Below are 72089 nucleotides of genomic sequence, written 5' to 3' on the forward strand. Positions count from 1 at the left end.
TGCCTCCAGTAGCCCAGTCTACAGCATCTTCTCCAGTACTACAATCACCATCTTCAGTAGAAGCAGATCAACTTACATCACTAACAGGTTCAACAACAGTACCAACTACCCGAGCAGAAGCAATGAAAACCACCCGCTCCTTAAGCAAAAGAAAAGTGTCACCACCAGGCCATCTCAAAGATTTTTTATTGGAGGCAGGCACCAATCAGCCAATGCGGTGAGCACTGCAACAGATGCCAATCAAAAAAAATTAGTAGTTTTGTATCAAAATGTACAGGGTATAATTAGTAAGATTCCAGAATTAGAAGTACTATTGCTTGATGAACTAAAGGATGTTTCAGTTTTGTGTGTATGTGAACATTGGTTAAAAGAAAATCAAGCTTTTGCTGCCAGAATAACAGGATATGAAATGGTTAGTAGCTTCAGTAGAGAAACTTTTAAAGGGGGAGGAACATGCATTTATGTCAGACAAGGAATTGAATATAAAGAAATCAAGTTTAGTAAGATAAAAAACATAGAAAAAGTATTTGAATATTGCGTTTGCAAACTAACAGACCTTAAAATAATTATTGTGTGTGTATACCGTTCCACATCAGGTAATTTTATGGAATTTTTGGACAGTGTTGAAAGTCTTTTTAGTGAGTTAAGACATTCTACAGAAAGCATTATTGTACTTGGAGATTTCAATGTCAACTTCAAAATCAACTGTTTAAATGTTACAAAATTGACCAATATCTTTTGTTCGCATAATTTAGCACCAACTATCTTTGAGTACACTAGACATGGAAAGAACTCTGAAACAATAATAGACCAAATATTTCTTGACTTACATAAACTAGACAATGTTGTAGAAGTGATTGACACTGGATTCTCTGATCATAAAGCACTAAAACTTAGTATAAATAATGTACTCTGTAAAAACTCTAGGCCAAGTGAGAAACACATCCACAGGAGATGTATTAATGAGGACAACATTAGGATTTTTAATTCCTTGTTAAAAAATACAAGTTGGGATCTAGATAAACATGATAGTATAGACATGAAGTTTGAGTCATTTCTAGCTGATTACAAACATAACTTTGAAATTGCTTTTCCCCTTAAGAAAATGAAAGTAAAAGGCAAAATTAACACATGGATAACACAGGGCATAAGAAAATCTGGAGAGCAACTCAGAATGTTAAGTAAATCAGCAAGGCAAAATCCTGCTTTGAAACAACGTGTTAAGTGTTATAGGAAATTATATAAGAAAGTAATCACTGCAGCAAAAAAGTTAAATAATGATTCATATATCAGTAGAAATAATGGCAACAAAAAAATGAAATCAGTTTGGAAAGTGATCAATAGTAACTTAGGAAGAAGCAAAGTAAGAAACAACATTGTTATTAAAACTGAGGACAAAACTATAAATGATCCATTACAAATTGCCAATATATTCAACTGCCATTTTACAAGTGTAGTTCAAAACCTCATACAAACCCAAAGTAGTACAGACATCAGTCATAACATCACATTGAATTCCGAAACTATGTTTTTGTATCCTGTAACAGTACATGAGGTAGAGAATGCCATCAGCAAACTAAAAAATAAATTATCCTGTGGCACCGATGGCATTCCAGACAAAATCATTAAACACAGCAGATATATTTCTCCTCTTCTTGTAGATATAATTAATGCATCTTTCAGTACTGGCACTTTCCCTAGAAAGCTGAAACAATCAATTATAAAACCATTATACAAAAATGGGGATCATTATGATGTAAAAAACTACAGGCCTTTATCAATGTTATCTTGTTTTTCAAAAATTATAGAAAGAGTAATGTATGGAAGACTCTCTACTTTCCTAAAAAAAAGTGGAATATTGGTCGATGAACAAAATGGCTTTCGAAAGAATAGATCAACTGAAACAGCTATATACAACTTTCTAAAACTTGTCCTAAATTCCATTGATAATAATGAAGTAAATTGTGGGGTCTTTTTAGATTTATCAAAGGCTTTTGACGTTATTGATCATAAACTACTGCTCGAAAAACTTAGTTGCTATGGACTCCGTGGTAATGCTCATGCATGGTTCAAGTCATATTTATCTGGCAGATCCCAGAAAGTAGAAATAGTTCATGATGGAAAGTCATACTTTTCTGGTTATAAGGAAGTTAGTTATGGGGTGCCCCAAGGATCGGTGTTGGGACCCCTGTTGTTCTTGATCTTTATAAATGACTTGCCAAACTATTTAACACAAGCTGATTGTGTACTTTTTGCTGATGATACAAGTCTCTTTATTAAAGCTCAGAATGAGACTGACCTTAACAGCAAAATTGAAACAACGGCAGTTGAAGCAAGTAAATGGTTCAGGGACAACAGTTTATTTGTGAATGAGGGGAAAACATTATGGATGAATTACAGACATGTTTCAAATAATATGAAGCCCAATATAACTGTGAAGCTAGGCCAACAGAACATACTACAAACGCCAAATACAAAATTCTTAGGAATTTGGTTAGATGAGCATCTAAAATGGGACAAGCATATAGATGTGCTCAATAAAAAGTTAAGTAAATGTTGCTATGTATTTAGAATGCTCAAAAATTGCTGCAGTGATCAAACAGTATTGTGTACATATTATGCATTTATGCATAGTCTTTTGCGATATGGTGTCATATTTTGGGGCAATTCAAGTCAGGCAAAACGCTCCTTTATTATTCAAAAACGAGCGATAAGAATCATAAAAGGAGCTGCACCTAGAGATCCATGTAGGGAAATTTTCAAGGAATATAAAATCATGACTCTTCCATCCATTTACATCTATGAAAGTATATGCTTTCTGAAGTCTCACCCCCAGTTTTCTTCTTTAAACAGTGAGTTCCATGACTATACAACAAGACAGAGTAATGAATTTCACAGAGAAGTGCATAAGAAAGCCCAATACAACAAGAGTGCAATATACCACCCAAAAATTCTCTATAGTGCTCTTCCCTTAAAAATAAAAAGGATTCAGCAGCTGAGCAGTTTTAAAAGTGAACTCAAAAGAATGTTAATCAGTAATAGTTTTTACAGTGTTAGTGAATATATGAATTCTTCAGAAAGATAGCGTGCCTTCACCTATCTTATAAGTTACTCATATACAAACTTGTGTTGTGGGGTAGACTCTTTTATGTACACACAAAAATTAATTAATCTGTCAATATAGAGTGTTATAATCATTGTTTCTTGTTGCTGTCCATTATACACAGAATATATGTAACTTATTTGTGTCCTATATTGTTACAAATTTATATCATGTAAGCTATAATTGTTTTGCCTAGATATTTAATTCAGATTATTCACTGATAGTTTTTACATAATATGTTGTTATTCATATTTTTTCTGTATGTAACATATGACAAATCCCATATCATTGTACAAGGTAAAACGGGTGCTCAATAAACTAAACTAAACTAAACTAAACCCGACTGCAAATTGTTGCTCATGTTGGCACCAATGACTCCTGCTGTCTGGGTTCAGAGGTCATCCTCAGTTCATACAGACGGTTGGCGGAGTTGGTGAAGGTGGCTGCCTAGATCGCAGGGTGGAAAAGGAGCTAACTATTTTGAATGTCATTCCCAGAACCGATCATGGGCCTCTGGTTTGGAGCCGAGTGGGAGGCTTAAACCAGAGGCTCAGACGATTCTGCAGAGATCTGGGGTGCAAATTTCTCGAGCTCTGCTATCGGGTGGAGAATTGTAGTGTCCCCATGAATAGGTCATGCATGCACTACACCCAGGAAACGGCTACAAGTTAGCGGAGTACGTGTGGAGTGTGCATGTGGGTTTTTTTGGGTTAGAGAATTCCCTCCCTTGGCCCAACAAGATGCCTCCTAGGACGCAACAAGGTAGCAGTAGGCAAAACGCAACAGCGAATGACAATATTAGTGTGGTAATAGTAAACCGCAGGAGCGTCTATAGAAAGGTCCCACAACTGCTCTCATTAATAAACAGTCACAATGCCCACATGGTACGAGGAACGGAAAGTTGGCTGAAACCAGATGTAAACAGTAATGAAATTCTAAACTCAGATTGGAATGTATACTGCAGAGACAGGCTGGACAGTGAAGGGGGAGGCGTGTTTATAGCGATAAAAAGTGCAATAGTATTGAAGGAAATTGACGGAGATCTGGAATGTGAAATAATTTGGGTGATGGTCACGGTTAAATCAGGCTCAAACATGGTAATTGGATGTCTCTATAGGTCCACTGGCTCAGCAGCTGTTGTGGCAGAACACCTGAAGGAAAATCTGGAAAATATCTCTAGTAGATTTCCCGACCATGCTATTGTTTTGGGTGGAGATTTTAATTTACCAGATATAGACTGGGAGACTCAAACGTTTATAATGGGTGGCAGGGGCAAAGAATCCAGTGAAATTTTTTTAAGTGCATTATCTGAAAACTACCTTGAGCTGTTAAACAGAGAACCAACTTGTGGCGATAACATATTAGACCTTCTGGTGACAAACAGACCCGAACTATTTGAAACAGTTAACGCAGAACAGGGAATCAGCGATCATGCGATCATAAAGCTGTTACAGTATAGGTGATGTCAGCCGTAAATAGAAATATTAAAAAAGGTAGGTAGATTTTTTTGTTTAGCAAAAGTGACAAAAAGCAGATTACAGAGTACTGGAGGGCTCAACACAAAAGTTTTATCTCAAGTACAGATAGTGCTGAGGATTAGTGGACAACGTTCAAAACCATCGTATAATATGCTTTAGATGAGTATGTGCCAAGCAAGATCATAAGAGATGGAAAAGAGCCACTGTGGTACAACAACCGAGTTAGAAAACTGCTACGGAAGCAAAGGGAACTTCACAGCAAACATAAACATAGCCAAAGCCTTGCAGACAAACAAAAATTACATGAAGCGAAATGCGTGTGAGGAGGGCTATGCATGTGGCATTCAACGAATTCGAAAGTAAAGTTCTATGTACTGACTTGGCAGAAAATCCTAAGAAATTTTGGTCTTATGTCAAAGCGGTAGGTGGATCAAAACAAAATGTCCAGACACTCTGTGACCAAAATGGTACTGAAACAGAGGATGACAGACTAAAGGCCGAAATACTAAATGTCATTTTCCAAAGCTGTTTCACAGAGGAAGACTGCACTGTAGTTCCTTCTCTAGATTGTCGCACAGATGACAAAATCGTAGATATCGAAATAGATGACAGAGGGATAGAAAAGCAATTAAAATTGCTCAGAAGAGGAAAGGCCGCTGGACCTGATAGAATACCAGTTCGATTTTACACAGAGTACACGAAGGAACTTGCCCCCCTTCTTGCAGCGGTGTACCGTAGGTCTCTAGAAGTGCGTAGCATTCCAAAAGATTGGAAAGGGGCAGAAGTCATCCCCGTTTTCAAGAAGGAATGTCGAAGAGATGTGCAGAACTATAGACATATATCTCTAACGTCGATCAGTTGTAGAATTCTGGAACACGTATTATGTTTGAGTATAATGGCTTTTCTGGAGACTAGAAATCTACTCTGTAGGAATCAGCATGGGTTTCGAAAAACACGATCATGTGAAACCCAGCTCGCGCTATTTGTCCACGAGACTCAGAGGGCCATAGACATGGGTTCCCAGGCAGATGCCGTGTTTCTTGACTTCCGTAAGGCGTTTGATACAGTTCCCTATGGGCGTTTGATGAACAAAGTAAGAGAATATGGACTATCAGAGCAATTGTGTGCATTAGGAGTGATTTAAAATGGAATGACCAAATAAAATTAATTGTTGGTAAATCAGATGCCAGACTGAGATTCATTGGAAGAGTCCTAAGGAAATGCAGCCCGAAAACAAAGGTAGTAGGTTGCAGTACACTTGTTCGCCCACTGTTTGAATACTGTTCACTGGTGTGGGATCCATACCAGATAGGGTTGATAGAAGAGATAGAGAAGATCCAACAGAGAGCATCGCACTTCGTTGCAGGATCATTTAGTAATTGCGAAAGCGTTACGGAGATGATAGATAAACTCTCTGCAAGAGAGACGCTCAGTAGCTCAGTACGGGCTTTCGTTGAAGTTTCGAGAACATACCTTCACCGAGAAGTCAAGCAGTATATTGCTCCCTCCTACGTATATATCACGAAGAGACCATGAGGATAAAATCAGAGAGATTAGAGCCCACACAGAGGCACACCAACAATCTTTCTTTCCACGAATAGTACGAGACTGGAATAGAAGGGAAACCAATAGAGGTACTCAATGTACCCTCTGCCACACAGCGTCAGGTGGCTTGCAGAGTATGGATGTAGATGTAGATGTAGATGGTAGAGAGGACAGATGAGCATATTGTAAATTATGTTTGTTAGAGTTTAAAACACTTAAACAGTCATACACAGCATCAAACACACAATCCATTCTGTAGTTGTATATTGCAGTCCACAAGCTGGTAACGAAATGCTCTTCAGCTAAGGAGGACATAAAGTTTATTATGGTCACATGTCACATGTCTACTGTGACCTTACAAAGGCATTCGATTCTGTGAAGCACTCCATGCTGCTTCATAAACTAGACAGATATGGCATCAGGCAAAATGCTCTGCAGTGGCTCAGGCGTTTTCTGACAAACAGGTAGCAAATGCTAATCGTAACAACTAAAGCCATGGGGGTACATTATCACAATGAGTCCATCAAGGCTCAATCTTAGGGCCAATATTGTTTCTCTTTTACATAAATGATTTACCTCTTAATATCACTGCTGAGCCAGTCATGTTTGCTGATGATACTTCAGTACTCCTTGAAAAACAAAATGTGGGAGAAATTCCAGATGGTGTTATAAACACACTAAACAACCTAGATACATGGTTTCAAGAAAATGGACGTAAACTTAACTTTTCAAAGACCTTCTTCACACAATTTAGAACCAAACAATAAAAAATCAGTGACTTCAATATTGTACACAAAAATCAAGTTATGGTCAAAGCTCTGTCCATTAAATTCTTGGAAATAAACTTGGACAAAAATCTAAGCTGTCAAGCACATATAGATTATTTAACTCCAAAATTAAACAGCCTTGCCTTTGCAGTGGTATACCAGACATAAGCTGCAGAAAAGCGGTGAACCACAGTTACTTTGAACCTGTAATTAGATATGGTTTAATTTGGGGGGAGGGGGATTCAAGCTACATGTCATGAATCCTGCTACTTCAAAAAATAATTATTAGAAAAATCTGTGCTGCCCCTCCAAGAACATCCTGCCACCAATTATTCAAGAACCTAAAAATATTACCTATCCCTGCATTGTACAGATTTTAAATTATCATCTTTTTAAATAGTAAACCTGAGCTGACAGAAGAAAACCATTTTAAACATACGTACAACACTAGACACAAAGAAAATTTCATGCTTCCACATCACTTAAAACTGTACCAACGGACACCTCAGTCCATGGGAATGAAAATTTACAATAAACTCAAGGGTAGAGATGTACTGAGCATGGAGATAGGTTCATTGAAGAGAAAACTATATAATATCCTCTTGGAAAAATGCTACTATTCAATTGAGGAATTTTTCAACAATGAAATTGTCATTTGAATAGTGTGACTGTTTAATATTATAGCATTGGGTATAATATTGGATACATATATAAAGATAATGTACTGTTACATCATAAGAAAAACAGTTTTATATAATTACTATGGCCATCATTTTTACAGTGTGACTGTTTAATATTATAGAATTGTGTATAATATTGTACACATATATAAAAGTAATGTACCGTCACATCATAAGAAAAACAATTTAATAATAGTGCTGTGTCCAGTATCAACCAGTAATGGTAAAAATACTGTTATGTAATTATGTATATCATAAGGCTAAATTTGACGTGTATTCTGTACAGCATGATCAGGTAATCTGTAAATGTATGTTATGAGATGAATACAAAGTATCACATAGCCTTTAAAAAAACCCTTGAGCACTCCACGAATACCCCTGCTACATGAGTAGCTCCTTCCTTTGTGTATTACACCCGTGACCTGTCAACAGGGGTCCTACGACTTTCCACTCAATAATGTAGCCCTAGAAATCTGCATCCAAGATCATCACAGAGCCAAAGATAATGGTTGAGGAAACAATGCTGCAATTTGCCATCTCTGGTTGCATCCCACAGGCGAGGCCAGCAGGCTACTCCACTTCCCCGAGCCACTGGCATGAATTGAGGATAGGCTTGTGGCGGCCACACCATTCAAAACAGCAAAGGGCTGAACTATTGCACAGACGACACAAGTAAGTGACGCTCGGCATTCACGAGTGCAGCTATACCGTTATGCCAAGTTTTGGCATTGGTGCATCCCACTCCAGATCATACAGGACAAAGCAGACAGACAGTGCGAGCTGATCAATGCGACGCAACACATGTCTCTGACTTCTCATGCCGCGGACCACATGCATTGAGTGAAAGCGACTCCACTGCAAATGCAAGTGCGCAGTCCTAAATGGTGTCGCCTTATTAGTGGTGTACACTCTTCCATTGGCAGTGCCTTTCGCCCCTTCACAGACATCACGGCGCCTCTGGTCATGCCAGGAGCTAAACTTTTGGTGACATGGCTTTTGTCTCAGTCAGTCCACACTGTTGCGCCAAGGCTCATCACTGGAGTGTACACCCTCCAGGATTGGTGATCAAGCTGTACAGCTAGCTCAACACACCTGTATGGACGGACATTACTGATGAATGGTATTTGTTACTTATGGTAAAACTAGTGAAGAATAAATGTGTCACGACCAAAAATTGCCCTAGTTGTTTCTGTCACCAAGCCTCTCCCTTGAACACAGTGCATTGGCACGGCAATAAAGCTGGTTCACTGCACATCATGACAGTGATACCACATGTCCCCGCTTCACTGGTGACCCCGACGTGATCCAAGGCTAAAAACACATGGTGACGAACGTTTGTCGGTATGAGTAATGTGGAACCGCGAGTAGGCTGAACAGTGCTCCTTAGTGATAAACTTTTTTTGTGTATGAACTCTTTTTTTGTATTGTTTTTGTGCGCATATGTTTCGTTCGTGAGCTGTCTAGTGTTATTCTTTTTTGTGTGATTTCCTTTGTCGTGTTATTTTGTGTGCTTTACTGTTTAGTGAGGATTCGACTCTGAGCTAAGATAGCGACATTGGAAGAGTTGCAAAAGGCTGTTGAAGACCCATTCGCATGCAACAAGGGGCTGGAGAGTGAGCTACAAGCATGGACTACACGTGCGGATGCTGCACAGCCACAGACAGCCCAGGACAATTTTGGCGCACAAATCCCTGCCACAGTGATGCCTCCTATGGTCACTGGAACGCCAAAAAGCACTGGTCGGATGTTGATCAGGCTGCCTCCCTTTTGGCCGCGCGATCCTGTAATGTGGTTCAGCCAAGTGGAGGCAGTCTTTATGAGCAACCACGTAACCTGCAACCTGGCAAAATTTGGACACGTAGTGAGCCAGCTCGACCAGAATCACACGGCCGAAGTGCAAGATGCCCCGCTGATGCAGTCATTATACAGACGGCCCAAGGAAGAGCTGATCCAGCGGATCTCATAATCTGAAGAACAACGAGTGGACCAACTGCTGCGGCAAGAGGAATGCGGCGACTAGAGGCCCTCGCAGTTCCTGCGTCACTTTCGGAGTCTCACACAGTCCAACATGGTGCCAGATTTGCTGTTATGCACTATCTGGGTGCGCAGCCGCCCAGCTGAGGTGCAGGCAGTGATAACAGCACAGATGGAGATGCAGCTGGACACTGTCGCTAACTTGGACGACCACGTGCACGATGCGCTGACAACAGTGTGGAAGCTTACGACACCGCCCCCACCACCTCAGTGGTGGCATGCGCCTCCCACACCCACATTGGATGCTGACCTGCACAAGCTAGTGCAAAACTTGGCCGCACAGGTGGCAACTCTCTCCACGCAATTTGACTGGTTGGCGCGCTCGCGGCAAGAGGGCAGCACGCATCGCAGCAGCAGCAGACCGGGCTACAGGCGGCGCAGCTGGCAATGCAGCAACAGCCGCTCCAACTGTACCCTGTAGATGTCAGATCACGCACAAATCGGTTTCTGCTGGTACCATGCCCGTTTCGGCAATGAAGCTACCACGTGCCAGGCTCCTTGCTCGAACCCAAATGCCAGCTACGATCGGACCTAGGCACACCCGGCTGCAGTGTGATATCGAAGCGTCTATTTGTTGTGGAACGGGGTGCAGGCGTGAGGTACCTTGTCGACACTGGTTCGGACCTTTAGATATTCCCCTGTTCTATGATACGAGACTGCAGGCGGGTCGAGGCACTCTCCCTCACAGCGGCAAACAATTCAGCAATTAAAAGTTACAGCACACACAGCCGCAATTTAGATCTAGGTCTATGCTACACATTATCATGGACTTTTACTGTGGCCGGTGTCAATGAGCCGATTCTGGGTGAGGACTTTCTCGGCCACTACAGGCTGCTAGCTGATATCACACATGGCCAGCTCATCGACGTGACAACAAATTTAAAGACAGTGGGACAGCTCCGGCAGGCCACATTCTACAGTGTTAAACCTGTGAAGTGCCCCAGTCCTTACATTGACATCCTCGAAACATTCCCCGACCTCACCCGCCCAGCCAACGCACCGAGAGACATTAAACATTCGATGGTGCACCACATAATAACCACGCCCAGACCACCCACATTGTGGCGACCACGTCGACTCGCGCCTGATAGACTTGCAGCAGCAAAGGCAGAGTTCGAGCCATGCTGCAGCAAGGCCTCATTCAACCATCGAGCAGCCCATGGCCACTGGTGTTACATTTGGTACCCAAAAAAGACAATTCGTGGCGTGCATGTGGGGACTACCATGCCCTTAATTTGCGAACGGTGTCGGACTGATACCCAGTCCCACACCTTCAAGACTTCAGTTATGCTTTGGCGGGCTGCGTGGTGTTTAGCAAGATAGAGTGCGCAAAGGCATACACCCAAATTCCGATGGCGCCCGAAGACATTGAAAAAACAGTTATTGTAACGCCCTTTGGGCTTTCCGAAAGCCTATTTGTGACTTTTGGTCTTCGGAATACTGTCCAGACTTGGCAGCGGTTCCTGGATGGCGTCTTGTGAGGCTTGCCATATTGTTTCGCGTACCTCGACGACATCTTGGTGTATTCCAAGACGACCGAGCTCCACTGCCGCCACCTAATGACTGTCTTTCAGTGCCTGAGTGAAGCCGACATCATTATTAATGCAGCAAAATGCGAATTCGGTGTGACGGAAATCGAGTTCCTCGGCCATTTAATTACCCCCACCGGATCGACGCCACTACTGGAGAAAGTGCAAGTGATACTGATCACGCCGCGACCGCAGACACACAAAAAACTACGTCATTACCTTGGCAAGTTGAACTTTTATCGCTGACACCTGCCCAACGCTGCCGCCGAGCAAGAGCCGTTGACTAAGGCGTTACACAGTCCTACCTCAAAGGGAAAGACCCCTGTGAATTGGACAGCCGAAATGGAGCAGAGCTACACGGACTCAAAACGGAATCTCACAGAAGCGACACTGATCGCTCACCCAGTAGATGACGCGTACTTAGCTGTAGTCTTGGACTCCAGCCAGGCCGCCACTGGAGCAGCGTTAGAGCAGTGCATTGGCGGGAGCTGACAGCCTCTCGGTTTTTTCTCTAAGAAGCTATACAAATCGCAACACGCTTGGAGCGCTTATGACTAAGAGTTGCTTGCGGTGTATGTGGCGGTGAAATACTTCCAACTGTCCTTAGGAGCACAACAATTTGTCATTTTCACCGGCAATAAACTGATTATGCACGCGTTCCATAACAACCACACTAAGTGTTCACCGCGCCAACTCAAGCAATTAGAGTTCGTGTCGCAATTTACAACATACATTCGACACATTTAGGGGATAGAAAATATTGTCGCCGATTATTTGTCTCGAGCGTGTGCCGCTATCTCACCCTCTTTGAACTTTGAGGACATCGCCCAAGTACAGGAGAGTGATGAAGAACTGCACCGCTTCCGGCACAACACTTCCAGCGGCCTGCAACTGGAGCTGGTGCCTGTCCCCAGCTCTGCACAGAAGATTTGGTGTGACATCTCAACTGGCATGCACCGACCATTCCTTCCGGAGCAGTGTCTTTGACTGTGCCCACAGACGTTCACACCCCAGCACCAACACCACTGCGATGTTTGTGGCCACGCGTTTCATCTGGCCCGGGCTTTGGAAGGACTGCCGTGAATGGACGCGCACCTGCACGGCATGTCAGTGCAGCAAATTCGGGAGGCACACGCACCTACGCGTGAGCACCTTCCCTGATGTGACACACCGAATTGCGCATGTTCACGTGGACCTCATCGGCCCGCTTCCTGTCTCTCGAGGCAAGCAGTATCTCTTAAACGTGGTGGACCGCTTCACTCGCTGGCCGGAACAATGCCTGTCGTGGACATCACCACCAAGACCATCGCCACCACATTCGTGGACAGCTGGGTGGCACGCTTTAGATGTCCCAGTCATGTGATAACTCTCCGCGGCCGCCAGTTTGACTGCGCATTGTTCACGCACGTCACCAGAATGTGTGGCATCCGGCTACACAGGACAACAAGCTACCACCCGGCGTTGAATGGCATGGTCGAATGGTTCCACAGGACTTTGTAAGCCACCCTAACTTGCCATGACACCTCATGACCAGAGGCACTCCCACTGGTGCTGCTCGGCCTGCGAGTAACGCCGAAGGAGGAGATCGGTGCGTCACCTGCCGACCTCGTTTACAGTCAACGTCTGACGATCCTGGGCAATTTCATTGAAGAAGTACCACTCCCACACGACACCGTGGCACCCACTCTGGCAGAACGTCTGTGCACTCACACGGCCAGCCTCCGAGCGGACGCACCGATGCAGCAAGGCATCGGGAAGCTATTCGTGCACACTGACCTACAGTGCTGCACGCATGTCATGTTGCGTATCAATGCAGTACAATCATCTCTCTGGCCACCCTACTGCAGACTGCACCAAATGATCGCCGAGGTGACTAAATGCTCGTCATCAAGTGCAACGGGAAGCCATCTACAGTGTCAATTGACCACGTCAAGCCAGCCTACGTCTTGCCCACTGCAGCAGCCACGCTTTTCTTCGACCCAGGAGAAGACCTGATCACAGACTACAATCCCTCTGCTAGTAGCCAGACGGAGCCCGCACCCATAGCCGCCGGTGATGCACAGCGGCAGCCTTCTGTCATCACGCCACCATGTGTGCCTAACACCACCCCGCCCAGGCAGCTGGCACGGCCACTCGGACCGCGCCCACCACTGGTGCACCGGTCGCTCCCACCACAGCCGCCAGTGGACTACGTCCCGCGCACCAGCCACCGTCTCCGATTCAAACAGCAGTGCTGCATCACCAATGTGCCACACCACCCACAGCAGAAAAAAAGCGCCCGAGCTGCCGAACCCATCAGAATCTGGCGTGCACCTGCCGCCATCTGCTGTAGAGACCTAGTCTCCAGCTTACCACGCTTTCAGCTGGTAACCCCAGACAATGCCTCCTGTGTCTGTCGCAGCTCCTGGATGCACGTTTGTGTCCCTGTGCCTCTGCCACATTGGGCGTTGAGGCCGGATTGACATCTGTGCCAGTTTACCGATTCGCATCACCGTCGAGCTGCAGATATCGCGCTCCGCACTGCCCGGCTTGTCCGTATCAGCTCCTGGACCCGCTTTCGAGTCATGATAGTACCATACTCATGCATGTTCTCCAGACCTCCGTTGTCTCAAACGTTGAGGTCGGTTCGAGTGCTCTGCTACTTCCGCAACTGAGTCACTCGGCGAACTTGTGCAATGTGTGAACACTTGAACCTGTCACTCTCAATACCACTCTGAACAATGTAAATAGCGAACTTTTTCTGTAGCTCTTGTGAATACCCGACATTGTTATTTAGAAGTCAGTGCCTTAGAGATGTCACACCAAATTACCTGCATAGTGAGACATAGTGCATTGAGTGGTTTAGCAATTATTTCATTTAATGCAAAAAAAGTATCTTCTTCTTCTGTAGCTGCAAATTTTGTAGTATAAACAACTGTCTTATATATTTTTACTTCAGTCATCACCATACATTTTAATCACTCTAGCAAATAATTGTGACTACTTGTGACAGTTTTACCTTGTACCTTAACTACAATAAAGTCACCTTTCTGCACTGTTTCAATATTTTCAACACTTGTGTACAAGTTAGCATCAGATGAATCAGTGTATTGGACGTGATCAGAATCTTCAGAGCTACTGCTCCTTTCTGCCAGTATTTGGCATACTTAATTTAATTTATGCTTATTTGGCAATAGCTTTGCTCTTCTGTCTTTTGCTGCTGCCTCTGTCCATTGTTTAACTCTTGTACTGTTAAGGACAGTTTATTTTCCTTTCCTTCTGTGTTTCATTGTTTTACTTGCACCAGCTTTAGTACATGGCCAAACTTATAATGTATGTGTAATTTCTGTTTGCTTATCTTCTGGCTGGTGTCCAAGATTCTGAACATTGTCATCTGCAGATATGCTTGCATGTTCTCCCAGTGAATCATTTGTTATTTGTTGTCAAACTGGGAAAGGTCTGCCCAATATGTAAGACAATAAAAAATTGTAGGCATAAAATACGAGAGAACTGATACGTTTGATACTACTAACATGAAAGCCTTTCCAAATGTCAGGAAATGCAACACCAACAAGGGCTGTGTTAGATATGGTATTTTTCTTGGGCACTAGAATGTGTTTCTTTGACATTACTCATGAGATCAGAGCCTTTAGAGGTCAACATGTTATAACCTTTAATCACTAATAAATTGCGTGGATACACAAAAGTAGAAACACTAGCGGGTTACATGTTACTAACTCCGTATCTGTCATTCGACTGCCGTGCCGTGACATGCGGCCGGCACCGTTCATAGCCAGGTGGCGCTCCCGCGCTCGGCCGAGCTGCGGAGCGCCTCTATCGCCGTGTTCGCGTACTAACGTAGCGGCACTTTTGAATGTCGTGGCACTGTCACAACACTTTTCCCCCCTCGAAAAAAAAAACTCACTTCCTTGGAGACACGGACAGTGCGGAGACATCCATGGCCTCTTGGGAGGCCCCGATAAGATCCCGCGGAGAAACACGAGAGTATGGTCGAAAATGTCCAGGACGGAGGCTTGCGCATGGAACGTGCCTCCTGGACGAGATGATGGGTGAAAACTCTGGAGCAGTATCCATAGGTGTCATGGACCTGGGGGTGGGCTCCAGTGAGATGGGTCCCGGAGAAGGCGGCGTCGCGACTGGGGCCGGTTCCGGCGTACTCGGTAGCGGTAGCGATGGCGGCGGCAGCAACACGTGTGGGAGATCGGCAGCAGCGACAGGACTGGCTTCTCGGGCTGGTGGAGACGAAAGAAGGGGCGGTGGTACCGGCGTGGCCACCACCCGTGGGCGCATCTGGTCGTAATGGCGAACAACCATGCCGTCGTCCGTACGTATTTCACAAAGCCGGTGGCCGCGAAGAGCCTGGACCACCCCTGGAATCCATTTAGGGCGAGATCCATACCCCCGTGCCCACACGTCGGCGCCCACCGGGTATTTTCCCGCACTAGGGGACACAGTACAAGGCCTGACAGGGTGAAGCAGGTGCAGTAGAGTGCATGGTTGGCGGCCATGCAAGAGTTCAGCAGGGCTGCGATCACCCAGAGGCGTGAAACGATAAGAACTCAGAAATTGCAACAGAGCGTCATCTGTGGAAAAATCACTAAGGAATTTTTTCATTTGGCTTTTGAAAGTGCGGACAAGGTGCTCAACCTCCCCATTCGATTGCGGATGGAAGGGCGGTGCTGTAACATGATGAATCCCTTGTCCAGTACAAAAATCACGGCAGGCCTGCGAAGAGAACTGAGGGCCATTGTCCATGACAATCGTGGATGGAAGACCTTCTAGCGCAAAGATTTTGGACAAAGCCAGCTTCGTCGCCACAGTGGTGGGCGACGGACATCGAACAACAAACGGAAACTTCGAGAAGGCGTCAATCAACAGTAGCCAATGAGTGCCGAGGAAGGGGCCGGCAAAGTCAGTGTGCACCCGTTCCCACGGCTGCGCCGGATCAGGCCACGGAGAGGGCAGAGTACGAGGCGCAGCCAGTTGTTGAACACACTGATCACACGCAGCGACCATGTGGGCGATGTCCGAATCAATACCGGGCCAATAAACGTGTCTGCGGGCCAGGGACTTAGTCCGAGAAATCCTCCAATGGCCCTCATGCAATAGTTTGAGAACATCTTTGCGAAGAGAGGCGGGCACCACAACCTGTGGGGATGCGCCATCCGTGGCCAGAAGAACAACACCCTCACGAACAGACAGACAAAGGCGCAAGGCATGGTAGTTGCGAAGGGGATCCGATGCCCAGCCCTTGGTCCTGTCCGGCCAACCCCGCTGAACAAAACCGATCACCTGACGCAGGACCGGGTCCCGCTCCGTAGCCGACGTGACCTGCGAACCTGTAAGTGGAAAACCCTCGACCGCACGACGTTCTTCCTCATCAATGTGGAAACAGAGTAGTTCATCTCGATCGAAAACCGGGTCGGGGCCCATCGGCAAACGCGACAAAGTGTCAGCGTTGGCGTGCTGGGCCGTGGGGCAATAGTGAATCTCATAATGAAAACGAGACAAGTATAAGGCCCAACGTTGCTGGAGGTGAGCTGCCTTATCCGGAAGCGACGCCGAGGGGCTGTATAGAGAGACCAGCGGCTTGTGGTCGGTGATGAGGTGAAACTTATAACCATACAAAAAAACGCTGAACTTTTTGAGAGCATAAATGATAGCGAGCGCCTCCTTTTCTATTTGAGAGTAACGCCGTTGGGCATCGTTGAGGGTCTTGGAAGCGTAGGTGACGGGTCGTTACGACCCATCCTCATACCGATGGGCGAGAACAGCCCCTAGGTCATACTGTGACGCGTCAGTCGCCAGAACCAAGTGCTGACCCGGACGGAATGTGGCAAGACAAGGCGCTGACTGCAAATGAGCCTTCAGGCGGACAAAAGCCTGCTCACACTCAGCGGACGAACAGAAAGGAACGTTTTTGCGTAACAGCTGATGCAGAGGATGAGCCACCGCCGCCGCGGAGGGAATGAATTTGTGATAATAAGCAACCTTGCCTAGAAACGCCTGAAGTTCTTTGACCGTAGATGGCCGGGGTAGAGCGGTAATGGCCGCAACGTGCTGTCGTAGAGGACGTATACCCTCACGGGACAAGTGGAAACCAAGATACACAACGGAGGGTTGGAAGAACTGTGACTTGTCCAGATTGCACTTCAACCCAGCTTAATGCAGAACCCGAAACAGGGAACGCAAATTGCGAAGGTGCTCCTCAGTGGAGGCCCCCGTGAAAACAATGTCATCCAGGTAGTTGATGCAGCTGGGAACGGAAGCCGTGAGCTGTTCCAAAAACCGCTGAAAAATGGCCTGCGCGCTAGTGACGCCAAATGGTAACCGCTGGTACTGATACAACCCACAAGGAGTGTTGATGACGAAAAATTCCTTGGAAGATGCATCCAATGGCAACTGATGGTACGCCTCCGATAAGTCAAGTTTGGAAAAGAACTGGCCCCCAGCAAGCTTGGTAAATAACTCCTCAGGACGGGGAAGAGGATAAGTGTCAATGAGGCTTTGAGCGTTGACAGTGGCTTTAAAATCACCACACAATCGCAGACTCCCGTTTGGTTTAGAAACCACCACGATGGGCGATGCCCATTCGCTGGAGATAACAGGAAGGAGAATCCCCGAAGCTGTTAACCTGTCTATCTCAGCTTTGACAGGTGCACGCAACGCCATCGGAATAGGGCGTGCCCGGAAAAACTTATGGCGAGCCGTAGGTTTAAGAGTAATGTGGGCTTCAAAATCCTTGGCACGACCCAGACCAGCAGAGAACACAGACGAGAATTCAGAACACAAGCCATCCAGCTGTTGAAATGGAATGTCCTCAGATATGAGGTGCACATCATCATCAATGGAGAACCCGAACAACTGGAAAGCATCATAACCAAACAGGTTTTCAGTGCCCGCATGATCCACCACATAAAACGTGAGGGGCCTAACAACAGACTTGTAGGCAGTGGAAGCATCAAACTGGCCAACGATAGGAATTTTCTGCTTATTATACGTTCGTAGATTTCGCGTAACTGGAGACAAGGGAGGGGAGCCCAACTCCAAATACGTGCGAGAATTAATGAGAGTTACTGCAGAGCCAGTGTCCACTTGCATGCGAATGTCTTTATCCAGAACACGAACAGTAACAAACAACTTATTCGTTTGAGGAAGCACACAGTTAACATCCATGTCCGATGCCTCGTCCTCGTCGACAGGAACTTTAGGGGACTGACACACAGAAGCAATGTGGCCTTTTTTCCTACATGAATTACACGTGGCCCAACGTTTTGGACACGCGGCTCTGTCATGCTGTATGAAACAACGTGGACAAGAAGGAAGGGCGGAGTGAACCTGTTTCTGTGGTTGCTGTTTTCGCTGCGAGCGTGGTGGCCCAACGCAACGTTGTTGACGCGAGTGCACCGCCGCCACATCGTCGTTTCCCTGTGAAACAGGCAAATTGTCCGCGTCGAAAGTGGTTTGTACAGCGCCTACATCACACCACGCGTCTATTTGCGCACCAGCAGCGTGAGACACTTCAAACGATTGACCGCTGCTGAGAACTTCCGACAACGACGGGTTTGGCAATTGTAAGGCACGTTGCCGAACTTCTTTATCAGGAGCAAGCCGTAAAATAGCGTCCCTAACCATTGAATCAGCGTAAGACTCATGATGAGTGTCCGTGACAAACTGACATTTCCGACTCAGACCGTGTAGTTCCGCCGCCCAAGCCCGGTAAGATTGATGGGGCTGTTTACGACACCGGTAGAACACCACGCGGGCAACGACATGGGTGTTTTTTCGGTAATAGTTAGACAATAAGTCACACATTTCTTGGAAGGACAGAGAGGCAGGTTCCCGCAGAGGGGCTAACTGAGATAGCAGCTGATAGATCCGTGGGGAAATCCAAGAGAGAAATAACGACTTACACATAGGAGCGTCGACAACGCTGAAAGCCAAGAAGTATTGCCGCAAACGCTTCTCATAATCCTCCCAGTCTTCAGCGGCCTCGTCATAAGGAGGGAACGGAGGCGGAGAAGAGGAAGACAGACGATGAGTAAGCGACGTCGACAACGCCTGAATAGCAGCCGTCAGCTGTGTTTGTTGTGCCTGAATAGCAGCCGTCAGCTGTGTTTGTTGTTCAATGAGCGCTTGCATAAGCTGTTCCATGTCTGCCCCAACACGAACACACAATGCCACAACGCAGGAAAAAAATATCCCATCCTCGTCGCCAGAAAAGTGTTATAACCTTTAATCATTAATAAATTGCGTGGATATACAAAAGTAGAAACACTAGCGGGTTACATGTTACTAACTCCGTATCTGTCATTCGACTGCCGTGCTGTGACATGCGGCCGGCGCCGTTCATAGCCAGGTGGCGCTCCCGCGCTCGGCCGAGCTGCGGAGCACCTCTATCGCCGTGTTCGCGTACTAACGTAGCGGCACTTTTGAATGTCGTGGCACTGTCACAACACAACATAAAGTTGAATTTCCAGGCAATTTCTGACAGCAAGCAAATGAAACTGCATGAAAAATGGTTTTTACTTGAACGTGCAAACCTTACATTTATGTAATTTATTAGATGTTTTGCAACTGTCTGGGGTTAACTGCACCAATCCACTTAATGACAAATTTTACTGGTACACTTAACCCCACCTTCACTTTATCAACAATCTTCAGCATGAAGGGAAAATGACTCCATGCACAGTTCATATTTCATGGAGTATCATAAAGCAATAAACAATTAATCTAACTCAAAAAAGTAAAACTGTAGGAGATTTTGTTAAATGCAAAAATAAATTACTCTTACCCGTGGATTTCAGTTTTTTTAATCTATATCTGCAAATGTAGCTAACAGACAACATCCATATTAGCTCACACAGTACAGCCCACCTAAGGGAACATATTTGTGGTGTGAAAAAACAATTTTCCCTCTTGAATTGTTTATAAATGTGATGGTTGAATTAGCTTTGAGAATCAGTTAACCCAACTTTTCCTAAGTATATGAAATTCAGAAAGTCATTGCCCCAAAGTAAAATTTAATTAAGTTCAGTTGTCTGTATGAAAGTTCATCTTTTCAGTGCATGTGTGCCATATTATAAGTCTTTCAGGCCAAAATAAAGAATATTTCAGTAATAATAACTGTTGCATACACAAAATTTTAGTGAGAACAAAGTGTGTCATAGACTTGCTCTTCAAACATGAGGAAAATAAAGTGATTATTTGAATACATTTTTCTCTGCTATGTGATAGAGAGTAATGTCTTGTCATTAATATGGGTGGTTGCTGTTGAGAATTATGCAGTAGAGTCATTTTTTGTGTATAAAGCCAAACAGAATGAAGTATATGAAGTAGCAATGTATTATGTAATTGAGAAGTATATTATAATGAATTGATGAAATAGAAAGTGAATATGAAGTGGCAAACTGAATTAAGTGCTTTGAAGTATATATGAAGCAGTAATGATTAGGGACCCTGCCTTTGTAACAGCTTCTTTTGCAAAAGTACCTCTTCAGTCAACATGTCTGAAACAGAATAAATAAGTGATATAATGAGCATTGATAAACTGGAAAGTGAAATGATACACAAGAGAATAATATTCTTTTGTTGTGATGGCATGCCTAAGTAATATGACATAACTTGTTGAGAACCTGCTGGACATTACAGCACTGTATTCAGAAACAGAGTGATGCTTTCATGAAAAAAAAATGATAATAATACTGAAAATTATTTAATGAAGCTAAGTGAAGTACTAATTTATGTAATGACTTGTTGAATATAAATTGCTACAAAGTTCATTTCTATGATACTGTACTGTTCACCACCTATTTGATATCATCTTCTAACAGGAATTAAAAATGCAATGAATTTCACTAACTCAATCTTCATTTCAAGAAAGTTAAGTCATAGTCAGAGGAGATCTTTGTTGTAAATTCTCTGTGTGACATTATACTGATAGCTGTGTTATTTTATAACACGTAAATGTCCAATTAAAGAGTAATCATTCTTATTGGAGATATACAGATAGGAATTATTAGTGCAACAATTTAGAAAATTTGTTTGTCTTTTCATGTTTGTAAATGCTGAACACCACTTTGGATCAATACAATACAATACTATACAATACAATATATCGGATGTGAGTGAAAATTTGAAGGAGAAATCCCAGAAAGAACCTACAGCAAACCATGAGTGTGGTTTTTGTGAAGGTGGTGCCAACGATGAGTAATGAACTGTGTTAACATGGTGAAAAATTTGGGAAATATCAAGAATAAGCTATGACCCATGAAGTTCTCTGACATAAATGTGTTTTGAAATATTGTAGTTACACACTTGTATGTTTCGAAATTTTTTAAAATTTTATTCATAAGATGGCCAGGGAAAGCTGTTAGGTAACATTTAGTTAGGATACCTGATTTGAAAATTAGTTTAAAGTATTATGATAACATTGTTTCTTTTTTATGTATTTTGATACATGTAAGACTCTTATAGACCACTGAATTATCCAGTAAGCTAATTGTCATAAGTGTCTGTTTAATTCAGTTGGAGGGTGAACAGATATAGGAAGTTGTAAAATACTGCAACTGTTGTGTTTTCTGCTCATATGAATAACTAAAATTCTTTCACTTTTTCATCCTGTATCTAATGCTATCACACACATAATATGTAAGATATACAGGAATGTGTAAATTTGTTATTTATGTGAAATTTTATTTAAATTTGTGGTTCAATTGTCTGTATTTATCTTCCTGATTAAAATGATGTAGTTTTACTGAATACTCAGAAATTAAAAGTTGTGGTTAATTAAATTTCCTGCAACAACACTTAATGGGAAAACATATTGAGCTAATGGGCAAGATAGGAAGTATTATTACCACTCATTCAAAAACAGACATTCCCAATTTTTCATGACCATATTTTAAATTATCTGAAATTAATTAACATATGGGATAAGTAACATTAAAAGTCTGTACACTCATAATTTCAATAATCTATTTTGCTTTAATGTCAGTGGGATTTTGGCCTGTGATGGTATAATTATTTTTTTGCTATATATTTTCTGAATCACATAACAACTCTCACTAATTAATTCAGTCATTAATTAAGATTTTGGATAACTGAGGATCACAGAATATGGATTTCAGGAGAGATGCCCTACTTGTAGATATGGGATTTCAGACTACGAAAACATAATGATGTTCCACATGATTTTATGGTTTATTAACCTGAAACATTTTTCATAAGCTAGATAATAGTAAAGTCCTTGAGTCCACACAAAATAGTAAAATCTAACCTAGCCAAATTTTAAAAAATTAAGTAATTTCATAAATCACATAAAGTTCTTGTGCCTTTCTTTAAATAGCCACCCCTCCCCCAAAATCACTGGGTTGTGTCCAACTAGTGTCGATTAAAGTGAAAGTCTGTGAATGGTCAGCAACCAGGTAACATCTCTATGTCGAGTTGAGTTAGACTCATGGGTGCACTACCAAATGAACAACGTCAATGCATCAGAAAGTTCTGTGACATGCTAGCACTCAGAAACATGCTATATCATTCTGCGTGAAAGTCCCAGACTAAGTATCAAAGGCCTAATATCTCATGTGAAAATTTGTGATTTGACATCATCTGCATGACACCTATGTCACATATGTAAACTCAAAGTGTTAATGTTCAGTCACTATTATTTACTGGACAGTATAATTCATGTTGGTGATTGTGTAGCAAGTTATATAATGTGCACTGTTAACTACATATTTCTGTCACTGCATGTTATACCACCATGAAATTCAATAAACATTGTGACTCTGATTAGTGGTTGAATTAATTCTCATCTGGATACATTTATGAAGGAGGAGGTGCATGTCTCCTCACCTGTTTAAACTGTAATATGTAAAACTTGAACTGACAATCAACAATGCTATAGTGCAAATAAAGTAGGAGAATTCACTTCGAAATTTAACTATTGTGTGGTCTACATAATTTTGCACTATGCTTTATAGAATTGGTATTCAGCATATTATTTCAAAACCCTGAAATTTGAGACTTTGAGATACATGGAGCCAAGTGCATCAACAGATTATGGATATGTCACAAATCATCGTCACAGCAGATATGCTGTCCACAAGTGGCCATGCTAAATGGAAACAATTTTTTGATGTCTAAAGGCTGACAGTGCTCAAAAAGTAGGTATTGTTGGTGATTAGTGAGTTTGACATGGACAGAGATCTACATCTACATTTATACTGCGCAAGCCACCCAACAGTGTGTGGTGGAGGGCACTTTACGTGCCACTGTCATTACCTCCATTTCCTGTTCCAGTCGCGTATGGTTCGCGGGAAGAACGAATGCCAGAAAGCCTCCGTGCGCGCTCAGATATCGGCAATTTTACATTTGTGATCTCCTCGGGAGGTATAAGTAGGGGGACACAATATATTCGATACCTCATTCAAAAACACACCCTCTCAAAACCTGGACAGCAAGCAACATCACAATACAATGTGCCTCTCTTGCAGTGTCTGCCACTTGAGTTTGCTAAACATCTCCGTAACACTATCACGCTTACCAAATAACACTGTGACAAAACACGCCACTCTTCTTTGGATCTTCTCTATCTCCTCTGTCAACCCGACCTGGTATGGATCCCACATTGATGAGCAATACTCAAGTATAGGTCGAACAAGTGTTTTGTAAGCCACCTTCTTTGTTGATGGACTACATTTTCTAAGGACTCTCCCAATGAATCTCAACTTGGCACCCGCCTTATCAACAATTAATTTTATATGATCATTCCACTTCAAATTGTTCCGTACGCCTACTCCCAGTTATTTTACAGAAGTAACTGCTACCAGCGTTTGTTCTGCTATCACATAATCATACAATAAAGGATCCTTCTATCTATGTATTCGCAATACATTACATTTGTCTATGCTAAGGGTCAGTTGCCACTCCCTGCACCAAGTGCCTATCCACTGCAGATCTTCCTGCATTTCACTGCATTTTTCTAATGCTGCAACTTCTCTGTATACTACAGCATCACCTGCAAAAAGCCACAAGGAACTTCCGACACTATCTACTATGTCATTTATATATATTGTGAAAAGCAATGGTCCCATAACACTCCTCTGTGGCACGCCAGAGGTTACTTTAATGTCTGTAGATGTCTCTCCATTGAGAACAACATCCTGTGTTCTGTTTGCTAACAACTCTTCAATCCAGCCACACAGCTGGATATGGATGAAGCCATCAATGAGATGGAGGACAATGCCAAGAAGATGACACATAGGGCTGAGAAGGACCAGATGAAGAAGATTGGAGAGAAGGTGTTAAGGTTGTGGATGAATGAAGATAGGATATCTTGACCCTAGGTCTAGATCATGAAAATATCGATAACAAATCAGAACCAGACAAGGTGTTTGGAGTTTTGGGGTTCTAGGAAGGATTCCTCTAGAAGGTCTGTAAACAGATTGGCATAGAAGGGTGCCAGGCAGGTGCCCATGGCTGTGCTGTGGATTTGCTTAAATACACTGACTAAAAAATATTGCAGTACCAAGAGGGAGTTGTGCAAAATAAATGAAAGTTGGTATGTGTGTTTCTGATGTCTATTACAATTTCATGCTAGTCGCATAAGAGTGCTGGTAGTAGCGCCACTATGAGGATGCAAATGAGGCTTGCTTTAAATACATGCTGTAAATACTATAGTGTTGGTTGAATTTGGGACTAAACATAACGACTTGATATTAGTCAAGAACCACTTTAAGGCAACAAAAATGCCATTATCAGCACCTCACTGAGTTTGAGTGAAGTCATGTAATAGAGCTATGAGAAACTGTATGTTCCTTCTGTGATATTGCAGTAAGACTTGGCAGAATTGTAACCACTATAGATGGTCATTGGCAGGGGTGGTCACGAGAAAGTACAGTCACAAGAAGATGGGGGGTCTGGACAGTCACATGACACTACTGAGAGGGAAGACCATCATGTCTGGCATGAGGCTCTGGCGAATTGTGCTGCATCTGCAGTAGCAATTAGCACACAGTGACACAATGAATTTTTACCAATTGGTTGCTTCAAGGGCAGCTCTGAAACAGATGCCCTGTAGTGTGCATTCCACTGACCCCAAACCACTGTCATTTGTGACTTCAGTGGTGTCAAGTGGCTCATTGGAGGCCAGGGTCGACGACTGTTGTGTTTTTAAATGAAAGCTGGTTCTACCTCAGTGCCAGTGATGGCTGTGTGTTGGTTATAAGGAGGCCAGTTGAGGGCCTGCAACCAACCAGTTCATGTGCTAGGCACACAGGACCTACATCTGGAGTTATTGTCTCGAATATGATTTTGTATGACACCAGGAGCAATCACGGGATTAGTCCACGCATCCTGACTGTAAATTTGTATGTCAATCTAGTGATTCAACCTGTTGTGCTGCCATTCTGGAAAAGCATTACAGGGAGTATTTTTGAACAGGATCAAGCTCGCCCACGTACTGCTGTTGTAATCCCACAAGCTCTACAGAGTGATGAAATGTTGCATTGGCCTACTCAATCATGAGATCCATATTCAATCGAGCACTATGGGACACCATCAGATGACATCTCCAGTGTCATCCACAAAGAGCATTAACCGTCCTTGTATTGACTGATCAGTTGCAAGAGGCTCCATCCCACAAAGAGACATTCAGCAGTTGTACAACACAATGCATGCATGTCTGCATGCTCACATTCAGAATTCTGGCAGGTAAACTGATTATTAATGTACCAGCATTTCACATTTGCATAAGTTTATCTTGTGCTTACATTGACCTGTGATCCTGCAATGTCAATCATTTAAATATGTTACCTAGACCAATGTATTCCTGAAATTTCAATACTCTACATTAATTATTTTTTGGCGTTGTGATTTTTTTTTCCTGGCAATGTATCTTCCTCTCAAAGGAGGATGTAATCAGTAAGGTTTAGATGGAGTGAGGTAGTGGGTTGATGTCAGAAGGACATTGAGAGTGGTAGTGTTGGATGGCAGGCCATTGGCCTGAGGAATGTTGGTGTGTAGGGAGGTGTCATCAACTGTGACAAATAAGGATCCAGGTGGCTATGGAGTGGGGATGGCTGAGAATTGCTAAGTGGAGTGGCTTGTATGTTTGATATGAGAGGCTAAGCTACAGGCAACTGGTTGGAGGTGCTGGTCAACAAGAGTGGTGATCTTCCACTGAGAGCATAGTAACCACCAACAATTGGACATCCAGCATTGTTGGGTTTATAGATTTTAGAAAGCTCGTAAAATATGTGTGTGCGGGGGGGGGGGGGGGGGGGGGGGGGGTTGTTGGAGGGAGGAGGGAGATGGATTCAGGAAACAGACTCTGGGATAGGCATATGGATTTGAGTAGGAATTGAAGGTTATGTTGTGCTTCTGGGAGGGGATCACTATGGTACAGATTGTGGGTGGAGGAGTTAGAAAATAGGTGGAACCTTACTTCTGGCAGTCACAGTGCTGCCACAATTTCTGCAGAGCATTTTATTTTGACATGATCGCCTACAAGCAGCCCAGAGGAATGAATGGTCATTACCTGATTATTAATGTACTAGCGTTTCCTAACCATTGTCATCTGGATCCTTCCCCTCCAACACCAGATTTCCTGAAATACAGATAGGAGTTATCATTGCAACACATACTTCAATCATGTAATCCTGCAGACCCAGTCATCGCTAACCCACTGGCACAAAGACAACTAAGGTGCCCATGTCATAACCTTAGAATATCAAGAAGTAAAAGAACTTAAAAGAAATTATACATTAAGTCCAATCAACTGATGGAAAGCGAGCTAAGAACAAGGACTTCCTCATGTAGAAAGGCCCACAAAATATGCTGTGGAGACAGTGGAAGTCCTGAACCAAACATTAAATGTCATTTGCCACATTGCTATGAAGGATAAGAAGTAAAACGCAGTCGACAACCCCTGCATCCTTCACTATAACACCCTACAAATCAGACGGCAAACATATATGACAACATAAGTAGTTAAAACAAGGACATTCGGTCATGAAATGGTGAACCATCAAAGGTTGACGACAATGAGCTCAAAGTGGTGGGGGATCACCACTTAACAAATGGCGATGGCTAAAACGACAATACCCAATATGCAACCTAGCTAAAATGATCTCCTCACAGCAAAGGGGCCGAGATGACGTTGGCCAAGCTGCTAGGGGAGGTTTAATTCCCTGGAGCTTGTTGCCATGAAGAGTGCACCAGTGGTGATGCCAAAGTGAGTCCACCTGCCAACAGATGGCAACATAGAGATCATCCAAAGGGATGGAAGAGCTAGCAGACTGAGGTAGGAGGATTCCAACCTGGTGAGCAGCATCAGCAGCCTGATTTCCCATCAGAGCAATGTGAACGGGAGACTGCATGACCATCACAGTGTCTCCCTCAACAGACAGCAAATGGTAGCTTTCTTGGACCCATTGCACTAAGGGATGGACTGTGTACAGCACACAGAGGTTCTGAAGGGCACTGAGAGAATCAAAATATGACTCAATTAAAAAGCCTCTCCAGCTGCATGTATTAGGTAGCCTGATAGAGGGCGAAGAGCTCTGCTGTAAATATTGTGTGGTGTTCTGGAAGCCAGTACCAGAAATGGTCCATGTCAATGACGAAGGCACACTAGACACCACAGTCAGTTTTAGAACCATTACTGTGCACAAAGGTGCTGTCACTACGTTGTGTGCGGAGGTCGAGAAACTTACTGCAATAGATCAAATTGGGAGTAGTTTACTTAGGGAGTAAATAAAGTCCAAGATAAACACAGGCCACTGCGCAATGCCAAGGTAGTGAAGGGTTCACACCCACTGGAAAACTGGCAAGGAGTGTGAAGTTAAGCTGCTTGAATGGGAGCTGAAAGCAAACTCTGGGAGGTAACAGAGAAGAGGGACGCACCCCATACTGGCAGTCAAGGGAGTCATCGAAAAAGGAGGTGTAGGATGGGTGGCTAGGCATAGCAGATAAATGGCAAGCATATCTGTTGAGGAGAACATCACACCGGTATAACAGCAGTTGCCTGGCAGCTTCTGCAAAGAGACTCTCAACTGGGCTAGTGTAAAAGGCACCAGTGGCCAAACGGATCCTAAGACGGTGGATTGTATTAAGATGGCATAAAATTGATGGATGTGCAGATGAATAAATAAAACACCAAGAGTCTAGTTTCGAACAGAGAAGGGATTTGTACAAATGGAGAGGGTGGTATGATCTGCTCCCCCGGAAGTACCACTTAGAACACGTAAGACATTAGGAGGCTGGGTACAGCGTTCAACCAGATGAGACACATAGGAGGACCAAGAAAGTTTCCTATCAAGCATGAGTTCAAGGAATTTCATAATTTCAGCAAGTGGAAAAGCAACAAGCCCAAGATGTAAAGATGGTGGAAGAAACAGATTGCACTACCAGAAATTCATACAAACTCTTTTGTCAGTGGAAAAGCGAAAGCCATTGTCGATACTCCACGAGTAAAGATGCTCAAGACATGGCTGAAGATGCTGCTCAAGGATACAAGTATGTGGAGAACTGCAGTACATCGCAAAGTCATCGACGAAAAGTGAGCCTGTGATATCTGGTGGGAGACAGGCCATTATAGGGTTAATGGCTACAGCAAAGAGTACGATGCACAGGACGGAGCCTTGAGGCACCCCAGTCTCCTGGATGAAGATGTCTGACTAGGTTGTATCCACACATATCTTGAATACTTGGTCTTTTAAAAATTTCTGAAGGAAACAGGGCTGGCGGCATCAAAAGCCCCATGTGTATAGAGTACAGATGATACCAGCCCTTCAGCAGGTGTCATAGGCTTTCTCCAAATCAAAAAACAAAGTCACCATTGGGTATTTTGGCTGAAAATGGTTAATGACATGAGTTGATAAAGTGATGAGCTGGTCAACAGCAAAATGATGAGCTCGAAATCCACATTGTGCAAGGGTTTGTAGATTGCGAGGTTAGAGCCACCATACCAACCAGCCATTAATCATACATTCTATCATCTTGCAAACACAGCTGATGAGAGAAATGGAGTGGTAGCTAAAAGGAATGTGTTTGTCCTTATTGGGCTTAGATACGGGTATGATAATGACTTCACGTCAGCATCTGGGAAATGTGCCATCTGCCCAAATGTGATTGTGTGTATGAAGGAGGAAGTGCTTGCCCTCAAGAGAAAGGTGCTGCAACATCTGAATGTGAACATTATCTGGCCCTGGGGTGGAAGATCAGGATGAAATGAGAACATGATCTATTTCCCCCATGGTAAAGACAGAATTGTAGCATTCACTCTTCTGAGAGGAGGAGGGTATCATCTAAGCCTCCTCCACTCGTTTCCGAGGGAGGAAGGTGGGGTGATATTGGGTGGAGCTCAAAATCTCCACAGAATAGCAGCCCAAGGTGTTGGAGATAGCTACCAGGTCCACAATGACATCACCTGCTACAGTCATACTGGAAATCAGGTAATAGACCTTAGTCCCAAACAGACGATGGAGGTTGCCCCCCACATGACGGAAGAGGAAGTGGAACTGTTAAAAGAACTAGTAAATGAAATCCAGCTAGCTGTTTTGATATAGCAAAGAATGCAATGACACTGCACTTGCAACTGTTTACAGCAAATAGAGCTTGCCATCAAAGGATGATGGTTATAAATGCAGAGAACAGGTCTTCGCATGTGACTCACATCACAGTATGCCTCAGTTCTCCTGGGGACCAGTACACAGCATGGTAGAGATGAAGTGCGAGGTATGGAATGTTCTATGATGGTAAGGATAATGTTTGTGAGGAACTATGACTGCTCATCACAACTGGGGAAATGTTTTTTGAAGGTCTCCAGGGAGGACTGAAGGCTCCAGTCAGCCTCAGAAAGCTTCCAATTGGCTTTACACATAGGTGGGATAGGAGTCAGCAAACAGATAGCGCATGGGAGAGTGTCACTCTAGTACATATCAGAGAGAATGGACCATTCAGGATGACAGGAAAAGTGGGCACTGGAGAACTAGCGGTCCAAATGGGAATAGGTGTGTGTGGAGTCTGAGAGGAATGTCGGTGCTCCATTATTAAGATAGAGAGGTTGAGTTGATTGAGGTCAGCCAAGAGAGCACCTCTCTGACAGGTTCTGGAAGAGTCCCAAATGCGATGGTGTGCATTAAAGTCACTGAGCAGAGGTGAGGCAGTTGATCAATAAGGTGGAGGAAGCCTGCCATGGCGACGCCAAATGATGGAGGGACGTATACACTGCAAAGAGCAAAGGTTAAGCAAGGAAGGATAATGTCAACTGCAACAGCTGGCAGCCAAGTGTTCAGTAAGATGGTCTGGCTATGAATGTCATCCCAGATGAGCAATATGACTCCCCCATGAGATGGAATGCTGTCTTCTGCAGGAAGGTCAAAGCAGACCAGAAGGAAATATGAGAGGTCATAGCGATCTCAAGGATGCAGTTTTGTTTCTTGGAGGCAGAGAAAGAGTGGATGCTATGATTCAAAGAGCAGCTATAATTCCTCCTATTTGGATCTAATGCTGTGGACCTTCTGCTGGAGGCTGCATGGTCACTGTTGCAATTGATACAGCATGGAGGAGGAGGTGGCAATTGTCCTTGCGAGCAACCCTACCACAAATAACTCATTTGGTTTTGTTTCAACAGGACATGTGAATTTGGTTGTAATGTTGCCACTGGTGGCAACACATCCAGTTTGGAATGTACAGTTGGATCATAATCACTTCATAATCTACTCTGATCTTCGGTGGAAGCACTGCTTGATCAAACGTGAGAAAAAGAGTGTGTGTAGGCACTAAAGTTGCATCAACCTTTTTCATTACCTGATGGACTGCAGTGATGTCCTGATCAGAGAGGTAAGTTTGGATTTCTCCCTAGGTCAGACCTCCAAGCAGTCTAGTGTAAATAACACCATACAAAGAATTCAGTATTCAGTGGGCCTCAACATGATTGGGCCTGAAAATCACAATTATACTCCAAATACAAAGTTCCATTACATAAATGGTAGCAATATTTCACAGGACCTGCAATTGCAGCAAAACCTATTTGAATAATAAACACATTAACAGTAGCAAAGGACTGACCTTCTTCAGTATTTGATACCATGAGGGACTGAGGTGCCACTGGGAGATTCTTTGAATCTTTAGCCTCACTCTGTTTACATTTAGTAGATGTAGACAGAAATGATGATTGGCTCATTGTGAGAAAATCCCCCATGATTGACAGTGCCTTCGATGGTGCTTTCCTTCCAACTGGGGTCCTACCAAGGGGGCTTCACCTGCCTTACGTGATTGTTCACACCTCACGTCACACCTCCCAAACTCCTGATAGAGTGACATATTGGCAATTGGGGAAGGTAACAGCTCAGGCAAGCATCCCTCCCTGTGCCTGGCCTGTAGCAGGGGTTACGTGCAAACACTACCTGTTGACCCGGGGCGAGGAATAACACTTTACCAGTCAGCTGTTACACGTCAAACATATAGGCCAGCCTTCAGGAGCAAACAGGAAGGAAGAAGAAACAACGAGGAACCTCAAATGTTGAAGCAGAGGAAGGGCAGGAGATGGCAAATGAAGAAAGAAAGAAAAACAGTTGAGGGACTGTTCTGATGTCAGGATACTAAAGCTTCAGAACGAATTCCCAAAACTACCCGGACATATTTCCCAAGGGAGGGCAAAAAGAACAGCTGGAAGATAGACATTCAGCACAGGTGCTGCAAAGGCTTGGGCTGTACCTGACCTCTCAAGATGTTGACAGACCGTTAGGAAAGTTTGAAGAAAATAATATAGCCTATTCACCTTCACACATGTGCTCCATGAAGCTGACTGGAAGGGTGTACATTGTGATAGTGATGTTGACTGTAAGGTACCAGAATTTGAGTATTCTGTACAACCATGAAGATGTAGCATTTCCAACCAAACTTAGAGCTAAGCAAACTATATGGAAAATGTCTAGTAATAAATTGCTGGTGTCAGGAACACAAACCTCTTGTACAAACAAAAGACTACTCTGTGCTTACAAGTTTGTTGTGAAGCCAAGAGAATGTACAACTGGCAGTTTATACTCAATTCAAGTAATAAATCGAAAGCTATATGGAAAGTCATCAGTGAGATGGTTGGTGAAAAGGAAAGACGTCAATCAATAACATGCATTAAGAATGAAGATGGTGTTTCCTCTGATCAAAAAATGTATGTGAAATATTCAACAATCACTTTATAAACATTGATGACAAACTTTCTTCTTTTATCAATCCTTCTGTACTCAGTCACTGTACAAGCTTTGTGCTGCTCCCAAGATAACTTTTTCCTTGCCCGCTATCACCTACTGAAATTTGCAGAATTATAACACAAAGCCTAATGAATAATCCTGTGGTTAGGACAATATTGCTTATTATCTTCAAAAACCAGTCTGACATCTTGTCCATTTATTACCAGCTCTGTGTTGTTAACCAGCCATAGCTGGACAGACTGCATCAAGATTACAGTAGTATTATAACAATAAAATGAATGAAAGACTGCAGTTTAAACTATGATGCTATAAAATATATAATGAAGAGAACAACTTGATTATAATCTAATGTACAATGACAATACAACTATGAAATCAGTTCTAGAACATAGTGCACAGTTCAGACAAAATTTTAGTCCTAAATTGCTCCATTGGTAATGACAGGATACCCTTAGGTAGTGCATTCAACAGTTCGAGAGCCGCCCTGTGGACACCCTTTGTGTTTTTGTTAATCAACATCCAGGGCTTTCTATACTGTCTATTGTCAGTGCTCTGGTGATGAAATTTATTTCTCTTTCTGTAGCGTGCATGATTTACCTCCATATGAGCAAGGCAGTTGAATAAAGATTGGCTAAAACAAAGTATATTCTTGCAGCCTACAGAGTGCCTCCACAGCAGCAGCCCATGTCTCATGCAGCTTTGGAAAATTACATGGTACACTGTTGGTTGCTACTTGTCTGATATTACACCTTGTAATTTCCCCAGGAGATACAGGACCCAGGAAAGTTTGGAATATACCATTTTGTGGGCTGTTGCCATGTTAACATAGAATCAATGAAAAAGCCCATGGCTGCTGTGTCACACAGGGCTCCAGTTTCATTCAATAAGGCTCCATGTCATTCTGTGTTTTGTATTCACTAATTTTCATCTTGTTCATAATAAACTAGGCCTTGGCTTTGCTTAATAGGACTTCTGCTGGTTGAAAAGCCTGAGCGACACTCTCCCTTTTTGAGAACAAATGTTATTATCTGCAAACTGCAAGGTGTGCCCATTGATGCTTATGTCACTAACAAAAATCAGGAACAACAGAGACCCCATTACAGGTTCCTATGGTGCACTCCATTTCAACTTCTTTTCAATTGAGTCTACTCCTTGCACTGCTACAATCTGCTGTCTGTTATTTAGGTAGGAATTCGCTCAACAGCTCCCCCAGCACCACATGATTTTACATTGCTGAGGAGGGCCTTACATGAGGTACAATTGAATTCCTTACTAAGCTCACAAGGTACCAGTGCTCTAGACTCTTTTGTCTTCAAAACCCTGACTTATATTTGTAACTAAGTCAAGTACTGCTACTGTCATTGACCTACCCTTCTAAAGGCGATATTGTGATCACAAAAGAAGTTACTTCCTCCAAATAACTTATCCATATTAGAAGATTACTAAATACTTCAGTGAATAATGCATTTATTGTTTACTAAGCCACTGAAAAGGGAAAGGTGGACGATCATAAAAATTTCACGCTGACTTTTGTAATAGAACTATTGGAAACTCACAGGGAGAGACTGTGGTGTATGTGTTTTGTTTCAATAGTTGTTTTAAAATATAGCACACTGGAAGTTCATTTCAAGTTATCATCTGTGTTTAATGCATAATAAAGGACTATTGTTAACAATTCTCAAAATTTTTATTAATTGTTAAAAAATCATTCCTATGCTAGAGTAATTTAGATGAAATTCCATGTTTCAGTACCAGCTGGCCACATAAACTAGTGCCGGTAGGTTAGCTGCAAGTGCAACAACTATTGGCCTGAAGAGCTTCCTTAGAAGTTATTGCTTATTGGTTCTCCAAAAGTTTGTCTTTTTAGAAAGGGTAATGATAAATGGAGCTTTATATTCATTTTGATTAATTCTATAGTGCATTTAAAAAAAAAAAAATACACAACAGGCAATTCCTTGAGCTCACAAACTTTGGCAACCATACATTACATTTGAGAAATTATGGTAGTATCGAATTAGGGGAAAATGCAGTTATCAGTTCAGATCATATCTTTTGAACAGAGTCCAAAAAGTTGTAATCACCAAACAAGTAGTGAAAGTGTTGGTTAAAGCAGTAAGTAGTAAGACAAGGAATTCCTCAATTTTTCACACTTTGAGCAATTCTGTTTATCTGTCCCTAAGCATTCAGAATGGTCTATTGGTAATGTCTTCTGGTGATCCTAATATACTGTTCTCATCAACTCAAAGCTCTGACTGCTGATACAAACATAAAAATGCAACTACAAAATTCCTCAGGGTATGTTGACAGACAGTACTCGACAGTAGGAATACTTAAAAGAGAAGTGATTAAACAGACTGAGTAAAGTCATCAACACAGAAACAGTCAAATGTGCCTGCTTTGCAGTTGTACATTCCGTAATGCCACACTGCATTACATTTTAGGACATATCTCTCAAAAATATATTTATTACACAAAAGAGGAAATAATGAAATAAGTGCCTTTCTCTTCCATCACTTGACACCTTTGAAAGAACTCAATGTTTTGCCACTTTCATGTATCTATATGAAACAGTGAGCTTAATTTTTAACAGAATTTACGTTCTTCACTTCAAATATTCTGATAAATTGTTGAAAGAATGGCTAATGTGGTATTATTTTGTTTTGTTTTTAAATATTTGCAAATGTTCAGTTTTCTGCTTGCAGCCCACTTTTATAGACTTTTCTACAAAAAAATAAAACTCCATTATGAACCCTAGATAGGGATACATAGCTGACATGGGAATTATTACTTCATCTAGTTATGTGATTGTGAATTGCTGAGTTCATCCTAAATTCACTCTTGCTGTTAACCAAAAATACCACCAGGGAGTGTATACATGTAACAATCCCTAGGTCCATGAAGAGGCTTCTATAAGATGTTCAGTTGCAAAGTCTACCAAATGTACACATTTATTAATTTTATTATGTACATTTCAGTATAGGTCTACAGTATGAATTACTGTACAATGTGGGACCATGTAGGGCCACCATCTACTACATATCAAATACATACAGGGAAAAACAGTGTATTAGTGAACAAACAAGAACAGGAAGCAACAAAGAATATGAGTAATTACAGACACACTGCACGTGTCACACATTTATTAGTTGATTATGTCACTCCCACACAGCATTTGCTCCCTCCCCTCCCCCCCCCCCCCCCCTCCTAAAAGATGAGAGGGAGTTCAAATTTGAACTCACAGCCAGCTTGTGTGTGGGTGGCTGGGCATGATGGACATGTAACTGCAGTCAGTGACACAGCCAGAAGCGTAGAATGATGGTTGGTAGGAGTGCCATTGGTAGCAGACAGAGGGGGAGGGGTGTGAGGTGTTCCTTCCCCTGGTAACATTGTGTAGCCACTGGAAATCGGTGGTAGTCATTTCCAAGCAATCCAATGGACTTATGATGATATTGCAGACCAGGTCTGGTAGAGATATGGTGAACCGTAGTATGTGTGCCCATGCCCTGTGATTTTACGGGCCGCAGTTACTCCGTGGACGCAGTTGTGTGCAAAGCACAGATGCAATGCAGGGGTGTCCTATGTTGTTCTTATGTTTTGTGGGCCACTTGGAGTTTGCCTTCTGTTTCCAATAGGGTATCATTCAACACCACATTGTCCTCATGCAACTTGATTATTTCACACCTGATTGTTACATAATCTTGTTTCATGGTATGAAGATGTAATTTCAAGTTGCAGCAGTAAGACTCCCAGTAATGTTGATGGTCATTTGAGGTGGTAGCACTTAAATTATAAACATTGCACATTGTGTACTTTGATGAATGAGCCTTTCCTGCAAGAATAGTATGACTGTTGACAGAGTGTATCAGTCATTCATTTAGTAAATTGGTGGTCAGTGCAGCCTGTGTGAGGAAATCAGCACCTGAAATAGGTTGAGCAATGTTGGTTAATTTGTAAGTCCACTTGCAGTTCTCAAAGAGGCAATTGTCAGCCTCAAACGTATTGTGACCATATGCACATATGACGGACTTGTTAACTGCCATTAAATTGGCCTTAGTGTGGCAGTGTGCTGATCTCTGATCCCATTTGATTAATAACACTAGCCCTAAATAGTGGTTGGTATTGATTAGCCTTTGTGATGTAGTGCCTTGTAGTCACTCGGTAGTCAGCAGCTTTGGAGGCATGCCGATAGAAGCGTTAGGCTGAGCAGTCCTATACTGTCTTTTTGACATAGGGTGCTAACTGTTCTAAAACAGTAGGTGCTGTTAACGGGTGTCAAACTGTTGCACCTGAGCCAAATCATCTCTTGGCATTGAGGTGCAAACATAATTTCTTGCACTTCATTGCCAGTTGACCAAAATGTCTGTGGAACAGTAAACATTTGTCTGAGTGGTCTCATGGCTATGAATCCACTGTGGGCATGTGCAAGGGGCTCGTTTGTGCTCAGCTGTCATGATCAATAGTTACAACATTTACGACTGCTTAGTTAGCCGCTTGACAGTGGCATGGGGAGTTCACAGGTCCTCGAGAACACTCTGTGACTTTCACGCAGATGTGGCATGGTAGCAAGGCAGCAGCATGTTGGGCTGGTCACTCTTCCTTCAGAGTGAATGGAAATTATCACGGTGGCCGCTGTGACATATGTTTTGGGCAAGGTGTGTGCTTTATTGGTAACTAATATAATGGTTGCCCTTCCTGAGCAATTAAAATTAACCTCATTTTGGTAGCAATTGTTGTTGACAAATGTGTAACAGTAAAGCATCCAAACTGATAATCATTCCATGCAGATGTCTCCAGAATTCAGACAGAATCATGTCATAATGCCTCTCATGGTACAGGACTTGTGTGAGCCTTTGACCCATTGATTTTGTGCAATGTGAAATAAGCACCATCATGAGGGCATTGTAGGCTTGGTGCAGGAAGCATCATAATATAATGTCCAACACTACTGAAGTAACATGTTGATCAAGATTACTGGTCACCAAAGTGAACTATTTAAAAGAGTCACTAATTTGCTGTTACTTGAAAATGCTCTCCATTTACTGCAACTAAGTTTTCAATCGATTAGTTGCAAACAGTGGGGCCTGAATTTGCAAATACAGTGTGGGAGGACTGCGAAAGCTGACGAGTGGATATTTCTGTTGATCTCACATGTGGTACCAGTGAACGCGAAATGACTGGAAATATGTTCACTCGGAATTTGATCTCTTACGACAGTGCTGTAATTATGTGTGAAGCAATGTTATGTGATTATATCACTGTGTCCAATTTCATGACCAGTGTGTTTGAAACCATGATGTTCCAAAGTGGATCGGTGTGTGGCACGGAGTCTAGTGGTTGAAAAACGGAAGGCGGGCAATGTAGAATCTGTATCTCATTTTTAATGACCTGGACGGTACCACTGATGGAATGTAGAAGGTTACGTGTGGTATGCCTGATGGTACTTATCTATGCCAACTGCAGCAGATAACCTATCCACGAGAGCAGAATTGCTTCTTTGGGTTCACAAATTATGGAAGAACACTATCTCCTACAAATAAAATACATTCACGGACTAACAGTGTAATACACTGAGGTGTCAAAAGTTATGGGTTGCCTCCTGATATGATGTTGGACGTGCTTTTACCCGGAGTAGTGTAGCAACATGACGTGGCATGGACTCAACACATTGTTGGAAGACCCCTGCAGAAATATCGTCCTATGCTGTCTCTGTAAGTGTGAATGTTCCTGGTACACAAGTTTGTGCATGAACTGACATCTCAATTATGTCCCATAAATGTATGAAAGGATTCACGTTGGGTGATCCTGGTGCCTAAATCATACACTTGAATTGTTCAGAAAGTTATTCAAACCGAGTGCGAACAATTGTGGCCCGGTGACCAGGTACACTGTCATCTATAAAAATTCCACCATTGTTTCAAACATGAATAGCTGCAAATGGTCTCCAAGTAGCTGAACATAAACATTTCCATTCAATGATTGGTCCAGTTGGACCAGAGGAGCAAGTCCATTCTATGTAAACACAGCCCACACAATTATGGAGCCACCAATAGCTTGCACTGTGCTTGAAATTTGCTACTGTCAAAACACTCTTGACACTGCGGATCTCAGAATACTGAATTCCCTAATGATTTTTGAAGTGGAAAGTCCCGCACATCTAGCAGCAACTACCATTCCATGTTCAAAGTCTGTATATTCGCCTCATATGGCTGTAATCAGGTTGGAAACATTTCACATGAATCACTCAAATACAAATGACTGGTCTGCTAATGCATTGTCCTTTTATACACTGTATACATGATATTACCACCATGTGCACATTGCTATTCTATGACTGTTTTTCACCTCAGTGTAAACCACACTTTATTGTGCACAGATACAAAAGACACATGTGTACACATTAGCAAACAAATCAGAACAGGAAGCATCAAAGAACATGAGAAATTAGAGAGACACTGCACTTGTCACATATCAATTAGTTGATTACATCACTCCCACAACCGCATTTTGTCAATTCCCAATGTAAAAGTAGTTATCAAAATTATTCACGGAACCATTGACTGCATGTGAATGATTTGGTGTAGATAAAAATAAATGAATACCTTATCCCCATTCAGTATTTCAATTTTGTGGGCAAATAATGTAGAATAAGTGATAAAGTCTGCTCTGATATGACACTTGTGGCAAAATTACTACATGGACTAGAGAATGTTTACAAGACTTGGCAATGTCAACACAGCACTAGGACTACTACCTACAAGTTCTGTGACTATAATGAAATGGAATTAGATTACACTAGATTTAGTTTTTGTGCCAGAGACCCAAAAATGAGATGATTCTCACGGGTGTGAAACAAGTCAGAAAGTGTAACATAAAAAAAACATAAAACATCTGAATATAATAATCACTACCCTGATCAATTATCAGCAGACTGTCAAAATAGGTAAATGCATTTCAGCAAACTAGAACACCTAATATTTACAGAATTAATACTCTGTCAGGATGAAACACAGCTATGCACTTTTAATAAATTTATCATTCATAAAATACCTAATCTTGTCAGTTGTGACCTATTGGTGCAAACTAAAATTTTTCCTTAAGATGGTCTAACAGTCGCTGTTAAGATAATTATTTGTAGAGTAGAAGGAGTTGCCTACCAGAAAGTCTTTCAAACTCTGTTTAAACTGTGCTTTATCTGAAGCCAAGTTTTTAATGGTTGCTGGTGATTTATTGAAAATGTGTGTTCCTGGATATTGGACCCCTTTCTGATCCAAGGTAAGTGATTTTAGGTTTTTATGTGGATTGTTCTTATTCCTAGTACTGATACTATGTATTGAGCAATTGGTTGGAAATGGAGATATATTACTTGCAACAAATTACATTAAGAATAAATATACTGAGAAGCAATGGTTAGGATACAAAGTTCCTTGAACAGGTTTCTACATGATTTTCTTGAATTTACACAACAAATGAGTCTTGTTATATGCTTTTGCTTGCTAAAAACTTTTGCTCGGCTTCGTCAGTTACTCCAGAATATGATCCCATATGACATTACAGAAAGAAAATAAGAAAAGTATGCAAGTTCTTATTATATTTACTACACCTGACATCATTCTGACTGCAAATCCCATCCCAACTGAATTTATTATCGAGTTATAATCCCAGAAATTTAACACTGTCAACCTCTTTGATCTGCAAGTCTTCATGTGCTATACACATGCTAGAAGGAAATCTCTTACAGGTTCTGGTGTGTCTTTACAAAGTTTAATGTCAGTGAATTAGTTTTAAATCATTTATTAATGTCAGTGAAAACTTGATTAGCAGCCATTTCTAAATCTGTACTTGACTTCCTACTTATTGCAATGTCTGTACCATCTGCAACAAAACAAACTTAGCATCAGGCAATGTAATGGGCAAGGAGTCATTAATGCACACAAGAAAAAGCAACAGACCCAAGATGGAACCTCCAGGAACACTACACGTAATTAATTCCCAGTCAGATGAAGACTGACTGCTTAATGCTTGGGTATTTCACAATGACACCCTTTGTTTCCTGTTAGTTAAATAAGACTCAAACCATTTCGCAGCACTACTGTTGACACCATAATATTCTAATTTACTTAAGAGAATGCTGTGATTCACACAGTAAAAGGCTTTTGAGAGGTCACAGAAAATGCCACTAACCTCTAATTTGTTATCTAGTTCATTAAGTACATTCTCACTATGCACGTAAATTGCTTTCTTTCTATCAGAAAGTTTTTAGAAACCCAAACTATGACTAGGACAATATATTATTTGCAGTCATATACTTAAGGAGACACTTGAATACAACCTTTTCAAATATTTTTGGAAAAGTTGGCGAAAGTGAAATTAGGTGATAGTTTGATGGAATCTCTTTATTCCCCTTCTTGTAAAGAGGCTTAACTTCGGCATATTTTAGCCAGTCTGCAAATGTTCTGCTGATAAGAGATTGATTACACAAATAGCTTCAGACAGAATTCACCTTGCATGAGCACTCTTTGATTAACTTTGTTGATATAATTTACCATAACCACTAGAATACTTAGATGTTAAGGATTTTATAATGAATGCTACTTCTTTGGGAGATGTGTCATTCCATTTTACTGCAGTTATTTGTAAAGACTGGTCTCAGATACTCCACTGCACTGTTTACAGAACCTGAAAAGCCCAAGCAGTCAGTAATAGAAACAAAGTACTTGTTTAAGAGGTTTGCAACATTACATGCATTTGTCACCAAAGTCTCATATATTTTTAGAGCTATCTGTTCCTCTTCCTTTTTGGCCCTACCTGTCCCTGTCTGCACAAACAAGGCAAAAAACACAAGATTATTGTTTCGCATGTATAACTAGCTCTACTCTGTATCTGCTCCACAGGATGATTTGCCCTGCAAAAATTTTTAAGTTTGTTTATTTACCTGGCAGCTGCAGTTAAATTGTTTGCAGTACCATAGTGAATTCACAAGTAAGATATTTTCTTTGATACAACAAATATGTACACAACTAAACATATCTTTAACTTTAGGCCCACTTCCAACTCTCTTCACTTGCATGTATCAGCCTGAATGCCTTACACCTCGTATATATGGCGTGTGACGAGGGCCTCTGACGGGGAGACCGCTCGCCTGGTGCAAGTCTTTTGATTTGCCCGCCACTTTGGCGACTTGCGCGTCGATGGGGATGAAATGATGATGACTAGGACTACACAACACCCAATTCCTGAGCGGAGAAAATCTTCGACCCAGCCGGGAATTGAACCCGGGCCCTTAGGATTGACAGTCCGTCGCGCTGACCACTCAGCTACTTGTGGCCAACACATGCATGTAATCAACCTTAATGCATCGACATCTACACATAAACAAGTCATTACAAGCAAGAGGCACACAGAATTGTCATTATCCTGAACAAGTGACTCAAAACATGTTGTACAATTATTTATCATTTCTTTCAGGTCACATGAAGACTTGAATTCAGACACTCAGTTTGAACATCTATGGTTTAATATACAGCACTTTTAAACTGCGCGTATGCTAGACATTGTCTACAATCTAAACCCATAGGATGTACTCCCCCAGATGATAAGAGAGAGAGAGCGAGAGAGAGAGAGAGAGAGAGAGAGAGAGAGAGAGAGAGAGAGAGAGAGAATTTTAATTCTCTACTAGTAAAGTTAATAACAATGTTACTTTCGGGGTAATCAGTGCATGTTTCAGCAAGTGGAAGGTAAGGTTGGTCATAACATTAGCAGATCAACAGTAAGCTCAATTATAAATTAGAAATTCAACTTTTCTTCAGATGAGGGCAGTCTAAGGGATCACTGTAATTTTTGCCAGATTTACTACTAGTCATACTTTGAATTCTTTCTCTATCATGTCAGAAAATGTAGCTGAGACAACTAAACATTACAAAGAGGTTATAAATCATATTCTAAATACATACTCGTACTGGACTATGTGGTAATCTATATGACTGTGAACTTTACCCAAATATATTATTATTCCATTACTAGAAATTTAAAGCCCCATAATGAAATTTAATTCACAATTTCTATTGACTGTTTTGATGAGATGAAACTTTCTTTCTAGATTAGATTAAGTTTTTGTTCCACAGACCCAAAAATGACATGACTCTCATGGGCATGGAACATGTCAGAAAGTATAAAATAAAAAATATAGAACACATGAATACAACACTCACTTCCCCAATCATTTGTCAGGAGATTGTCACAATATGTGAACATATTACAATAAATTGGAACTGCTAATATTTACAGAATTAATACACTATCAGAATGAAACCTAGTTATAAGTATTTGATAAATTTATCATCATACCTAATCTTAATTGTTGTGACCAAGTGCTGTCAAAACAGAAATTTTTACATTAGCTGGTCTAACTGTCCCTGTTAGGATATTCGTCTGAAGAGTAGATGAGTTTCCTAACAAAAAGTCTTTCAGCCTCTGTTTAATCTGTAATTTATCTGAAGCAAAGTTTTTAATGGTTGCTGGCAGTTATCTGAATCTGTGTGTTCCTGAATGTTGGGCGCCTTTTTGGACCAAGGTACGTGATGTTAGGTTTTTATATAGATTGTTCTTATCACTAGTATCGATGCTATATATTGAGCTATTGGTTGTAAATGGGCACATTATTTTCAACAAATTTCATTAAGGACTAAATATACTGACAAGCAGTGGTTAGAATATCCTATTCCTTGTGTCCACTACTACAATAACTTTGTCTAGACTTCGAAGCTGAACACGTTATCCTTTCGTACTGACAAGCCTTTTGGCGCTATTACACTGACAGATAATAGCAGGAATTGGCACAAGCGCGGAGGGCGTGCAAGTTATCCATTTAAACTGTTATATTTTGCTGTTATAAGAATAGCGATAACCAAGAAATATTTTATTTAATAGAAACGGTTAAGCTCAGAAGTATTTGCATTTCGGATGAAGAGACTTGGGAAGCTCCAACATTCCTGCTTGTTACGCACGTTGAAATTTTAATCAATATTATTATCATTATCGTCGTCGTCGTCATTACGACTAAGGTATTAAGCTCTACAGGAGCTCTCCAACTATTTTATGTCGATTCTTTTACGGCTTCTGCGCTTCGCCAACCCTCCTCCTTTCTCCGGGCTTGGGACCGGCAACAGCAACTGCAGAGCTACTTAATTCACTCCAACAGTAACTGCAGGCGGAGTTAAAGTGGTTTCCCACACCAACATCTCAATTTCTACGTTCACACGACAAACAAATTTACGACAAGTGCTAATGCTTTAAAGTTTTCTGGACTTCAATTTTCTCTATGAATTGCAGCGAGATGGGGCCCCTCCACGCCCGCACCAACGTGGTGACCAAACCAAAAGTTCTACTGTCACCTCCGTAAACATGTTAGTTGTCTAGTATGTGGATCACAGGATGCTGGGCTGTGGTGTTGTCCGTGCGTCTGGGTAAGGCTACGCATTAACACGGTCCATCAGGTGATAGATAGTGGACGAAACGCGAGTGAGGGTAGCGATTTGAAGAGCAGAGGAAAAAAAGTGCCATGGCTCGTGCCGTGGGAAAAAAACCTCTGCGACAGTGGGATGGGTAGTAAGAGCAGTAGTGGCTTACTAGCTGCGATAGTTCATGCAAGGTTGGATTTGTTAGTATAGGTATCATGCATCATTACCATGACAAGCGATGGCGATGTGTCCCAGTTGTTGCTGCTGCTGCATTCCTGGAACAATCAAGATCATTATACAGTAGTGGGAGATCGGCCATAGATCATCTCACTGTGTGGGGGATGTGTGGAGCTTGTTTGCATGCAGTGTACGGTACGGCTTCCCTGTGTGGTGCCAGTTATTCGGCAGTGTACTCCAATCCAGCTGGATATCCAGTAATGGGTCTGATTAACAGGGGCTCGCCTGTGCCGTTATGTTTGCGTATGCTTGGCCATAGATGTTATGTCCTTACAAGTATGTCTTTTGGTCTTTTATGTTTCCATCTATGGTTGTGGTCGTAGTTCCCCAGATTCAGAATAAACGGGTTCTGCGAATGTCTGGAGTTTCTGTATAGTCTTGTGGTGAGTTTGTGGATTACCTCCGTGAGAGTCTCAAGTCGGTATTCCCGGTGAAGGTCCGCGATGCGTGTGTATCGTGGAGCATTGCTTATGATTTTGAGTACTTTGTTTTGTATGAGCTGCAGACGGCGCAGACGTGTAGGCGCAGCGTATCCCCAGACAGGAGCTGCGTACGTCATCAGGGGTCGGATAAGTGTCATGTACATGGACCTCGACACCCTTCTGTTCAGTGTGCTACGCCTGTTGAGCATAGGATAGAGCTGTTTGAGCCTCGCGCTAGCTCGGTTGGTCATGTGTTGTATGTGGTCCCCCCAGAGTAATTTCCGGTCCAGCCAGACACCGAGGTATTTGACTTTCTCACGGAAACGTATTGGGCGTGCATGTAGAGTTATTGGTCTGCAGTAGCGGTGTTTGCGCAGTTGCTTCGGTCTTCTAGTGAACAGAACGGCTTCGCACTTGTCGACGTTTACTCTAACACGCCATTTCTCCAACCAAGGCTCGGCCACTCTGAGTGCAGTCTGTAGGCGTGACGTAATGTTTGATGGTTTCCAATCTTGCGCAAGGATGGCTGTGTCATCCGCGTAGATTGCCATCATTGTGTTGTGTGTGGTTGGTAGATCGTTTATGTAGAGGTTAAACAGCAGGGGCCCTAGGATGCTTCCCTGGGGTACTCCCGCATGTATACCGTGTTGTGTTGATTGTTTTCCCTGCACGTCAGTGTTGAAACTCCTGTCTGTGAGGTATGAGTGTATTAGACGCAGCAGCCCGTCAGGGAATCCCGCGTCGCTGAGTTTGCGGATGAGGCCGTTGTGCCATAGACGGTCGAAAGCCTTTTCGATGTCCAGGAACACTGCCCCTGTAGCTTTGTTTATGTTGAAGCCATGTGTTATATGTTCAACGACCCGTAGGAGTTGTTGTGTTGTGGAGTGGTGATTCCTGAAGCCGAATTGCTCCGGTCTCAGGATGTCATTTGTTATGCAGTGCCTAGTGATGCGTTTGAGAATCACCTTCTCAACAATCTTACTGAGCGAACTCAGAAGGCTGATGGGTCGGTAATTTTGTGGGAGGCTGTGGTCTTTCCCCGGCTTCCTGAACATCAGGACCTTGGCCGTCTTCCAAAAGGCGGGGAAGTGTTGGTGTTTTAGTATGGCATTCGTTATGTGTGTTAGGTACTCAGTTGCTTTATCCGTGAACTCCTGGAGGACACGGTTTTGAATGCCATCATGACCAGGGGCTTTCCTAGCAGCGGAATGCATTATAGCCCAGGAGACTTCGGCTGTGCTAGCATGTCGAATGTCGTCGCGCGATGGTTGGGCTAGAATGCGTGTAACCTCTTGGTCAGTAGCAAGTGTGAACACTGGATCTGATGGTACCAGGTTCGGTGTGAATGACGCTGCGAGTGTTCGAGCCATTAGTTCTGCTTTCTCTTCCGCTGAGTATGCAGGTCCGTCAGGCCCTTGAAGCGTTGGGGTGTATATTTTCTCCCTGGTGAAATGTCGGGCTAGCTGCCACACGCCAGGTCGTGCGGTGTCCAGCCCTTCGAGTTTTTGGTTCCACTGTTGTGTTCTGTGTGTTTGTATTTTATCGTGTATGATGCCCTGTAGTCTGTTAATGTGCCGTTTGAAGTACGGACGCCTGGTGCGCTGCCATTGTCTCCTGAGGCGATTCCTCATTGAGATTAGGCCCAGGATTTCCTGGGGCAGGGCCGCACTGCGTTGTTGTGAGGTGCGATCAGGTATGGTGCCTGCCATTGCGTCCCGGACGGCGTTAGTGAGGGTTTCTACTGCCTCGTCAATTTGTGCTGTTTCGTTAATTTCGTGTATAGGTGGGATGTGGCTATCGAGCGTTTGCTTGAACAATGTCCAATTCGCACGCCCGTAGTCCAACATCTTGCGTTGTTCTGTGTGCTGCAGTGTTTCCTCGATGTATAGTATTACAGGTTGGTGGTTTGAGGGCAGATCGTTTTCAACGGCAACGTTGAGTGTCGCTGTAATGCCCTTGATGAGGGCCATGTCTATCACGTCTGGCCTGTGTCCCCTCTGATAGGGAATGTGCGTCGGTTCAGCCGGCGCTAGTGTAATGTAGTTTCTACCTAGCGAATGTTCGTACAATTTTTTGCCGTTGGGATTTCGTATGCGTGAATTCCATTCTGGGTGTTTTGCGTTCAGATCTCCAGCGACTATTACTCGCGGTGAAATGTTGAGTAATGTGCTGATATCGCGTGTTGAGATGCCTACAGGGCTGTTGTATACCGATATCAGCGTGGTGTAGGCTCCGTTGAACTTGACTCTGACGGCCGTAGCCTCGATTTTTTCCAGTTCGGGGAGCTCTATGTTTGTGTGCTCAATGTCTTTGTGTATGACGATTGCAGTTCCACCTGCCACGGCGTCGCCCGGTCGGTCGGTACGATAGACACAATAGCCAGGAAAGTTTAATTGTTTGTGCGGTTTAAGTTTAGTCTCGCTCAGTAGCGCGACAAGGATTCCCTTGCGCTCCATGAACGCGGCAAATTCTGCCCTTTTGTTGTGGATCGAGTCTGCATTCCAGAACAGGATCCGTGATAGTGTATGCGGGTCTGCGTTATGGGCCGGGTGTGGTGTATTATTCATGTAAGAGTGTGAAAGAGTGTTGTGATGGCAGTGTGTATGACAGCCCAGTATTGCCCGGGTTCGGCGCTCATGAGCTGGGTGATGAGTGTAGTGACGGCCGTCAGCACCTTGGTAAGGATTTGAACGGTCGTGTGTCGGGGGAATAGTGTTTCCAGTATTCCCCCAGGTGGTGTGCTGGTGTTAGGTGTGGCAGCCTGAGGTGCTGTTGTGGAGTTAGCGGCCGCTTGTGCGGGTATTGATGTGTTGTTAGGAGCGGCATTTGTGCTTTGTGGCAGATGTTGTGGCGCCTGTGTTACTTCTGTGGTGAGGGGGATGGTAGTGTGAGTTACAGTCTCGGTGTCTTGTTGACTGTTTTCCTGTGTGTTGCTGTTCCGTTGTTGCTGTGTGGCCTGTTGTGGTGGATTCGTGTTCCCCGCCCTGTGTTTGCGTGTGCGTCTATTCCTCCTCTGGGCTTGGGGTTCGGGGGGTTCTTGTGTGGGTGTGTTTTCTTGTATACGATGCGTTTCTTCGCAGCGCGTGATTTCCGGGAGTGGGGTCGTGTTGTTTGGGGGCATAGGTGTTGGTACCGATGCTTGCTGGGTTTCAGGTGTTGTCTGTGGTTGTTGTGTGGCTGTTGCAGCGGTTGTTTCACGTGTGTGTGTAGGGCGCTGAGGTTCCGCAGCCTGTGCCGTCCCGCCAGGGTGTGCAACCGTGGCAAACGTTACGCCGTTCCTTACTGGGTTCGGCGCTGGCCTTGGACGTGGTATGTCGTACAGTACCCTACTTATGTCTCGCTTTCGCTTCAGCGCCTGTTTGTATGAGTTGCACTGTCTGAAGTTTGCCGCATGGGGCCCACCGCAGTTGGCGCAGCGTCGCTGGTTTGGTTGTATTTGTGTACATGTGTTGGATCTGTGATTGCCAGCGCATCCGCGGCAGCGAGTTGCCAGGCCGCAGCGAAGGGCCGAGTGGCCGAACCGCTGGCAGTTGTTGCATTGTTGGGGGACGTTGGGTGGTTCATAGTGTTCTACACGTACGTCCATCCGCAGAAAGCTCTTTATCTGCAGGATGGCGCGGGAATCGGCCGTGTCGGCTAACTCAACCATGTAGTGTGGTAACGGTGCGTGTGTACGGAACCCTGTCATCCGGGAGGCACTTTTGCAGTCGAATCCCAGATAACAGAGGGCCGCATGTACTGTCTCGTTGGGGGTGCTGGGGTCCACTCCCTTGATCACGTACCGCTGGGTTCTCTCGTCCAGCGTTCTGTACGTGTAATGTTCAATCTTCCGATCTTTGAGGAAGGTCAGAAGATCTTTATATTCTTTGTCTGTGGCAACGTACAGTGAGGCCCTATCCCCCGAGTACTTTGCATGTAGTGTGCTGTTTATGTGCCTCTCCGCGAATGCAGTGTTAAGGGCACTAAGGTTCCCGTAGTTTTGTATAACAACCGGGGGGAAACCAGTTTTGTGTTGTATGGGCACTGCTGTGGCTTTGTGTGCTTTGTTGTTGTTCGCCACTGCTGTGTTTGCGTTTGGTTTTGAGTTGATGTTGCTAGCCTGAGATGAGCTAGTGTGTGTAGGCAACAGCGCCTTTCGGTTGCCTAGCGAGTTTGGTTGCTCGCTTGTTTGTGCTGGTGTTTTTTTGGGTCTGCGTTTTGGGCCCTCCACCTGCCAGGGCCCTGTGTAGTGGTTTTCTGTATCCTCATCCGCCGCCGCTGCCTCGGTTTCTTGTGGCTGCGACGCCGGTGGGAGAATGGTGCATGACTGTCCAGTGACAGGGGAGTGTAAGGTAATGTTTAGTGTAGCTGTCTTGGTGGGAGAGACGTCCGCCCCGAAAAGTTCGGTGATTAGCCGACGCGACTCGAGCTGCTTTTGCGCTTTCGCGCCAAGCTGTCGAGCGTCGCCAGCCGCTCCCTTGCCTTCGGTAGCGGGCGGGGCGCGGGTTTCGGCGGGCACAGTCGATCCTCGCGCCTCTTGTGTTGCAGTCTTGCTGCGGGTGAGAGCAGGGGAAGTGCTGGTAGCGTCCGCCATTTCGCACTTAGGATTGTTTATTGGGTGGGAAGGGGGAAACGACAATTTTACTTTTCTCGAAAGGTGAGAGAAGTGTAACTTGTTCCCTATGGAAGTGGGTGGTCCCTACTTACGCTAACATGCGCTGTTCGTGCAAGCGCGGCACCTAAAGGAGGTGCGGAAGAAGAATGGCCTGCAGCACGCGGGCTTGGTCCCGTGAAGGAGCCCTGGTACTGCCTCAGAGTCCCTAAAAGAACGTGAGAATCACGTTGGGGGCGTTGGGTAACCAGAGGCTACCGGGAGCTGCGAGCCGAAGCTCTTTCGCGGCAGTCCGCGACTGGTTGCGCGGCTTTGCGTCGAAGGGGAGCAGGCTCAACCCTTCGGCACTCGGCCGGTTGCCGCTGGGCGGCTGCGCCGGGAGCGGCTGATGCGCACTCCCCGGGCGCTGCCGGGCGACTGGCTGCGGAGCGCTGGTAGCGGCCGGCTGGCGCGCGGCCGGCTGGGGGGGGTAGCGGGCGAGCTACGGCTGTTGGCGGTCGGCGCCTGCGCTGCGAAGTCCTCTCCGCTCGGCGTCCTCGCGACGACTGGGGGAATTGCAGCGCCGAAGACTCGCTATTTATAGGCTACAAGATTGCCGCTCACAACTATCGATAGTTAACGAGTGTCGAACCATTGCAAAGAAATTTATTACACTTGTATTTCCATGGACCTAGCTTTCGTTGAATTAGTCAATTTACTTTGTTTTGCAATATTTGTAAATATGTAATAAAGCGATGCAAGTACAGTGTTTGGCGGTGAATCGCACAAGACTTTAATGACAGCGAAACAAGGGGACGAGATATAGTTCTCAGATGTTACCACATCCCATTTGAAGGCGTTGTGAGTATTAACTTTGAAGACGAAATTTTTGGCGAGCGGGAAGATCTGTGTTTGTTATTGTTTTGGTCAAGATAGTAGGTGCTTCGTGGAACTGTAGTGATAACTCAGCCATAGGCTTCGTGATGTTTTGATTTATAAGAAACGAAAAGCAGAACGCAAAATGGGTTGCAAAATTGTTGGAGAGAGAATAGGAAACGTAATTTACATTGACATTCTGGGAGGCAAGTGAGTTGATCAGTTAAAATGATTGTGGTTAGCATATCGTATTTTCCCGTAGAATATAAATGTAGAGGATTTATCTAATACTGTGTCGTATGTGCTCAAGCTGCAAGTACAGCGTTGTACTGAGAACTTTATAAACAGCAGATTTAGTTTCATAGTTGTAAGTGTATATTAAAGAGTACAAAGGTATGTTGTATGCAACTTAGTACTGTTTATATGGTTGATGGAAGGCTTCTTGAAAGTTAACTCTCATTTAAACATTTTTAGTCGTTAAGTAGTGAAGTTCTTGAACTTTATTTTCAGTCACTGAAGCGTTTAACGATGAAACTTGCTAAAAGCAGAAGGTGACATGCAGCTAAACAGTAGATACTGTGAGAAATTTGCATTTGCAAAACAAGATACTGAAGTAGCAGGTAAGGGTTTATGCGAATGTCTCTGCTTATATTCAGAAAATCAGCGTCTTCAAAATTCGCTGTTTATTATTAATCTTAAGTACCAGTGGGGAGTAAATGGTTTAGGGTGAAGTATATGAATTTCAGTGTTAGAATAGACAATTTTTAAATCTTAGCTGCGCTGATTAAAAAGAATATGCTGTAGTACAGATTGAATAAAATTGTGCTGTCAGTCTTGTTTGTGGGCCAGTACATTGAGAAAGATTTCTAAGTGCAAAGCAGGCAGTGCTGACGTTTTTTGGGTTGTACCAAAAAGATGCACACACTGAACAAATGTTCCAGCAGTAATTAAGCTTCTTTCTAGATAATTTAGTCCTGTTTCCTTGCCAATTGGGAGTCATTGCCTTATCAATATTTGTGAGGCGGAAAGCGAAAAGGGGCCTCTTGTCGAAAATTTAGGAATTTGAGTTTTTGTAGTTTTTACATTCAGCATTGCATTCTGAACAACTTGTAAAAAAATTTTATTTCTATCTCTAAATTTGAGGAAGTTATGGCAGGTTGAATATTTGACATAAAAGAGGTGTTTTGAGATATGGGCTTTTAAAGTTTCACTGTATTATCATTGCTTGACTTTACATATGTAAGAAACAAATTCTGCATATATATTACACTTAAACTGGCCTTTGTCAAGTGGTTTGGAGTTTTTTAAATTAACACTTCACAATAAGTGATTACTCCCTGAGACCTATATCACATCAGAGTGTAAATACATTTGAAACCAAATAAATTGGCCCCTTGTTGAGAAATATATAGCAAGCCCCGTGCTTATTTTTTTGGCATAATATTTATATTTTTACACTATGTTATTGCATCTTTTGGATCAAATTTTGATCCTGGAGCAATTAATGGCACTAGAACCACAAGAAATTGGAAGTCACAAATCCTCCAAAATAGATTACTGAGGTCCCATATTTTGTAGTTGCCAAACGACTTGATTTTCTGTCCATAAAAAAAAGTCTGAATGGGGTTAAAGGCACTTTAACAAGAGCATTTTCACCTCTTCTTTTTTTTACTGGAATATTTGTTTGTTCAGGTTCTTCATCAGGATCTTTACTGTCGCTGACTTGAGTTTCTGGTTCACATTCTGAGCCTACTTCAAGACACATAATGTCTTTGTAGTTCTCTTTGCAATAGGTCCTGATGTTTTTAAAAGGGTACTGTTTTCGTTGTCTTGTCATGCCTGGAGGAATTACTGCAGCAGGAAACCCAGTGGGTTCATTGTCATTGGGGAAGATGCAATACACAAATTCATTTCCATCAATGTCCAATTTGCAATGTACTCTACCTTTGGAGCTAATGTTGAACTCAAAGTGGTTGTATTTAGTTATGTTAGGTACTTTGTTAGCATTACTATCCTTCAAGAAATTTAGCCAGTCATATGTATTCACAGCAACTTCACCTATTTCATTTCCAACAGCAACAGTTGAGTTAACATGTGTTGTAGATGTAGATTTCTCAATGCAGTCGGTGAACTCTTTTATGGAAGAGATATAGGTGACCCTAAATCTTTTCTTTAAAAGTCCAGATGCCCAGTCACATGCAAATTTTGTGTGACCTACTGGCATGAATGACAAAACAGTTCTCTTATTTTTGTTATTACTGATTTTCCGAGCAAGATATCGTAATAAGATGATGTTCTTGTTCTGACCTACACAATTGTCAGCATGAATGAACATTGTCTTCTCCATGACTGTAGTTTTTCGAGTAGTTGTGGAAAAGACTGGCAACAACATTGGATCCCTTTGTTGTTCCTACACTTTCTGGGAGTAGATAGTTTACTTGTTTGTTCACAGTCTCACACATAACCCCAAATATTCCTATTCTGAATGGAACCAAGAACTAAATAGGTCCAGGCTGCACCGGGTTACTGGGTATGTAAACCTGCTGGGCCATGTCAAAACCGTAGTGTACACAACTTCTATCACCATCTTCAAAATTTTCCTTAGTCTTTTTGATAGTTCCCTTATAAAACTCTTTCTTTTGCAACAAGTTGTAGATGGGACCTCATTTTTTCAATAGTTTCCATTTTAGTTTCTTCAGGCACTGATGCCATTGCAGTTCCTGGAGTGAAATGCCATTGGCAAAATGCACAAAGATCTGATTTGGGCTTCATGACAACTATTTTTGGGCATATCTCTTTCCAAATATTACAGAAAACTTTACTTGATACTGGTTTTACGGGCATATCATTTGTAAAGGAAGCCATGTAAGTTTCAAAAATTTTGGCTTTATTAGCACTTGAAGGTAGAAGTTTGAAATTTGCATTAAATTGAGTGCTACTTCTGCCTGGTAAAATTATGGCATGTTGTTCTGCGTAGTTGTGTAAAACTTTACAACAAACTCTGAATCAGAAAAAGAAGTCACATTCCTAGGAAGTTTTCTTGCATTACCATGAGCTTTGACAGTCAATCCTGTATCATTTTACATTTTTGTTAGAGCGCTTTAGTCTTTTAATTTTAATATTGTTGGAAAACATGTAAGTGTTTTTACTAACATGCCGACCTTTTACTTAGTATTTACTTCTGGTTGTTTCCTCTCAGTTTGTACTTTATGTTTACGAGCTGTCAAAGAAGAATCTGAAGTTACACACCGCAATTGGCCTAAAATTACTTGATCTAATGTGTTGACATTGTTCTCATACTGATCAATCTCAGCACATTCATGACGTATTTCCAAATAGCCATCAACTGAACAGTAATTGCAACATTCTTCTTTGCACCCGCAACCTGCTTTTAAAAACTCTGAAACGAGAGCATGATCTCTGTCAGCATCAAAAGAGTCAATTAAATTTATGCAGCCATCAGGTCAAAGTCTTCAGCACCATCGTTCTCATCTACAACTTGATCACTATTAACTTTTCGTTCTATTTCAATAATAACATTATCATTGTTACCTAAGGCTTCATTAAACTTCGGAATGTCTTGTAATAAAGAAATACCAGATAGGTTTTTGCTTGTACTGAAAATTTTACTCTTCCGACAAGAGGTACCTTTTTGCTTTCCGCTTCACATTTACTATCTGAAGCTACTGTCATGTTATTTGCTCAAGGTCAGGTGCTTACGCTACACCCATCTGCTTAGACCTGTGACGTACCTGTGATGTGGTGTTAATGTCATGGTGAGATTTGATGTTTCTGAGTCTGTCTGTGTTTGTAGATGGTGTGCTGTAGTATTTGGGGGCGCTCTCTTGTGCTAGATGTATGTTAGTGAGTTGTTTGACATGAATTGAATGTTTCAGGTTGCTATTGGAAGAATTTCTGCTGGTTTTCTGCTGAGATAGTTTGAATTTTCACATTGTACCTGATGGATTCATTTTTATGTTCGGAAATATTAGTGGCATGTGTTTCTTATGGTCAGAGATTTAATATTAATTTTTTCTTTCTTCATCAGTTGTGAATAAGATACAGATATTTATGAGTAGGTCATTACTTGTTGCAGTGGGAGATATTTTTGTTTTTATTATATGTTTTATGATGGCGATGAATGAGTCGTCGCCAGTGTTGGCTGGTGACCAGTGCTAAATAGAAACATATAAATCACAGCAGGTTTGTCAGTAATGTCAATAAGGTGCTGGCTGCATGGTCTGGATCTGCAACGACTAAAATAATTAGAAGTCGTTGGAAAAAATTATATATATTGTACTTAACTGGTTGTTCAGGATTCTTCTTGGCTTCATACATATAATTATAAACAGATAGCTATTGCGGCCTCACTTAGGCCATACGTTACTAAGCGCCTTGTTAGAGGTTGCTTCCTATCAGCTGAAGGTTATGCTACTTTACTACTTGATGTTCCGAGCAAGAGTGGACGAGAGCTCGCTAGAAACTTGATACAAGCTGCAGAGCAGCGCTGGTTATGACTCATGGGTACAAAGATACTAATACGGACAGCAATCGATAACTTCAACCCCTGACAATTGTGGTATCATACGTTGATACCACATTCCTCCCTCGCAAATCTGCGAATGGCCGTTGAATGTGGTTTATGGCTGCCACGTGGGGGACGCCATGCTGATGTAGTCGAGGAGGTGGGGAGCCTGACTGCAGGCGGGGCATGCCCACCTACACCCTGCCATTCCGACCAATGGGAGACAGGAAATGCCTGGAAATCTACTCCAGGGTGCACGTCAACATGAGGCATTTGCGCTTCTACAACTATGGGAGCAACCAAAGGGTCGACCTCCATCGGGTCGGGGCACCTGACCGGCATCAAAGACTGGAATTCAGGAAGTGCAGACTGTTCTGTGGCGTTGGATGGCGTTGTAACCTGAATTTCACTGTGCCCTATCACAGTTGAAGGCACCTGGTCCATATGGTCATCTGGTCACCGCAGCGTTGCTGGCACTGCGGGCGACTCCCCTGTGAGACATGGTATGCGCGCTGGCACGTCATCGCGCGGCAAAGGCGAAGCAACGGGTGCTGGCACCCAGGGGTGAGGAGAGCAAGAAAGAGGGCCCTTCGAGGGCAGCCCCGACGGCGCCGACACTGGAAACATAGGGCAAGTGGCAGAGACACCACGGCTAAAGAGACGCATCTGCTTCTAATACCTGGACACCTCACCAGATGGACCTGATATGACAAACATAGCACGACCAAGATAGCGAAGGGTGCACCCTTTCAACCATCGGCGATTGCCATGGGAATGATGAAAATAGAGAATATCATAAGGCAAGATTTTGTGGGTCTGCCATGGCAAAGAAACGCGGTGTGGGGGATGCAACAAATGCAGAGTTCTGTGAGGATGACCTTGCAGTGATTCACCTGCAAAGCACCGTCGCATGGCTGCGATCGGTACAAAGACAAAAACAACAAAAGAGCATCCTAACAAGAATGAGAGTCAATCAATTTAGACATTTGCGACTTAAATGTCCGAACGAATCTTTCAACGGCTCCGTTCGATTGAGGGGAGAATGGTGCTGAAGTTAAATGCTGAATACCATTAGCTTCATAAAAGGTTTTGAACCCTGCAGACACAAATTGAGGTCCACTGTCAGTGACAATGACTTGTGGCAGTCCTTCTATGCTAAATATAGAAGACAAGTATTTGATGGTAGCAAATGATGTTGATGACATGTGAACAACAGATGGAAAACTGCTGAAAGAATTAACCATCATGCATCCCAAACAGGACAAGCGAAATCTAAATGTAAGCTATTCTGTGGCAAAGTTGCCTTAGGCCAAGAGAAAATTTTCTGCGGTGGTGTGGATTGGTTTTCTGCACACACAGAATAAGAACAACAAATCTTGGGTATGTCAGCAACAATACCAAACCAGGTACAGTGACGGCGAGCTAACTGTTTTGTCTGTACGATACTCTAATGACCTTGGTGAAGAAGTCGTAGCACAGGTGACTGCAAAGAACGAGGAACAATAACACGAGACTGATCGATCTCCGTGCAGAGCAAAATGACACCACGTTGGACAAAAAGTAGTCTGCACAAAAAAAAAAAAAAGATGAACCAATGGATCTTCGATCCAAATTTTATAAAAAGTAACATAACACAAAACAACACTTAATACTGGTTGTTAGCTGTTGCTGTGGTTATACAACAAAAGTCAGCAGAAAAACTTTCTTCTACATCATCATTTTGCACACCAGTGAACATACAAGCCTGTTCGGAAGAGTCGAACAGCAAGTCTTCAGCTATTGGCTATCTGGGTAATGTGTTGGCGTGGGTTTTCGTAACTCCAAAAATCAAAGCAAGAGCTTCCTTCTCGATCTGCGAGTAGTTACGCTGCGCAGATGAGAGTAGCTTTGATGTAAATGCAATCAGGCAATCGCGCAAACCAATTTTGTGTGCAAGAACAGCTCCGATCCCAAAATCAGAAGGGTCAACCATGAGGCCAAGAGGTTATGTACTAGATAACAACGCAGATTTAAGCTGCTGAAGGGCACATTCACAATCAAGCGACCAGTTGAATGGAACGTTCTTTCAACATAGTCGATGTAATGATGTTGCGAGAGATGATGCGTGAGGCAAAAACTTGTGATAATAATTGAGCTTTCCAAGGATGGATTGTAATTATTTAACTGTCTTGCATGTTGGTAGCTCTGATATTGCTCTTATATGATCCGGACTTGGGTGGATGCCTTGAGAGTTTATTACGTGTCCTAAGTAGGATAACTGTTCAGAAAAAAAATGTACACCTGTCCTTATTGAGTTTGTCCATTCTCATGTAACACTTCAAATAACTGTCTCAAATTATGCAAATGTTCATGCTGTGTAGAACCAGAAGCTATGATGTCATCTAGGTAATTACACACTGAAGAAATCAATGCACAAAGAGTCTGTAAGTACTGCTGAAATAGTGCAGGTGCAGAGGCTTATCCAAACAGAAGCCTCTTAAATTTGTAGAGACCTCAATGCGTTTTCACGTCGAGAATCTTGTGGGATTCGTCATCCACAGGAATTTGAAGATATGCATCTTGCAAATCTAACTTGGAAAAATATTTACCTTGACACAATTTGTCAAACAAGTCTTCTGGACGTGGCGTAGGAAATGTTGCAACAACAAGTTGAGGATTGATGGCGGCTTTAAAATCCATGCACAGTCGCAATTTGCCTGATGGTTTTGTTAAGATAACCGACAGTGAAGCCCATAGTGATGCTGTCACTGGTTCAATCACTCCTTGTTCCTTAAGTGCTTGCAGTGTTTTAGCAACTTAATCTAGAAAGCGCATGAGGCGGTGCATTGTCCTTCAATTCAGTATGCATCTGAAAATTTGTCTCGCACCCTAAACCTGGCGAAAAAATATCAGCAAACTCTTGACATAGTTCGGAAACACTGTTGGTGGGAACACGTTTAGTGATGGCTAGAATGTCATCGTGCATAATTAAGGAGAATACATCAAATAAATCAAGATCAGGAATGTTTACAGCTGAGGGTGAACACAGTACATGAAAAGAAATCACTTGAGTTTGCCCACGGTATGTCGCTGGCAAACTGCCCAGTCCTAGAACCTGATACTTTGACCACTGTAGGTAGCTAACGTAACATTTGCGTTACTCAGTGGAGGTGAACCAAGCAATTCGTAAGTTTTATGATTCGTGAGTGTAACAGAAGCTCCAGTGTCCAACTGAAAAGGGATCATATGATTCTGAATGTTCAAGTCTACAAAAAGTTTGTTCTGCCATCAGCGAAAAATGGCATTGAGAAGCAGTGTGCACTGGCTTATGTTGACAGGCAGATCGTGTGTGACGGGTCTCCTTACGTCGGCTTGCACTGGCATCACAAAGAAAATCACACACTCGGGCAATGTCACAGGTACTGGAGGCGAATGTACAACATTTATTTCCATTGCTTACGGCTCATTTTGGAAACCGTTCCGGTGGAAGCCACTTTGTCTGCAAATGTAATATGGAGCATTAGATTTTTGTCTTTTGAGGCACACTGCCTGGACATGTCCCTTCTTGTTGCAAAAATGGCACATGGCCTTGTGCGATGGGCAGTTCTGGTGTGAGTGCTTTGAAGTACATTGCGGACATGAGCGCAAAGCAGGCGGCTTCTGTCGGTGCATAACAGGTGTCTTTTCCCTGGAAGTGAATTGGGCAGGCGTGCACCGAGCCGGTACAGCATCATGTATGTGTGATGCGCGTGCAGCCAGCTTGCTAACCTGACAGACAGTGGGAGGCGATTCAAAAGAATTTGCAGCAAAATCCAAAGTGTCCTGCCTGTCCAAAATGTCCAACACTTGTTCTAAAGTGGGGTTGGATAATTTAAGAATTTGCTTTCTAATGCGTGTGTCTGACACGTTTTGCACAATAGTGTCCTGTACCATGATGTCAGAATATGATATGCCACAAGAACATGAAAAGCCACAGTTGCGAGTGAGGCCTTGCAAAGTGGCTACCCACTCACGATAATTCTGCTGAGGTGCACGTTTTGTGTGGAAAAATTTGTGCTGCTGAGTGACAACATTCACACTTTCCTTGTAATAATCAGTTAATTCCTGAACAAGTTCTTCGAAACTGTGCTGATCTGGAGAACTTCTCGGGAAGAGTTTGACGAGAATGTGGTACGATGCCACGCCAACACAAGATAAAAGCACATGCAGCCGTGTTTTACTTTGGATGTCATATGCAGCAAGGTGGTGTGAAAACTGTACGTGTCACTCCTGACAGCTTTCCACGCAGAAGTCAAATGCGCGAAACGGCGGGGCTGTGACCTGCTGTATGGTCAGCTCCTGTGCAGCTGGTACTTGTGGCACAGCTTGTTGTTGTCCCTGGACGAGCAGTCCCAATGTGTAGTACTGCGTTGGGCTGCTGATTCTGTAATCGTAACAGTTCTGCCTCTGGATTTGCCATCACAACGAAAGCAAATAATCACGAACGGGAGTAGGAAAAAATGTCATGCACTCACAATCACACCATGCGGAGAGGATGGGTGGCACAGCCGGGTATATAGTCTGTAAACATGTATAAATCGGCTGCTGTCACTGTTCCACTTTCCAAAAAATCTGTACCTTTAACCTTGTCGCCAATTGTTATGACGACGACGAACGAGTCGTCGCCAGTGTTGACTGGTGGCCAATGCTAAATAGAAACATATAAATCACAGCAGGTTTGTCAGTAACGTCGATAACGTGCTGGCTGAATGGTCTGGATCTGCAACGACTAAAATAATTAAAAGTCGTTGGTAAAAAAATTATATATATTGTACTTAACTGGTTGTACAGGATTCTTCTTGGCTGCATACATATAATTATAAACAGATAGCTATTGAGGCCTCGTTTGGGCCATACGTTACTAAGTGCCTTGTTAGAGGTTGCTTCCTATCAGCTGAAGGCTTTACTACTTGATGTCCCGAGCAAGAGTGGATGAGAGCTCGCTAGAAAGTTGATACAAGCCACGGAGCGGCGCTGGTTGGAACTCGCGGGTCCAACGATACTAATATGGACTGTGGTCGATAACTTCAACCCCTAACAAGTGTGGTATCGAACATTGATACCACACTATGTATGGTATGAGTTCGTTGACTATAGTTTCTTTGTGTATATTGAAATTGGTGATGACCAATTTTTCATAAATTTTGGGATTTTTCTTGTCAGTGTGTGGTAATTGTGTTGGACTGTGATTGGTTGATATCATGGTTAATGATGTACCATTAGAATATGTACTGTGGTCTTTGCATTAGGTAGAGTAAGTGAAAGTGTGGAAAATAGATTTTAGCATTTGAGTGTGTTTCTTTTTGTACAGTGGGCTTTGTTTTTTGGTGCTATATAGGTCAATTTGTGTCATCGGGTTTTGGAGTTGGGTGCAAGTTCACGATATCAAGACCTTTGCTTGAGGATTATGGGTGAAGTGAAATTTGCAACACCATGTTTTAGAGTTGTATGTTGGTTCCTGGTGTCGAGGGCTTTGTTGGAGCTATGTAGGTGAAAATTGTTGAGTTTTTTAGTTGTGTATGGGTTACTGGTATTGTAGTCCTCATTTGAGGTATCGAAATTTACAACACCAATAGATTTTGTTTTTGTAATTTTTTTGTGTTAAATTTTGAGGATTTCATGTGCTTGATTTTTGGGCAACTATTTGTTTTGCTGTAATGTCTTTATTCTTACTGTCGTATATTTGTCCGCGCCCGAAACCACCTCCGTCATTGAGTTCTCCTGTCAGTTTCATTCTGATGTTGGAGTTAAATACTTCAATGTTATTTATGTTTGTTTGCAGTTGTAATAAGTGATGTCATGGTCACCGTATTGTATGTGCTTGAAATAGTTTAAACCATGTTGATGACATTACTGTTCAAAACAGGTGGGTGGAGTCATGATTTTGTTTTGCCAATCTACCTTTTATAATAGTTAGAGCAGTAGATCCCTTTATATAGACTGATTTTGCTCTTCAGATATAGTTTGTGTGTCTAACTAGAAATAATGCTGTGTTCCAAGGATCATTGGTCAGTTTGTACCAAAAAGGTGTAGGTTACATTGGTTTTACACTCTGTGTCTTCTGTGTCTACGTTCTAGCTACTTACAGATTATCAGCTAGCTCACTGGCTGAAAAGTAACAATAATGAACATATTGGTCTCTGTCACTGCTCATGTTACTGTGAAGGAATATTGACATTTAGTTCTAAATAGCCCAAGCAATCGTAGTCTTATGCCACAAGGTTTTTGTTAAATACCTCTCTTCAGGCAGATGTTGCCAGAAGAAGCAATTTCAGTTCAGGTTTAAAATTGTGTAAAGGTTTCCAGCAACCAGGCACCTATGATTTTATTCTTCAGTTTCTATTTACCATGACTGGTTTTGAATTCACAAGAGATTTATTATCAGATGGGACATATTTATTGCATATTTCCAGCATTGTTGTGGCTCATGTAGCTATGGCCAGAGAACAAAACATGTACACACTGAATGTAGTGAGAAGTATGTACAGTTCACGCCTGGCCACAGCAGCACCACTCCAGCAGTGCTGCAAACATGCACCATCTGATGATAAGGCAACAGTTGGCTCTCCCCATCCTGTGCATCATACTGCACCTGGGAATGCTGTCTGGTGGGTAAAAAAAAAAAAAAAAAAAAAAAAATCAGTCATTATAGTGGGCATATAGGTGTCATGAAAGAACTGTAGTGTGGGTGTGAAAAATCAGTTCAAGCTGAACTGTGATCTGCACCATCAATACAAGACAGAGATCTAACTTAGGAATTATATCCTATGGTGTGAAGATATTTGAGAAGCTCCCATCTAACATACAGCAAGTAATTGGTTATCTCAGCCAATTTAAAACATTCCTAGTGATGTCTCCTTCCACTGCTTATCTTAGTGCAAGGGTTTGATTCCTCCTTTAGATGGATGGCAAGTAGTATGTTGTAAACTATCCTGTGTAATAACAGATTTAGGTTACTATTTTCTTTGAAAAATACTTTATTAATTAAGTAAATATTAAGTTCCGGTTAAGACAGTCTGCAGCTACCTAACGTAACTGAAGTCACAGCAGCTTTCTTTCTAATTCATTAGAACACTTTTAACTGGCAGAGACAGAACTATTATTAAGCAGTATTGTGATAGTTTCTTGTTAATATAATGTAGGGCTTAAGCAATGTTTGGTTGTTTACTTGTTCCATAGCCCTGTGAGTTCACCTTCTTGGTGGGATGTAAAGAACATGGTGGATGAGTAGAAGGAATCACTATTCTTTCGAAATTGTGATGGTTTATTTATGTCAAGCCATGTTAGTAAATGTATATCTTGTGAAGGAGCTGTTAGAATGTGTGACGTTTGCCTGCTTTATTTCTTCCTTGATAGTCTTCTGTGTCGGTGTGCTGCACTGTTATACTAGCTGAAAGATAGTGGGTGGAAGCTCAACACTGACTACTGTAAATGATGTGGCCAACAGTTGCACAATTGCGATTCACAGTTCTTTACTTTCACTGTTCACAACCTGCCCAATATTACACAATTATATGGCGGATTAACTATGGGTTAATGTTGAAAAGCCTCATTAATAGGTTGCAGGCAACATCAGCATATTGCTGCAATAGTTTGCCATTGAATATCTATGAGCAGTAAAAACCTAACTAGGCAGTTCTTGCAGAATAATACAATGTGTGTGACACTATTTCTCAAATAAATTGAACAGACATTGTCATTAATTGTTCTAACACACGGCTTATTTGTGTTACACTTATTCCACTGTTAAGTTGATGGATTGTTGTTAATTTAACGAATACATAATTCCTGTCTGAAAATCGGCTGTGGACTGACTGTCTCAGCACCAAAAATCAGTTTTTTGTATATCCCCACAATAATAGGCACTGAAGCTTTACATTTTCACTGTTTAAGTTACAGAAATTACAATTAAAATTTAACTCATAACTCATTCTTTTTAGTAGTTCCTTCTACCACAAAGATTAGGCCGAATCATTTGTTTAAATAATGAAATTAATATAGTTACACAAACAATACTTTTGACAAACCTGGTAATTATTTTGGAATTAATTAAGGGCTGACTTTGCTAATATGTTTTTGAATAGAGCCAAATAGATACTTTAAGAATCTGAGTAGTTTTTCTTCCAAATGTTTATATTTACTACAGAATTTATATTTGTTTATAAGTCAACAATAGAATCTGTCACAAAACAATTACTGATTTCACCCTATAACAAAAATTTAACTAGGAATGGTCAAAATAAATTAGGAAATCAATTACATATACAAAAGTAGGCACAAAATTAGACCTCGTGCTATATTCCTTAAGACGGAGGGCCAGCATCTCTCTTTTATGGAAATGCAGATTATATTCATACATGTAAAGGTAACTAGGCAAAAATTAAAATAAAAATAATTTAAGGAGGCAGGTGGAAAAATAAGAGACGAAGTAAAGAGATCCCAGCTTGCTTCGTCACAAATGCTTAAGGCCTTGAACATGCACCTATAAAATGACTCTTGGTAAACACTAGCATCACTGTCCGCAGCTGCCCATTTACATTGTGAATGCAACATGTTACCAGATTAGCTGATTATATGCTTCACCATTTGACAGCTTAATATTTGCTCAAATGCAGCAGTTTTCACTCCTAGGTGCTTCATTGGCAATGGAGTGGTGTACTCTACACACAAAATTCATATTACTAATCAGTACATACTTAATTCTTTTCTAATTTGACCTACAGTGATGTTATTCTACTTATGTTTGTTCTTTTCGCTCATTCAGTATATCTTTGCTTTATTTTCAGAAACATATCGCAAATTCAGTAGTACCACAACAGAACGACTACAGGAGCGAAATGTACACCTCACCACTCTGAATTGGGGCCCAGCTCATCGCCAGACTGCAGAAGGACGTCTCTGTGAAATAGGATACCCTGGACCATATTTAAGCTCTTATGGGGCGTGATAGTTACAGAAACATCCGCCAGCTTGTCACAAACTAGTAATGTTGGTGACTGGGCTGAGGATGCTGTTTTGATCAAGACTGACCCACATCTCATTTTGGACAATCCCTCCACCACTCCAAATGCTCCACAAAAAACTGAGGCTTAATTGTCATGAAAGACTGCCCATCAGCTCTCGAACATACAAGGTACCGTGGCGAATAAGTTTCGCTGCCATCCTTAGCCTGATGTTCCTTCCATGGTGTGGCCAAGAAGGGGAACGATTTGGCGTCGCACTTCTGTGTGTTGAATTGAACTTGTGATCGCTTAGAGACTGCTAGTATTTTACCACCACCAGCAAGAGATGATGGACTACGCTTCATCTTGTGTCATTCGCCCTGATGCCACCCACTCAGACCAAGAGCACTACCCACAGGTGCCACCTAGCCACAGCAAAGGCCACCTGGCAGGACGGCCATTGCCAGACGTCCCGATGCCGCAGGGGGATCGGTATCTACCCCTTGGCATACGTGGGGATTTAATGGCGCAAGCATCAGCAGAGCGATCCCTGTGTGGTCAGGGGGCTACAACCAACACGGTACATGGCGGCCCCACCACAACGGACTGGCTACCGTGCTGGATATCAGGTGCAAAGAAATCCATGGTCATCGTTGACACAGAAAGCGACACTGCACAATGCATGGTGGGAAACACATCCAGAAAGGTGTCCTCGCCCAATAGATGGGGAATGAGCGGGACTGAGATGCGACAATGAGGAAGTGGGCTAAAGATTTCAATGCACGATGGACATTATGCACCATGTAAGGCTCCCTTCCCCAATTGGCTTGATCTTCGGGAAAATTTTGAAGAATGGAGTTCAAAACCCTACAGGGGACTGTCACATAAAGGCTGAAACGTGGGAAACTCCTTTTAATCGCCTCTTATGACAGGCAGGAATACCTAGGGCCTATTCTTACCCCTGGACATGCAGGGGGAGAACCATCAGTGATTTCACCATACAGGCAAAGGAAAGATGACTGATGTGAATCTTCTACTTACTATCTAAACATTTTGGGGATGACTGGAAGAGCATAGGAGATTTAGATTTCTGTGCAAACTTCATTGGTGCAGTTCCTATTGTAACTGGCAGTGAGGAAGGGGTTTGTACATCAGCTTGTGGTTGCTTGAAAGGAGCACGAGGACCTTACCAAATATTAAGAGAAACCAAAAGAATGGCCATTCTCAAGATTCTATAAATCAAAATATTTACCAGAAAGACGTGCTGAGTTTGATATGAAATGATTAATGTGACCATATTTATTGTGTAATAAAAATGTTTTCAAAGACAAATGGCACCAAAAAGGACATCATTAACACGTATTCTACAACAGTAACAAAAATAAATACTTAGTTATGTATTTGCCTCATAAATTTTTTTTTTTATTTTTATATTTGTATTTAGTCATGGCGTATTAAGACCGTCACATTTTCCTTAAATATGAAGAACAGAATTGCAAAACTGATTTCACTTTTTCATGTTTCTAGAAGTACATTTCAAACATAACAACTTCACATTTTAAAATTTGTGAAAAATTTCCCAGGTTACAGGTAATGAATTTTTTTGTCATTATGCAATTTGAAATGATGCTCCCCAGTTACACATAGTGGACAATTTCATAAGACAATGAATTCACGGGCAATGAACATAAGTACATTCTCTCAAAGAATGCATTTTGGACCTTTGGCATTAGTATCTAACTGCATAGATAGTAAATTGAGCCAGATATAGCTTACTGTTGATGCTATTTTTAATGTTGCTGGAAATATTGCAGTGTTACTGACAGATAACTACAGGTAAGTTCTTAAATATGCATGGCAGTGTTGTTTCAATTTGATGGGCATTTGGATACCAATTTGAATTTCATTCGTCTCCTGCAACATCAACCTCAATGACATGCAGAGAATGCATCTACATAATAATTATCTAATAAATAAGATGTTTCATGAGACTTTTAGGGGTGCCACTGAATGGGATGAGGGCTTGTGGGAAGTAATCATCACGAATAGTTAAGTAAAATTTTCACAGGCATGATGAATTAACCCCATGCTAATATACAAATGGAGTAACCAATTTCGAATGAGATGTTTACCCTGTTTTTATTTTTCAAGGTAACTGCCACAAGACGTACATTCTTCCCAGACTACTCCCCGTGCCATTTCTTCCTGTGTGGACCTCAAGGGCAAAGACCATATTCCTTGATTTCTAACAACCGAATTGAGAAAGTGCACCACCACAGTTAATGAAAATGGTAGACTATATCTGCTAGAAAGAACTCGGGGGAAAAAAATGGGACTAAGACTTTAACACCTGTGATGTTTCTAATGGGTCTCATACCTGGTACCTCACACATTTCAAATTCTCGTTACAGAGATAATGTTAGGATAACGTATTTCTTTGTTTATTTTAGATGAAAATATGGCCTTCCAGAACTTCCAGTTTCTGTTCACCTTATACACTGAAGTGACAGAAGTCATGGGCTACCCCCTAATATATTGCCAGACCACCTTCTGCCTGACGTAGTGCAGCAACTTTATGTGGCATGGATTCAGAAAGTCATTAGAAGTTCCCTGCAGAAATATTGAGCCATGCTGCCTCTACAGCCACCCATGATTCTGAAAGTGTTGCTGGTGCAAGATTTTGTGCACAAACTGATGTCTTAATTTTGTACCGTAAATGCTTGATGGGATTCATGTCAAGTGATCCAGGTGGCCAAATCATTTGCTCAAATTGTGTAGAATACTCTTCAAACTAATCATGAACAGTTGTGGTGTGGTGATATGGTCAATTGTCATCCACAGAAATGAAGTCCATAAATGGTTGCAAATGGCCTGCAAGTAGCTGAACATAACCATTTCGTCAACCATTGGTTCAGCTGGATCAGAGGATCCAGTCCAGTCTGTGTAAACTCAGTCCACACCATTATGGAGTCACAAACTGCTTGCACAGTGCCTTGTTGATAACTTGGGTCCATGGCTTCATGGGGTCTGCACCACACTAGAATCCTACCTTCAGCTCTTACCAACTGAAACAGGGACTCATCTGACCTGGCTACAGTTCTCCAATCATCTAGGGTCCAATCAATGTGGTCATGAGCCTAGGAGAGGCACTGCAGTCTATATCGTGCTGTTAGCAAAGGTACTCCTGTCGGTTGTCTCCTGCCATAGCCCATTAACACCATATTCCACCATGCTGTCCTAACGGATACATTCATCATGTCCCACAACAGTTTCTGCAGTTATTTCATGCAGTGCTGTTTGTCTGTAAGCACTGACAACTCTATGCTGCATTTGTCAAGAATGTATACAGAGTTCCTTTAATACTTTTTTCTTATCTTCCTCCCTCATTCTTTCTTCTTCTTGTCTACTAACAGCTTATCTTATTAAGAAAGAAAATGTATGCACTGAGACACTGGAATCTCCATTAATATGATGACTGCCATGAGGTCATAGTAGAGCCTCACCCCTAACACTGTGTGCCTGGTTTGGCCTGGTGGTGAAACATCCATCACTATGCATGTGGCAGTCAACATGTTAAAAGTCACACACACTATTAAGACTTTTTTTCATTTCTTCCCCTCCTCTCCCCTCTCCACCTCTAAGGAACTATACATCTAAAAATTTATTCCCAGTGCTAGAAAAGAAATAAAATAACAGTTTACAATGCTTGCACTTCAAGATGACAATCACTTGAAATGATGTCATGTAGCTGACCACACATTTCATGTCTTAAAGAAGTTAGACTTCACATCTATCAAGACTGGCACTGAACTTCAATTAATTTCCTCCTGAATTTGGTCCTTCATTTCCTTGATGGTGTTTGGTGGGTCCACTGGAAGATCTGAGATTTCAAATGACCCCAAAGGAACAAATCACATACTGGAAGGTCAGGGGATCTTGGAGGCCAGGAAATGTCCCCACTGTTGGAGATCAGATGACCAGGAAAGATGTTCTGCAGCATGTTAATGGAATGCTGCAAGGTATGGTCTTGTTGAAAGAATGTCTCTAAAGTTACAGGAAGTTGTCACATTAGGGTGTGTTTCACTATGTGAACATAATGTTTTGTATTCATGGTACCGGCATTAGCACAGTCATCTTAGAAGAAATAGCACCCAACAATTCCAAACATTAATATACTGCACCACACCACCACTTTATGACTGAAGTTGTGTTTCATGAAGCATTTCAGGATTTTCACATGATCAGTCGCTAAAGTCTTGCTTGTTAGCAAAGCCTGACACCTCATCATTCATTGTCAGATTGTTGCACAGACGTGGTGGTGTTGAACCCCAAAAATTTCTGGTGAAAGAAAAGTATTTTCAGGAGCTCATTTGCATCAGTTTTTTGCACTATCTGAATTTTGTATAGGTAGTTTTGCAGTTCTTTGTGCTATATTCACCACACACTGCAATCTGTTGCGTCAAATTTCAGCACGTGCTTTTGTGCAGAATGCCTGGAATTTTGGCCGAAGGCTTCATCCATTCTTGCAACATTCTCTAGTGTACACATCCATTTTGCACTTCCATCCCTCTTTTGAACCTCATCACCCATTTCCTCAAAGTTCTGTACCTGTACTTTGATAGCATGTGCTGATGGGACAGGGGCATGACTTGCGAGATTGTAATGAGTACAAAAAACACACTGCATAGCTGCTTAGTTGTCATTTTTGGAAATCACCTTCGTGGCAACAACACGTTGTTCACTGGCCCATGATGGCATCTCCACTGAACATAAATATCAGGGTCAGTGGCATCACTCCCGTTTTGTGATTCCTACTTCCAGTGTTGCCAAATCTCTCATTTCACTGCCGCACCTGTTGTTTGTTATTTTACCTTTCATATCCAAAGCTGAAGAACTAATGCATGTGTATATGACATTGGTAAGTGCATCAAGTGATCTTCAGTGGTTTCAGTTGTAGTTTTCATGTTCATGTTTCATTAATATTCCTGATGCACACTTAATTGTGAGATCATAATGCAATGGACAATATGGAGATACTACTATACCTGAAAAATAAACTTACTTACTTCCTTACTACTTTATTTTCCAAGAGGCTAAATTACTGCCTCAGATTAATTTTACAAGTAGTTAGCAAAGTTTGTGTCAAATGTTATCAAACAGTGTTTTTTCCAAAGATTGTAGCCATTATATTATACTCTCAGCCAATATTGCAACTTATTTTTACTCTCTGCATAGGACATTACATTACTATGAAATAAACACAAGTGACCTCAACTTACAACATTAGTCTTCCTTCTTCTCTGACTTTTGAACTATGAAAATGAAATGTGCATATGGCATATTTTGCCAGGGGTACCCTTTCAGGGAGTTTGTCAGCTGCAAGTCGTTTTAGTTGATTTCATTTCGATGACTTACATGCCGGTATTGATGAGGACAAAACAATACCCAGTCCCCAAGCAGAGGAAACTGCTGACTCTGCTGGTAATCAAATCCAGGCCCCTTAAATGTCATTCAGCCACACTGACCACTAAACTATGAAGGTGGGAGTGAACTATGAAATGCAGTTAAAAAAAGTTCATAATTGAAGTATCAAAAATTTCAGTTATATGCTTAAAATAATTAGACATCACTTTTGATTATAGATCTTCACAGTTATTAATTTACAAGATATGTCCACAAAGCAAGTTCCATTTGGTTATATAAAACAAACGTGCACAGACACAGACAGAAAAAAATATTTATTGTAAAAAGTCTGCAACTGTTAAACTACTTTTTTACATAGCTTCTAAAATTTTGTAGACACTTGTCATACCGTGGCACAAATTTTTGTATGCCTACTTCATAGAAGGTTGCCACCTGTGTATTCAACTATGTGGTAACATGTTCTTTTAGCTTGTCATTATCATTGAAGTGTTGACTACCAAGGACAGATTTTAGGTGTAAGAAGAGAGCTAGGAGCAAGGTCTGGGCTGTACAGAGGATGATCAAATGCATCCCAGTGAAATTCTCATAAGAGCTGTGAGGTGGGGGAAAAAACACCACCTTTTGACAGTAATCCTTAGCGCTTGTTCTGTATTGCACGGCACAATTTCTTGATGGTCTCTCAGTAACCATGTGCATTGATTTCTTACCATGAGGCCAATCAATCAGCAAAATGCCTTTTCAGTCCCAAAAAATGGTGCACATGACTTTTAGAGGTGTCAAGATTTGCTTAGGCTTAACCTTTGTTGGGGATGAAGTGTGCCTCCATTCCATTGATTGCTGTTTTGTTTCAGGGGTGTCTTACATTACCCAAGTTTCATCCCCCCCCCCCCCCCCCCCCCCCCATGACTATCCGAGAAAGAAAACCATTGATTTCTTCGCTGTACTGTGTCAAAAACTGAAGTGCACTGCCCATCCATTCTTTTTTGTGTTTTTCAGCAAGAAATTTGGGTACCCAACATGAGCAAAGTTTCTGAAATTCCAGTTTTTCAGTAACAATTTCATGAATTAGTGATAGTGAGATTTGCAGAACTTTTATAGCAAGGGCACTAAGTGTAAACTTATGGTTGTGCTTAATCTTCTCTTCAATTGTGTGAACCAGTTCATCAGTAACCACAGACGGGCGTTCACTCCATTCTTCATCGTGAACTTGATCACGTCCTTCATTTAACAGTCTGACCCATCTTCTAACCATTGAATCACTCATAGCATTTTGTCCATAAACCTCACAGATTTGCCAATGAATTTCCTTTGGTTTAACTTTCTTTGCATTTAGAAAATGAATCGCAGATCTGATTTCACACGTGACGGCATTTTCAATTATGGCTGACATTATAAAGAAGCACTACAAAGCACATGTCGGCAGTAGCAATTTGAAAATGGCTTACATGTCTTCTCATTGAGGCAGAGTAACTGCCGTGCATGCTCGGAACTGCGATCGTAGCGGAACTTAATTTGTGGACTACCCTCGTATTATTCAGTTTGGTCATTTAAAGATACAAAAGGGATGAAATTATCATGACTAGACTTTTGAAAATATATTTCTCATTTATCTGAAACAACTCTGTATCTTTATAGTAATTCTACTTTTTTAATAAAAATAAGGAAATGTGATTTTTGGATTATCTTAGAAGAGAATAATTTACAATAAGCATTGTAACTACACACACCTCAAGTGGAGGGTCATTACTACAGTAGCACCGGCAATGCCTGAATGATAGATTCTGATTTAAAGACACTGTAGTTAGGTCACTATTCCCATTTAATTCTGTTCTTTGATGTGGCCAGTATTCATGAAGAACATATTTCTGTCAGTCTAATGTGATATTTTATAGTTTTAAACAAATGAAATGGTAGTTACATCCCAAAAACAACATTGTGGTGTACATACAGAAGGGAAAAATCAGGGTTAATAGCACTGGGGGGAGTTTAAAATATTGCTTCTTTGGAAACAGCTCATACAAAATAATACCAGTTTTTAAACTAAATATAGCATCACCTGGTTCCTTTAGCGGCTGTGAGGAAGTACATGAACAACGAGTATTATACAACTATTTTTTAACACTGGTACAGTTTTAAGAAAATCTGCACACGAAAGAAATATTTTATGTACATCATGTTCCTAGCCAAGCATGTTACTCATATTCACTATCCATCAGAACTGCTAAAAACAGTTAAAGTTCAGCGCACAGGTTATTCCTCGCTGATAAGCTCGGCAATATTTACAGTTAACAGTGACTAAAATAGCTTTTTATGGATTTAAAATTTTTATTCAGTCATAGTCAGAGGAACAATACAGTTCGTTTCTACATCTTATGTTCTCAAAGTCTCACACTATTTACTGACAACAGAAGTAAAATTATGCATCTTTCCATAGTATAGTTAACACCATAATCTTGAATTATGATGGAAATAAATTTTTTCAAGTCTCTGTTCCTTTTTACCTACATTTTAGCCCAAGAAATATTTTATACTTAAGCTAAAGCCAATGACTGACTGTAGAAATATCTAGTAGGTGTTACACAAAATATATAACAGGAAAAACAAAAAGAGTCATTAAGATGAAAAGTTCTCCTCATGCAGATCTTCTCAAAGAGTGGGTCTGCCTATCACATTTATGATGGATTTACTAATAACCTCATTTGTTTTACTTTTAGCCATCTGAGGGCCTATTAGTATTAAATTTTTAAAAATGAAAAAGTGATTTTTGATGAACAATCAATATTAGTCTGCAGAGAAAGTAATATTTCAATAATTTACTTGAATTTGCAAGATGAGCACCAAACTTCTGCCTGATACATGATACCCACAGTTAACAAATGTCACAGTACAGATTATAAACCAATACATAATAATAATCTTTCACACAAATAAGAAGATATAAGTAATGTCATTATGTTGAGTCATAATTAGAAAAACATGGCGTAAGAGCAAAAAATAAAAGAATTAGAAACTATCAAAGCAAGTTCATCCCCCCCTCCCCTTCCCCTTTCAATAGGCAATTACATTTTAAAATCAAAGGTTTACTGTCAGTCATGAATCACAGCAGTTTGACAGCCTCCAGATTATCATGGCTTTCCAAAGTTGCTAAGGCTGCATATGATACGATGTGTTATTTCTTCATTAATTTTCATTTTATTGACAATGAATCATTCTTTGATGTCAAATGTGATTGTCTGTATGAGACACTTGGAAAACAGACACACAC

The sequence above is a fragment of the Schistocerca serialis genome, chromosome 3 (assembly GCF_023864345.2).
Source record: "Schistocerca serialis cubense isolate TAMUIC-IGC-003099 chromosome 3, iqSchSeri2.2, whole genome shotgun sequence".
Classification (NCBI taxonomy): Eukaryota; Metazoa; Arthropoda; class Insecta; order Orthoptera; family Acrididae; genus Schistocerca; species Schistocerca serialis.